Source organism: Camelus bactrianus, chromosome 13, assembly GCF_048773025.1.
Source record: "Camelus bactrianus isolate YW-2024 breed Bactrian camel chromosome 13, ASM4877302v1, whole genome shotgun sequence".
Classification (NCBI taxonomy): Eukaryota; Metazoa; Chordata; class Mammalia; order Artiodactyla; family Camelidae; genus Camelus; species Camelus bactrianus.
In genome coordinates, this window is record NC_133551.1 from 58,426,379 (window position 1) to 58,498,467 (window position 72,089).

Sequence of the window (72,089 nt, forward strand, 5' to 3'; positions counted from 1 at the left end):
CTAAAACTATAGGGAATGAGGGGTGAGTTGCCAGTGTGACAGAAGCCTGGCACTAGTAGCATCCCTTCCCCACCTAGAGGGAAGAGAGTGACTGAGTGCTGCCAATACAGAGGAGATGAGAAGACTGTGTTCTGAAATGATAACATTTGAATTCCTGGATCCAGCTATGCCTGAAGCTATTGACTCCTGAATTTTTCATGTGAATAAACCAGTGGATCCTCCTTTTAATTTCATTTGTTTAAACTGGTTTTGGTTGTTTTTGTCACTTTAGTTGTAAGACTCTGAATGATATTGCACATTCCTGGAGAAGGGCACAGATGTAGGAAGGCTCTGGGGAGGGAAAGACTGTGGTCCAGTCAAGAAGCTACAACAGTGCCAGCACTGAAGCAACAGAAAAGGTGGTGGGTGCCTGTGTGTCAGGGCTCAGAGGAGCCAAAAGCCTCAGCATATTGGGCAAGTGGGTCTGCATAGTGTAAGAGCTAGAAGGCTTGACATGCTCAATGCATTCATTTTGACCGCTCTTTAGAGTTGTGGTCCTCTCCCAGCCTGCCCCCAGTGTCTTCCTCACTTCTCATTTAACCCCCATGCCTGACTCAGTCCATCCCTAAGTCCTGAATCCAGAACAGATAGGGTTTATAGGGGCCATAAATGCCACCTAGTCCCATATCTTTTTTATTTTATTATTTTGCTTTATGACTTTATTTTACCAAGTGATATATTAATATGTTCTCTTGGTAAAAAGATACTATCTAATAATGTTGAAAAAGCAAATAGCTTCATTTTTCAGGATGGGAATGGAGGCCAAGTAGGTTATACAGCTCACCTAAAGTCATATAACAAGTTTATCAAACATCCGGGGTCATGGAAGCCTTCTGAATCCTTTCCATCTTATGTAAGAAAAAACTAACATTTTAGCACTTACCATGTGCCAGCCACTATGTCAAGCTCCTTACTTTCCTTATTTCTATTCAGTCCTCATTGCAATGCTCTGAGGCAGCTACCATTAATTTTCCTAATTTGACAGACAAGGCAGCCATGGCACAGAGGTTAAGGAAGTTGTTGACTTCCCCATGGTCACACAGCTTATGTGCTGCAGCCAAGATTTGAACTCAGGCAATCTGGTTCCAGAGTCCATGCCCTCACTTCTGGCAATAATGTAGCATTTGGAAGAGTAAATTTTTTAAAATAATCAGATCATTCTACCGAAAAGACAGAGAGAAATGAGTGGTCCCAGGATGCTGAAGAGGAAGGCCCTTTAGCTGCACCAGAACTCTCCGTGGTGCTGAAAATCAATTGTCTGCTACACTAGCTAGTCTGGGATGTTGCTTTCCCCCCATCCATTTCCTAGGCTGAGTTTCCCAGCCCAGCTCCTCATAACTTAGTCCATTGATAATCTTATCTCCATCCCACCTGAGAAAACCTGATTGAGGCTGCAAGTTATGAAACTACTACAACTCTCCATCTACACACATACACACACATGCATCTTGGAGTAACCTCTCTTTACAGAATCTTGCTTCTCTTTAGGAAAGGGTTAGTTAGACTAGAATACAAGGAAGACTTACTGAGTCCAAAAGTACCTTTTGTAATCATCAGACCCAACCTTTCTGTCTTTTTTGTTTGTTGCATTTTAACTTGCATATGATGCAAATGCACAAATCTTAAGACTACATTTACTAGATTGTAAAAATAACCACAGACTCTTTCCTCCCTCTATCCACACTCTTGTGATGCAGCATTTCAGATTCCCCCAACAAGAATGAAAATCTATTTCTTCATCTCTTCAGTCTTCATTGGACAAGGGACTTGCTTTGGCCAGTGGGAACACGAGCAAGCAGTAAGCAAACAGAAGCTGAAAACTGCCTCCATATAGGGGCGTTTCTTCTCTTGCTGCACTTGAAGATGTGGGAATGAGCCTAAGCTAGCATGCTGGAGGGTGAGAGCACAGATGGAGGAGAATGGAGGAGCCTCCGCTGATAGCTTGCTACCTACTAGATGTGTGAGTAAAGCCATCCTAAATCATTCAGCTGCAATCCACAATACTAACCAACCACAGATTCATGAGACTCAGCATCAGAGAGAAGCTGAGCTAGCCTTGACCTGATCAATTGCACAGACTACCAAAAGAATTGTGAGCTAAATAAATATTTGTTATTTACCTCCAAATTTGTAGATTGCTTCATAGCAAAAGCTGGTAGTGATATCTCTACAAATTTTTACAAATGTGTACACCTATGTAACCACCACCCAGATCAAAATGTAGCACATTTATAGGACCCAAGAAAGTTTCTTTCTCCCCCTTTTCTAGTTAACTTCCCAACCCTGAAAGATAACCCTTATTCTGACTTTCTGTACTATAAATTGGTTCATATTAATGGAATCATAAAGTGTTTTTTGTCTGATTTTTTTGGTGACCATAACTGGGATATGCATACATGTTTTGTGTGCATTAGTAGTTTGTTCATTTTTTTTTTAAAAAAAAATGCTGTGTAGCTTCACTGTTGTTAGTCTACCACAATTTATTTATCATTTTCTCATAGATTTTGGGTTGTTCCCTTTATTGACTGTTATCAATAAAGCTTTTATGCACACTTACATGTGAGTGATTTGTAGCTATATGCACTAAGTTCCCTTGGATACATTTTGTTATGAGTTGAATTATGTTCCTCCTCCCCCAAATTTGTGTGTTGAAGCCCTAACACCCAGCACCTCAGAATGTGATTGCATTTGGAGACAGGATCTTTAAAGACATAATTAGGTTGAACTGAGTTCACAAGGGTGGGCTGTAAGCCAACATGACTTGTGTCTTTGTAAGAAGGGGAGAGTAGGACAGACAAACGTTGGGGAAAGACCATGTGAAGACACCAGGAGAAGACGTCCACTTATAAGCCAAGGAGAGAGAGGCTTCAGAAGAAATCAACCCTGTTGGATCTTGATCTCAGGCTTTTAGCCTCCGAAACTGTGAGAAAATAAATTTCTATGGTTCAAGCCACCCAGCCTGGCAGCTCCGGCAAAGGAATATGGCCCTTAATGTATGTTACAACCAACTGAGTGCTGGGTGCTGGGCTAAGAGCTTTATACGTTCCACAGGATTTTCACAAAACCCCATGAGATCCCACTAAGATTTCCATTTACAGATGAGAAAACTGAGGCTCCAAGAGGTTTAATAAGTTGCCAGGGTTGTATAGTCAGAGTTATTAGACTTCTGCGTGATTAACTTGTTACAGCTCAACACTAACCACACAATCCTTTGTGTGATTGTGCAAAGTTGGTCCCATCATTACATGGTAAGCCCCACAAGGGTGGGGACTAGATCCATATTGTACATGTGGTACCCTAGTGCCCATCACAGCAATTGCCGTGACAGCTGACTTGAATTCCTGGGGTCTCAACCCCTCTCACCTCTCGCCACCTCCTGTGATTCCAGGGCTCTGTGATGGAGGGTGGGGAAGGGGGCTGCCAGGCAGGCTGCCCGCCTCTCTGCAGACAATTTGGGGGAGACAGTTTCCAGAAAAAGCAGCTGTGATTAACTCAAATGAACTGTAAAATTGTTTTTGGTTTAAAGGCTTTGCTTACTGAGGTATCGAGTGGTGGGAGGGGAGGGTGTGAGAAAGAGGGCCCAGCAGCCAGCAGGGGCGGCCACCTCCCACTCTTTGGGCAGCAGACTCTGGCCAAGTGTCCTACCCTAGGTTCTGGGCATCAGAAACAGCTGAGGCCCAGGGTGACCGCAGGGAGCTCACAGCCTAGACCTGATGAGGAGATGGGGAAACTGACAATTTTAGAACAATTGGACAAATGCTTGTAGAGGGGAAACAAGAGAGTACAGAGGAGGGGACCTTAATCTGGGACGGGGTGGGTGTGGTGGGGACAGCTGACATCATACAAATGACCTGGGTACAAATCCCAGCTCCACCACTTCCTAACCTAGTGACCTTGGCCAGGTGCTTTGTGTCTCTAAACCTCAGTTTCCTCTTCTGTAAAATGGGAATAATAATGATTCCCCACAGGGTAGTTGTTGCATTATATGAGATAATCATGCCATGCCCATGGCCTGGAGCATACACACAAGTTCAATACACACCAGCTGTGAGTGTTGCTCACTGAGCAAAGCTGTGAAGAAAGCTGGTGTCAGGCTGGGGGAGGCCTGGAAAGGGTGTTCCTAGAAGACGAACCAGCACATGCAAAGGCCTGCACGCAGCTAGGTCTGTGGGGTCAGAATCGGAGTGGAGGGTGGTGAGAGATGGGGCTGGGAAGTTTGGAGTTGCCAGCTTATAAGAGCCTTGCATTCCATGTGGATTGTTGGTATTTTAGTCCTCAGAGCAGTGGGAGCCATGGAAGGTCTTTAAGAGGCAGCATGGCGTGTTCACTTAAGCTGTAGATCATGCACTGGAGTGGGGAGGGGTGCTGGGTGCAGGGCAGCAGGGCAGCTGTACAGCATCTGGGGAGAGAAGATGGTGCCCTGGACTAGGTGGGGACAGTGTGGACAGGAGACATAAGAAGGGAGAGACAGCGGGGAAGGCAGGGCAGAGATAATGCCTAGGTGGGGCTGCAAGGAGGCAGCAGCCGAGGATGGCCCAGCTTTCCAGCTCCAGCAATGGAAGGGGCGGGGATGCTAAGCCACGTCCAGGACCCTGGAAGGAGCAGTGTCTAGGGCCAGCGACTCTCTGCCATGGGCCCCTGCAGGTGGCAGTGCCCATCTGGGCTGTAGGAGGACTGGGCTGACCAGATCCTTCAGCCACCCTCTGCCCTAGTATGGCTGGCCCTGGTCCAGAACTGCCTGGACCCCATTCCTCCAGCCAGAGCCTCCCTGACCCCAGCAGCTGGTGTGGCCCAGCCTGGCCTGCAGGCCACCCTCTGTGGGAGCTCAGCCACGTGACCCCACACCTCAACCCCAGCTGCTGTGATAGATGATCTTGAGCAAGTCTGGCGGTGCCTCTTTCCTTCTTGTCACACCTCTCAGTAATGCAGGGAGAGCCCCCGTCACCTCCTGGCAGAGAGAAGGGGTGCAGGAGGGTGAACCCCCAGTACAGTCAGGACTTGAACCTGGGGCCACAGAGACTCAAACTAGGAGAGGTGGGGACAGGGGCAGACAGACACTGAAAGGGACTCAGTGACAGAGCCAGCGACAAAGAGAGAGGAGCAGAGGGAGGCGAGGCTTGAGCGAGGCCTGGAGCAAGGGCCTCCCGGCCCCCTCCACCAGGCCGGACTTACTGGGGGGCAGGGAGTCACCGGGCCTCAAGCAGCACCCCCTTCTCTGTAGTTCATATTCTCGGAGAAAAGAAATCACTTTCCATCCAATTAATCTAATTAGACATAATCAAGTTGTGGTGATCTGTGCAGCAGGGTGAGTGATTAGGAAAAATTACCTCCCTGCAAAGAGTTTAGATTTAATTTTTGTTTCATAATCTAAAGACCAAATAGAAATAACTGAGTTCCTTTACTGCCCCTGGCCAAGAACTGGAAAATCTCTGGGGTGGGGGGTGTCAGCTCAGACAGAGGGTCAAACTTCAGCCAGGATGGGCTGGGAGTGGGGCGGGGCATGATGGACCTGCTGAGCTGGGCACCCACACCATCCACCCTCACCCTCAAGGACAGCCACGGTCCCACCTCAGGCCCCTCTCACACAGCAGGTCACACTGGGACAAATGGACTTCCACATGTGAGCCCTGAGACTTAGACACACAACTTAAGACCATCACATACACCCAGAGGCGCGCGCGCACACACACACACACACGGGCAGGGGCCCTGGTAAGTCCTAGGTTAGTCCCAGCTCTGCCACTAGTGTGCGACCACTGGGCTCCTTTCCAGAGCCCTGGTTTCCCATCTGTAGCAGGTGAGCCGTAGGCTTCCTTGCTTGAGTCTCTCGCAACTGTGATAGCTCGGGATTTGATATTGTCTGTCTGTCTGTCTGTCTCTCTCTCCTCTCTCTCTCTCTCTCCTCTCTCTCTCAGCCTCTTCTTTCAAATGGAAGCTGACTGAGGCTATGAAGCCTGGGAGGAGGTGCCCAGGGGTTGGTAAGGTGCCACTCATCACTAGGTGAGGCCTCCAACAGCAAAGCTGGGACTCACCCCCGCCACTCCGCACGGCCCCCAAGCCCTGGTCCAGGACACGAAAGCATCACTGCCCACCGTGCAGACACACATCTGTGACACACAGAAGACACCCCCTTCTCATGTTGGGACACGTCATTACCAGTTCCCAGGGTGGGAGTTCCCACGTGGCGCCAGTCCCGGGCCAGGACCAGTAGTGCCACCTGCTCCTTGAACATTTCTCTGAGGATCAACTGGAGAGGGAGCAGCCCGGGAAGGCAAGAGAAAAGAGTGCCTGGAGCCAGAAGCCTGAAGATGATTCATTTATGTCCCGAGGCTTCTCAGCTGGAGCGGGGCCCTGGGGACAGTTTGGGGTTAGGGATGGGCAGAGTCCACGGGTGGAGGCACAGCCTGGAGTAAACAGAGCTGGTGAACATTTCACTGAGGAGTGACAGGGCCCTGGGTGTCACTGAGGGGTGATGTAACGGTCCTGCCTTGCTGCCCCCTGTCCCTCCCCCCTCTCTGCACAGATGTGGCCACCTGAGCCCCATTTGTGTGACCCACTTGTGTGGCTGCAGGCCATGAGACCAGTCCTGAGCCAGTCGAGGGGGTTTAAGGAGTTCTGGGGTCAGGTAAGGTGAATTTGGAATCTGGCCTGGTTTTGAATCCCCGCCACTGGCTCGCTGAGGGAACTGAGCACACTCCACACTCATCCCCATCTCTAGACCTTGGGTTCCTCATCTTTCAACAGGATGAGGGGCTGGTAGGGACCCCACATGGGCTCCCACTGGGCACGGGGGTAGGGACATCCGCAGGAGCTCAGTGGATACTTGTTCCCATCCCCTCCGTGGCCCCCACATTGCCTGGCTCCAGGTCAGTACCCAGCAAATATTGATTAACCTGGTGAGATAATGAAATGAGCTGATTTCAGTGTCTGGGCCTCATGGCACCAAAATCTAAACCTGTGCTGGGAAATTGAACAACCAGAGAGCCAGCTGGGAGGGGGCATCGGGGGTTTGGCTGTTAGACATCAAGGAGGACTTCCTGGAGGAGGCAGGCCTTGGGCCAGGTGGGACTTGGATAGGGGAGGGAAGGCATGCTAGGAAGGGGAGACTGCAGGTGCAGAGGCAAGAGGTGGGATGGGGAGGGTCAAGATGAGACCTCTCTCTCCTGTGTGCTCCTGCCAATGGTGTGATGGGTAAGAGTTTGGGTTTGGAATCAGACAGACCTAGATATAACTTGCTTTTGGGGTGATGTTGGACAAGTCCCTCCAGCACTTGGGGCCTCAGAGTTGTCAGCTGTGAAGTGGGGGTGACAATACCCCTCCTCATGGGGTTGTTGGGAGACTGGCATGGGGTGTTGTGTTGTGCGTGTGCACACGTGTAGAGGGTCCTGGCGCAGTGCTGGGCTCCCAGGGGGCTCTCAGTCACAGGAGCTTTTCCCCTCTGTCAGCTCATCCAAGTCACCTACTGTCCCCAGAGGTGGCCTCCCTACCTGATCACATGTGGCCCCAGTGGGGAGCAGGCTTCAGTGCAGGGACCCAGGGGACCAAGGACACATCACACCTCTCAGGGAAGACCACCAGACTCTACTTGCCATGAAACACAGACCCTAGAACCTCAGAGCTGGGAGGCCCCTCCGCCGGCTCCTCTGCCCTGTAAGAACCCAGCACAGAGAGGTTAAGGGAGTGGCTCAAAGTCACTCAGCCCCCAATGTGCTATCCCCTCTCCCCCACAGTGCTCTGCTCTCTAACCAGCCTGGGGAGGGGCCTCTGCCTACAAACACCTCAGCTGAGTGACTCAGGTATCAAGGATTCCTCTTCTCCCTTCATCCTCCCTCAGCCCTCACACCCACTGGCTCACTGGGGTGAGAAGAGCCTGGAAAGGGGACCCAGGGGCTCCCAGGGAGTCAAGGCCAGTGATCTGTAGACCAGTCTGACTGAGGCCTGGGCCTGTGCTGGGAAGGGGAGGGTTAAGCCTTGAGTGAATTTTCCTGGTTAGTGTTTAAGTTGCAGTTTCTAAAGGCCATCAGGAGCTCCATAAAGCAAACATTTTCTCTCTTAATGACACTGCAGCAGATTAAGGAGGGGCCCATCTCCCAGAGCGCGTGAAAGAGAGGCCATCCATTACCCCGCACGGTCTGGCCCGGCAGCTGGAATCACTTTCCCAGAGACATGCCCGAGTGAGGGAGGGATTCTTGCAGCCTTGCTGTCAGCAAACCTGGCCAGGGCTCTGGGGCCGTGGGTGGATGCCCAGATACCAGGCTGAGAGGACACTCACACAGGCTGGGTTTAGTCAGCATGAGAAAGATCTCGTGGTCCCAGTGGACCACAAACTGACGGTCATTCACTTCTACAGGCTATCTTACCCTTAAAGTTGGCTCAGATGGGAATCTGTGTCTGCTTTGGATTCACAGCAAGGGAGTCTTGTGAAGACCCAGCAGTGATAACCCTACATGAGACTAATCCCAAATCTTTCCTGCTCAGTTTGGGCTTGCAGTTCAAAGGCAAGTGGTAGCCAGAATAGGCACTTGACTTGTGGTTAGAAGATGTGGGTTCAATTCTGCCTCTGTGACCTTAAGTTACTTTCCTAACAATGACCACAAACATCACTGAGAATTTACTGTATGCCCAGCTCGTACCAGACCCTTTCCATCTGCCCTTTGCTTTCATCCTCTCTGAAAGGTAGGTGTCTATCCTCTTTTTATATACAAGAGGACTGAGGCTCAAAAGACAGGTCAAGCTCATCCAGCAGCAGAGCTGAGATTCCAACCCAGATATGTCTGCTTGTGTTCCTTTCACTGTACATGCCCTCTGAGCCTCAGTTTCTTTGTCTGTAAAATGGGAATGACAGTACACACTCTGTACGGCTCACAGAGTAGGTGGATAGCACCCGTGAAGTGGAGGATGGGAAATGTGCCGTGCGTACAGGGGAGGTGCTAGACACATGTGTGCGCACGGGTGAGCACACACACACACAAACACACACACGATTGTCCACCAGGGGACACCAATCAGTTCCTATCCAGAGATGAGAAGTTACAGAAGAAGCTTTTTGAGAATGAGCTTTATTTCTTTATCTATCCAGTTTTGATGACGTTAAAATCTAAAAGGCCCTGATACCCAGATTGTGAATGTATAAATTCACAGTATATTTAAAAAAAAATCCTAAAGTGCTCATATCTTTGAGGCAGCAATTCTGCCATCAAGAAACTTAATCAGGGTTGAGCACACAAGCTCACATACAGGGACGTTCACTACCAAGTTTCTGATAGCAGCCAATGTCTAGAAACAGATTGTCCAATAGAGGAATAGTTATGTGAGATACTGTATGGCCATGTGATGGAATATTACACAGCCAACAAAAGTCATGGTTGTGAAGCACATTGCATGACCTGGGGATGAGAGAGCAGAGCCAACACCTGCATGTACCATGTGATCCCCAAGAAGGCATCTCTCTGAGTAAGGTGATGGGTAGTTTCTATTTCTGCTGCTTATTTTCCTGCATGGAATCTACCTATTTTTAAAACAAATGAATAACATGAACTCCACATCCCCCTACTTCCGAAGGAGGACTGCAGAGGATAATTTAAGCTTTCCTCTGTGCCTTGAGCCATCATCACCACCCTTGACACCTTCTAACTCTAGGGTGTCCCCCGAGACCTCACCCTGCACTTAGGGCCCAGCCTGCTCTCTCCTGGAGTTCTCTCATCAACATTCCAGTGTTTTCCAGGCTCCTGGGCCCCACATATTTCTTCTTGCTGGCATCAGTGTTTCTGTCCCCACTAGCATCCCAATGTCCCGTCTCTAACCTGCCATGGGTGGCGAATCACATCAGCAGGCATGTTAGAACCACGTCTTCAATAGTCCCTGAGTGAGGACACAAAGGGAGTGCCTCTGTTTAAAAATACAAAAAGCTTGTGCTTTCAGACACAGCTCATGTAACTTGCATTTTGGTAATTCTAGGATTTTTTGAATTTTCTTGTTGCATTCCAGATAGTTGAAGCTGCCAAATGCTTGGTTCCTGGATAAGTGAGGGGTAGCTGAATATGGATACGCAGCTGTACTGCATTTTTACATATTTGCTTATTCAATCAGCCAATATTTATTTGGAGCCCTACTCTGTGCCAGGAACAATTCTAGATCCTGGAGACGTAGCAGTGGAAAGGATAGGCCTTGGGGGAAGACAAAAGATAAGTAAACAGATGAAATTTTGTGTTTCAGAGAGGGATGGTAACAATAAAGGAACTAAAACAAAGTAATACGGCAGGAAAAGACCAGCGTGAGTTAAAGGCAGTCAGGTTCCAGAAAGGCTGTCTCCTGCATGGGCATCATTAGCCTGCGCTGTGGCAGGCTCCATGCCGGGATGGGGAGCCAGGTGCAGTCACACCGGCACAGGATCCGGGTGCAGCACAGCTGGGTCCACTCCCTCTCAGTGAAGCCACCCTGGCAGAGAGAAAGCCTTCCTTTCTCTGGTGTTTCAACAAAAACCCCATAGCTGATGCTCATTTGCTCTGATTGGTCCATCGTGGGTCACATGAGCTCCCCTAAACTAATCACTGGCCTGGGGCTGCAGCTTGCTATTGGCTAGGCTTGGTCACGTTGCCCACTCTAGAAGCCACAGAAAGAGGTAGCTTCCTTTGGGCCATTTGCTCTGAGGGGACGGGAGGGTGGCTCCCAATAGAAAATTGGTGCACTGTGACAGAAGACTTACTCAAGATCACAGATGCATCATTTTTCTGTTTCTTTCTGATCATCATAATTTCCCTTCATCCAATCATTCCACTAGCATACAGAGTGCAAATACTTCTCCCACTTAAAAGAGACCAAAACCTCCTTGAACCCTTCATTCTTCCCCATTCATTCCCTTTGCTCTCCAACTCTCTTTAACTTGACTGAGTTCAAGAATGGGTTTCCACACTCTGTCCTGTAAGCAGCTCTTATGGTTCCCAGTGATCCCCTTGCTGGATCCAGCGGACTAGTCTCAGTCCTCATCGTGCACACGTGATCATTCCTGCCTCCTTGCTGCCCAGGACGCCATATCCTTTCAGTTCTCTTCCCACCTTTCTGGCCTCGACTCCTGTCTCTTCTGCAGATTCCTCTCCTTCTCCCAGTCTCTAAATGTTGGGAGAGGGGTTAAGGATGGGTTTTAAAATGATCCACAAAATTTCAGCAGTCTGAACACTCATAACCGTCTCCTCCTGCTGTCAGCTTGATGCCTTTGCTCTGGCCACACTGTACTTCTTACTGTTCCTCCAACAGCCAGGCATGTTCCTGCCTCAGGGCCTTTGCACTTGCTGTTCCTTCTGACCAAATATTCTTCCCCAAATATCTGTGTGATTCACCCATTTCAGTCTTTTTTCACAATGTCACCTTTCCTGACCTTACTATTTAAAACAGTGGACTCTTCCCTACCCAAAATATTAAAAAAAGTTTTCTTTGGTTCCTTTTGAGCTTTTCAGCTGACCTCATGGTCTGCTACAATCAGCAACTCGATGACTGGTAAATTTTTCTCTCCTGGCAACTTTATCCTGTTGTGGCATATTTTATTAAACATTTTGTCAGGAAGTCCACTTCTATACCTCTTTTTGAACTATATTTAATGTTTTTAAAGATAATATATTTATAGAAACAAAAGAAAGATAAAAAGAAACATTCTTTAAAAACATCACTGCAGTCCCCTCATTCCTGGACTCCATCTACCTGTCCATACTTTTTATCCTCCATTGCTCTTATCACCATCTTTCCACACTGTGTATTTTCTAGCACCTGCCCCTCCACTGAATATAAGAGCAGAGATGTTCTCTCTCTGTTCATTGCTGACTTCCAGCGCCTAGGACAGCGCTCAGTACATAGTAGGTGCTCAGTAATATTAGTTGAATGAATGTATGAATGCCCCCAATAGTTATCTTCCTTTATAAGGAGCTAGAAACACAGAGCTGAGGAGGACTCAGCCCTATAAGCAGGCCTGATTCCAAAAGTGGTGGCCTGAGGATGGAAGAGGCCGGGTGTAAAGACCAGAAGATGGTAAGAGCCTGACATTGCGGGGAGAGGCCCAAAGGAGAGAGATGGGAGCAGCACTGCATTCTGGTGCAAGGCTTGGTCTGTAGGCAGCAGCACCTGGGTAACCTTATGGAGGGAGAAGGGAGGGAAGGGACTCCCATGTGGGGAGCACCTGCCGTGTGCCGCCACCACTCACTTTTCCAGCTGAGTGAATAAAGGCTCAGAGAGAGAAAGCAACATAAGGGTCAGACAGCCTCTTGGTTCTACCCTCACAGTCACTTGCTTTCACTTTGTCTTGATTCAGATAGGTTTAAGATGGCTATCAAATTTCTATATTAAGCTTATGAAGTTGATCCTAGAAGGTAGCTTTGTTTTGAACCAATGATAAACTCTAGACAAAATGCTTTTAAAAATGCAAGGACCACTTTTTGAAGGAAATAAGGAGCCATGAAAACTTGGCAGAAACTGGAGAGGCTATGACACTTACTATCGGCAAAGCATGCTGGGCTAGATCCACGGTAAGATTTTTTTCCCCCTGAGGGTACTCAACCTTCCATAAAAGAAAGTTGAGTGGGAGAAGATATTTAAAATGATACGTCTGACAGAGTTATTATCCAAAATATATGAAGAATGCATATAATTTAAAAACAAAGAAACAATCAGATTTAGAAATGGGCAGAGAATCTGAATAGACATTTTTTCCAAAGAAGACATACAGATGGCCAACAGGTATATGAAAAACTGTTCAACATCACTAACTATCAGGCAAATGTAAATTTAACCCACAATGAGTTATCACTTCACACCTGTTAGAATGGCCATTATCAAAAAGATAAGAAACAATAACTATTGAGGATGTGGGGAAAAGGGAACCGTCATTCAGTAATTGGTGAATTGGTGCAGCCACTATGGAAAACGTATGGAGATTCTTCAAAAAGTTAAGAATAGAACTACCCATATGACCCAGAAATTCCCCTTCTGGGTATTTTTCTTAAGAATATGACACTAAGTCAAACTGATATATGCACCCATATGTTTACTGCAGTTTTATTTACAATCACCAAAATATGTTAACAATCTAAGTGTCCATCACTGGATGAATGGATAAAGAAGATGTGGTATATACACAACAGAATACTACTTACTTAGCCGTTAAAAAGAATAAAGTCCTGCCATTTGTGAAAACATGGATAGACTCTGAAGGTATTATGCTAAGTGAAATGAGCCAGATGGAGAAAAACAAATACCATATGAGTTCACTCATAGGTGGAGTCTAAAATGGCAAAATGAATGAACAAACAAAATAAAATAAAAACAAACTCAGAGATGAGATTAATGATTATCAGAGGGGAAAGGGTTTGGGTTTGGGTGAAATGGTGGTGGATGGTGCTCGATTTGTGGTGGAGATCACCTTGTGGTGTATACAGAAGTCAAATTATAATGCTGTAGGATCGCAACTTATATAATAAAAATATTGAATTAATAAATTGTGGAGAAGATGCAAATCTCTTGTGCAGAAGAATTCCATGTAATGTATGTAGTACCCTCCAACCTCAAGGAGGTGGAGCATAACACTGTGCCCCTCCTTAAGTGTGGGCTTTTCATAGCGACTTCGTTCCCAAGAGTACAGCATGGAAAGGGCAGGGGGACTAACTTTATAGCTGAGAAACCTGATCAACACTACCTCAGACAGGTGATGAAGGCCAATGGGAACAATTGCAAGTCATGTTGATAGCTGTACCCTCAATATGATGAGTGGGATCTTACCTCTGTGGTCTTTCTCCTACAAATCCATACCCCTCAATCCAACCATGAGAAAAACATCAAATTCTAATAGAAGGCCATCCAAAAATATACTTGATCAGTACTCCTCAAAATTGCCAAGTTCATCAAAAACAAGGGAAGTCAGAGAAACTGTCACAGCCAAGAGGAGTCTAAGGAGACATGACAGCTAAATGTAATGGGATCCTGGAACAGAAAAGAACATCAGGTAAAAACTAAGGAAATTTGAATAGGCTCTGGACTTTAGTTAGTGATTATGCATCAATATTAGCTCATTATTATAATAAGTGTTCTAGACTAATATAAAATGTTAGCCATAGGGAAAGCTGTGTGTGTGAAAAATATTGAAAACAAACGGACTCAGCAAGCTGTGAGATGGATGAAAGAATGGAAGAGAAAATCAAACATTTGAGAAAATATTAAAAAAACAATTTCAAAAGTTGATAAAAATAACCCTTGAGATCAGGAAGCTCAGTGAATCCCAAGTAGGATAGTTGCACAGTCGTAGTTAGTCATAGTCAAACTGCTGCAATTCCAAGATTAGGAAAAGATCACGAAGATAGTCAGAGGAGAGAAAACATATTAATACTGAGGAACAAGAATAATAACAAAAATTGATTTTATTTCAGATAAATGGAGGCCTCAAGAGAATTTAACATCTTTAAAGTTCTGGAAGGAAAAAAAACCTTTTAATCTAGCATTTTTTTTTTTTATCCAGCAAAAACTAAGAAAAAACATAAGATGAATTCAAGACATATTCAGATAAATGAAAGATGATAATATTTGTTGTTAGCAGAGCCACACAGCAAAATATCCTAAATGAAGTTCTTTAGTCTAAAGGGAAATAATATCAGATGAAATTTCAGATCTACTCAAAATAGGGAAAAGCACTGGAAATGGTAAATATGAAAACATATTTCTCTTCAGTTCTGTAAGTTAGTAAATGGTTTAAAGAATAAATAATAGCAATGGATTGTGGAGTTTACAACATAGGGAGAAATAAAATATATGACAATAATAGCCAATGAATTAGAGTGAGTGTAAATGGAATTGCATTGTCATAAGGTTCTCATATAAACAAAGGAGGATAGTATTAAATCAGACTGAGGGAAGTTAAGGATGCAAACCGACCCACTGAACTGGCAGGTGTGAGTGAAACTTCGGTGAGTCCCAGGGGAAAAGAATGTATGGTAGTCATCAGAGCAAATACTACGAATAACACAAGGAAGCATAATTAAAACACCCAATAAAGGAGATAAATAAGAATATCAAAAATACTCAGTTAACCCAAAAGACAGGAAAGGAGAAACAGAGAATCTAAGAACAAAAGGGCCTAACACAAAACAAACAAAAAAGGTAATAAAGTCAACACAGTCACAATACTTGAAATAAAAGTCAGAGATTCTCAGATTAGTTTAAAAAGCAAGACCCAACTATGTGAGGAATACAAAACACACAGTCTAAATGTGAAGACACTGACAGGTTGATAGCCAAACAGATGGAAAAAGATATGTTAAGCACAAGAAAGCTTGTGTGGCTATAATAGCATCGAAGAAGGTAGACAACCGGCCATATAAGAGACAAAGAAGATCCATATCCAAAGATTTCAATTTGTCAAGAAGAAATGCACTGTGGACTGAACTGTGTTCTCCCCCAAATATATCTGTTGAAACCCTAGCCCCTGATGTGACTACATTGGAGATAGGGCCTGAAGGGAGGTAATTAAAGTTAAATGAGTTCTAAAGAGTGGGGCCCTAATTCAATAGGATTAGTGTCTTGTAAGAAGAGGCACCAGAGAGTTCATTCTCTCTCTCCACCACGTGAGGACATAGTAAGGAGAGGGTGATCTGCAAGCAAGGGAGATGGCCCTCACCAGGAACCAAATTCTCTGGCACCTTGATCTAGGACGTCCCAGTTTTCTGTTGTCTAAGCCATTCTGTATTTTGTCATAGCAATTTGAACTGACTAAGACAATATGAAAAAAATGAAAGAATATATAAATTCTCAGTATCAGGAGTGGTAGAGGAGATATCACTACAGATTACACAGACATCAAAATGGTAATAAGGAAATAGTATGAATAACTTTATGCCAATAAATTCAAGAACTTAGACAAACTCAAAAAATGTCTTGAGATATATAACTTACCAAGAGTAACAGAAGAAGTCATAGAAATGCTGAATAGCCCTGTATCTACTATTTAACTTGAATTCATAATTAAAACCCTTTTCCACAAAGAAAGCTCCTGGCCCAATGGTCAAGTCTATCATGACACAAATAATACTAATTGTCCACAAATTCTTTCAGATAATAGAAGAGGATGGGACATTTCCTAAATTCATATGGAGACCAGCATAACCCCACCATCAAATTCCAATGAGGACATTAAAAGAAAGAAAATTAACTCAAGCACATGAATGCAAAGCCACTAAAAAATATTAACACATAAAACCCAGAAATACATATTTTTATATCAAGGAACAAGTAGAATTTATTACAAGAATGCAAGATTGGCTAAACATCTGAAAATTTGTCAAAGTAATTCACCACATTAGCATAACAAAGGAGAAAAGCCATATGATCATCTCAATAAATGCCAAGAAACTAAAAAAGTCAACACCCATTCATAATAAAGACTCTCAGCAACTAGAAATAGAAGGAAATTTCCTTAATCTTATAAAGAGCCTCTATGCAAGATATACAGCTGACATCATGTAGTGAGGTGTAGTAGGAAAGACTGAATGCATTCTCCTTATCAGGAACAAGTCACAATGTATATTATTATCACTTCAGTGCAACATTGTATTGGAGATTCTGGTTAGTAATAAGGCAAGAAAAAAAAAATAAAAACCTTGAAGTTTGGAAAGGATGAATTAAAACTCTTATTTGTAGATGATACAGATGTTTTATAGAAAATCCTAAGGAAGCAACAAAAGAAACTACTAGTGAATTTAACAAATAGCAGGATGGAACTATAAGTAAAACCATAAAACTATAAGTGAATTTAAGTTGCAGGTATGAAAGTATTGAAATCAATTGTTTTCTCCATGTCAGAGGCTGGCAAACTGTGGCCTGGGACCCAAATCTGGCCTGCCACCTGTTTTTTTTAATTCTTTAGCCTATGAGCTAAGAATACTTTAAAATTTAAAAAAAATAGTTGAAAATCATCTAAAAAATAAAAATATTTTGTGACATGTAAAATTATACAAAATCAAATTTCAGTGTTCTTAAATAAATTTGTGTTGAAACACAGCCAAAGCTCATTTGTTTACATTATTGTCAATGGCTGCTAACATGGTACTATGGCAGAGTTAGGTAGTTGTGACAGAGAGTGTATGGTCTGTAAAGCCTAAAATACTTACTCCCTGGCCCTTTACAGAAAGAGTTTGTTGAATCTTGCTCTATACTCAAACCAAACATTTGTTTAAGAAGTTAAAATACAATACTGTTTGATTCAATAACATCAAACACACAATGTTTAAGGGTTTTTTTTTTTTTTTAATGTGCAAGACCTCTATACTGAAAGCTAGAAATTATTTCACAGGGAAATGAAGGAAGACAAATAAACAGAAAGATATATCCTGTTCATGGATCAGAAAATAATATTGTTAAGATGTCAGTTACCCTCAAGTTGAAATTTAGATTTAACACACACACACACACACACACACAATCAGGTTTGTTCGTTTTGTGTGTGTGTGTGTGTGTTTGGTAGAAATTAACAAGCTATTTCTAAAATCATGCACAAATACATTAAAACTAGACTAGCCAAAATAATCGTTAAAAAGAATTTGAAGGACAAATAATATCTGATTGCAAAACTATGCAGCTACAATAATCAAGACAAAGCAAGAATAGAAATGGATCAATGAAATAGAATAGAGACCTAAAATAAACCCACACTCATATATGTTGTCTAAGTCTAAGAGATATTTCAGTGGGAGAAAGGACTGTCTTTTCAACAAATGGTGCTATAACAACTGTATCTATATGGAAAAGTGATTACCCTAGACCCTTAACTTACACCTCATATAGAGATGAATTTGAGATGAAATACAGGTGTAAACGTAAAAACTGAAAAAAAAAATAGGAGAAAAATCTTAGGAAAATATTTTTGTGATCTTGGATGTAGACTAAAATTTCTTAAGACACACACAAAAATACTATTTGTAATAGCCATAAAAATGGTAAATTGAAATTCATTAGCATAAGACCCTTTGGTTTTCAAAATATATCATTATGAATTAAAAAAATGCAAACCGCAGATTAGTAAAAATCATCACAATACCTATGTCTGACAAAGGACTTATACTCAGAATATGTCAAGAACTTACATAAATCAATCATGAAAAGGAAAACTCAATAAAAGATGGACAAAATACTTAAACATACACTTCACATTAGAGGAGATACTGGTGGACAAAATACACATGAAAAATGCTCAGCATTATCAGTTATTGGGGATCTTCATGATGGGTAAACTTTAAAGGGCTGACAGTATCAAGTATTGCTGAGAAATGTGAAACAAACTGAAATGATACACATTTCTGGAGGGAATGCAAAACAATACTGTCACTAGAATGAACAGGGCTTATCAGTTTGTTAAAATGTAAAATATACATCCACTCTACATCCTTAAATACCCAGAAGTAATGTATAAGCATTTTAGTAGCAACTTTATTCATAATAGCCCCGAACTGGAATTAACTCAGTTGTTGAACAATAGGCTAATGGATAAACAAAATGTGGTATATCCACATAATGGACTAACACTGAGCAATAAACAAGAATAACCTGCTGATCAACACCAATGTAGATTAATCTCAAAAACATGTTCAGCGAAAGACCCTAGATAATTTCTGTGGGACTCCTTTATAGGAAATTCTAGAGCATGCAAAGTTAATCTACATAGCAGAAATGGGCTGGGAGGGGATTGATTGGAATTGAACACAAGAGATATTAATGGGGTATCTTAATGGGATGTTGGTTAGATGCATGTACGCAAAATTTCTGTATACACACACACACACAAACACACACACACACACACACACACAAATTAGGGGAAGGGGCACCATTCACTTGCTGATCAATGTAGCTTGTGTCCACTTCTCTCTCCTCCTGCCCATCCCATTCCCACCCTCCCTGAGTATCTCTCAGATTCTCCACTCCATCCATCCCGCAGCTACTGCTCTGGAGTGATCAGTGCTCTCTGAATTTGGTTTCCTCCAAAAGTGCAGGTGGTTTTGTGGGAGGTGGTCCCAGGAGGCACAGTGAGGAGGGGGCAGGGGCAGGAGAGAGAAAAGCTTTAAAGGCTGAATCAGAGAGCAGGGGGAGCAGTCATTGTATTGGGAACCGCCCAACACGTGTGCAGGGGAGAGCAGAGCTGGCCCAGGGGACACAAGGTGGAGTAGCCAGAGTTTCTGCCACAGCTGTCATCCCGCACTTGGGGGACTACCTTAGCTTCCTCCCATTTCTCCACTATCTGTCTTTCCCCTCCCAAACATGCCCCGTTCCCCTCCCATCCATCCCCCAGGACAATTAGAGGGCCTTTCAACTTGTAACTCCTGCCTGAATCTCTTCAACTACTCTTTTTGGCTTTTGGGAAAAGAACCAAAATCCTTACCCCTGCCTCAGGGATTGGACCTGGTCATGCCCCATGCTCACCTGCCCAGCAGCCAACAGGGAGACTTTCAGCTCCACAGACACCCAGGAATTACACCCTGGTGTATTCAGTAAACCAGACAGCACTGCCCTCCTCCCTCCCTCTCCCAGTCCCCTGGGACTCCTGGCTGGGCACTGGTGCATTTCCAGAGCTCCAGGGCACTGAGGCTCCCAGCTGGGACTAACACCTTCCAAAGAAATGACCTGATGCTGTTTACCCAGCTGTGCTGTTATTACCGGCTCAGTTAACTGTTAACCGCCAAACCCTATCTCAGCTCTAACCAGCAAAGCAAACTCGACTTCATGCTAATGCATAATTTGCTGCAAATTAAACTTAATGGGACTAGAATAATTATGTTGACTTTTTAAAGTACTTAAACATAAACACATGATTAGATATTTTAGAACATAAACTTTTCCCATTATTTTCCAAGGGAGACAGAGAGAGGAAGCTGAGGCAGGAGATTCAGAGGGATGATGCTGAAAGAGGTGGGCAGGAGGCCTCAGAAACCCATTTGAGGATGTGTTCAGACCCTTTGTTGGGAGTGGTCAGCCTTCTATGAGGGCAACTTCACAATACATACCCAAAGTCTTAAAAATGTCCATACCCTTTGACCTGGTGAGACCAGAAATGTCATAAGGAAGTAATCAGAGATGGAAACAAAGACCAATGTGCAGGACCAGTCATCCCAGCATCCTTTGTAATGGCCAAATTTAGATGGAAACCATCCAACTGCTTCCCAGTGGGGAATTAGCTACATCAGCTATGGAATAAGAGCCCACGTACTGGACTATTCTGTGGCTGTTAGAAATGAGACCTTCCAAAATTAATTCATGTTGGGAAAATGCTTATACAAATAAAGGCAGGAAACAAAAACAGCATATAAAACTGGACGTAAAGTAAACTCCGAATTTTGCTAATATAAGCAAAAGAAAAAAAAAAAAAAAGAAACAAACAAACCACACCCAGAAGAATGCATGCAAAAATACCCACCAATGTTATCTCTGAGTGGGAGATTAAAAATGATTTTTATTTTTAAAAATTTTTATGTCTGAAAATTCTCTGCAAGGAGCATCTATTTCTAAAATATTACTTTTAACTTGTTTTAAAACGGAGGTAGGTGTGCACGGGTCCCTACAGCCCACTTTCCACAAGGAGACTTCCTAGGTTTGGCTCTGGGGCTAAGGTTCTAATCTTGGAACCTCTAAGTCCTTATTTAAATCTGTAAATTGCTGGGTGGGACCTAGGCTACCAGGCTGTCACTCAGAATCTTGTTTCCTCTTCTTTAGCAGCAGAATACCAGTGCTGCTGGGAGTGGATAGGTGTCCTGCTTATAAGCTATATTTACTAGTTCCCAACCTTCCCCTTTCAGATGGGGATGGCCAACGGAATATGAACAGAGGTGTTAGGTGTGACTTCTAAGAAAGCTGTTTGATGGGAGCTTAGCATCTAGAGAAACCCTCTTTGCTCCTTTGTCCTCTCCCTTCCTTTGTTTTTCTGTATGGAATGCTACAGTAATTTCTGGAGCTCCAGCAGCCATTGTATGGCCAATAGGTAACATTTGGTATGAGGTCATGCACTGGAAAGCAAAGACAAAGAAGACAAAGAAGGAGACTGGGACATTGATAAAATACATGGGGTTAACAAAGCATACTGGGAATTCCTACGTCCCAAATTCTCTTAAACATAGAGAAAGATAATAACCTTCAATTTGTTTAAGCCACTATTATTCCGATCTTTGTTACCAGAAACTGAATGCAATTCCTAAAAGATACACTGGGGGACAGTCAAGGATGGTAGAGATACGGCAAGACTCTAGCTAGTCCGTAGAAATCTCAATGAAATTGTTAAGAAGATAGCAACTTTGCTTAGAGCAAGGGACAACAGGCTAGGGCTAAGATGAACTGAGCAATGAAATCTGTAAATAGAAATAATACTTATAGAATACTACCTACTAGGATCAAGCTGGCCTAGGTTACCAGACTGAGTGCCTGTAAATGCGGATCAACCTCACTTAGTAAGAACAGGTTTTTATTGTCAGGATAATGAGGCCAAGAGGGTTTGTGCTGATTACTTGTGAGAACATTGAATCAATAGATAAAGTATAGTGAAGTAGAGAGTTAAACTGGAAGTCGAGAGACCTGGACTTTTCTTGTGACCTTAAGAAAGTCATCCTCCCTTTCTGGAGTGTTTCTTATCTTTTAATGGGAAGGGATGGTTGGACCAGAGCATCTAAGGTGTTTCATGACTCCAAGAATCTCAGGATCTCTGACCATAATCTGGGCTGGATGATTATAACATGGAAGAGTGGGATATGTCAACAGAAGTGAGAGTCTTTGCCCCTCCCTATACAGACCCCGACCCCCACTCACCTTCAGCCTCCTCTCTGGTTCCCAGAGCTGCTCAGAATGTGAAAGGCACAGGGTCAAGAACAAATTGGGTCAGGGCTCCCTGGACAAGAAGCTGAGCCTGATGGTGCTCCTACTGCTCCTTCTGGGCTAATGAATTCCCAGGGAGGATGTCAATAAAAAGTGTGATAATGTCAATAGACAGACATTGTCCTGCCTGACGGTGATAAGCCACCTTCTAGAGCCTTTTCTTATCAAATTTTAGAATTGGAAGATACCTCAGTGGTCTCTTGGTCCATCCCCTTCCTTGATGCTTCTTTAACAACCACCACCAAGCCACACGATAGCACCATCATCACTGACAACATCATCGCCTTCATCACCAAAACAATCATCATTACCACCCCCATCATCACCATCACCATCATTTCCATCATCATCATCACTGTCATCATCATCAGTATCGTCACTATCATTGCTATCACTGATATTTACTGAGCACCTCTTTAATGACAGGCACAGTACCAGGTACTTTATGTACCTGATTGCACTAGTATTTCATGGCAATCCAATTAGGTTGGAATTTAGAGATGAGGAAACCAAGCTCAGAAAGGTGAAGTACCTAAGATAACACAGATAATAAGCAGAGGATGGAGGATTTGGATTCATATCTATCTCATCTCTGTCCCTTGTACCTTGCAGCCCTGAGCACTGATCTCTGCTATGCACCTCCAGTGGCAGAGAGGTCACTGTCCTGTCCCCAACTGGAAGGATCCTCCATCTTGAGTCAGCATCTGTTATCAAAGGGAAGTCAGCTGGATAAAGAAGATGTGGTGTGTGTGTGTGTATGTATATATATATATATATATATATGTGTATATATATATATATATATATATATATATATATATATATATATATATATATATATATACACATATATATATATATATATACATACAATGGAATATTACCCAGCTATAAAAAAGAATGAAATAATGCCATTTGCAGCAACATGGATGGACCTAGAGATTATCATGTTAAGTGAGGTAAGCCACACAAAGACAAATATCATACGATACCACTTATATGTGGAATCTTAAAAAAATGATACAAATTCTATTCACAGATCAAAAACAGACTCAGACATAGAAAACAAATTATGATTACCAAAGGGGAAAGGGTGGGGGAAGGAGTTTGGGATTGACAGATATACACATTACTATATATAAAGTAGATAAACAACAAGGACCTACTATATAACACTGGGGACTATATTCAGTTTCTTATAATAACATGTAATGAAAGGATCTGAAAAGAAAATATGTATATGCATGTGTATAACTGAATCTAACATTGTAAATCAACTACACTTCAGTGGAAAAAAAAAAAAAAAGTGAAGTCGGCTTTCCTGTGACCTCACCCATTGGTCCTGGTTCTGACTTTCTGGGCTCTGCAGAAAGAGTCCGACCTCTGGTTCATGTGACAACCCTTCCAATGTCTGAGGACAGCTTTCATGCCAACTTTCACCTCTTCTTTTTAGGATAAAGACCTGATTCCTTCAATACCTCCTAGGTGGGTGACCCCCTTCTCGCCCTCCTGTGTCCCCACCCCACCTCGGTCTACCTGGACTCATGTGGCCCCTTCTCCCTGGTCACCCCTCCTCCACTCTTGCTGCCTATTCTTCTTCTCCACCCAGAAGGCAAAGTGATCTTTTTAGGATAGTCAGATCAGGTCACTCTCATATTCAAAAACCATGCAATGAATTTCTTCAACTTTTAAAATAAAATCCAAAGTCTACCATCGCCTAAAGACCCTAAATCATCTTCCTCCTGCTGACCCCTCACACCTCACCTCTTACCCACTGCTGCTTTGCTCTGGTCACATGAGCCTTTCTGCTGTTCCTTGAGGACATCATGCTCATTCCTGCCTCAGGCCCTTTGCACCTGCTGCTCTTTATGACCAGAACATTCTTTTGACCGTTATTGGCAAGTTTCACTCCTTCATTTATTCAGGTCTCTGTTCAACTGCCATCTCCTCAGAGAAGTCTTCTCCGACTACCCTCTCTAATACAGCCCTCTCATCCCTAGTCCCTTTCTAGTCCCTATTTTTTTCATAGAACGTATCACTTCCAGAGATATACTTATTTAATAACTTTCTTCCCTACTGGAATGCAAATTCAATGAGAGCAAGGATGCTGTCAATTTTCTTCACCCTTCTGTCTTCAGGGTCTAGAAGAGGGCTCAGAACATAATAGGGTCCTTATTAAACCGTAGAATGAATGAATGAATGAACAAAAGAATGAATCCATGTGATCTGGTTCCCATGCCCTTTTCAGCCCGGAGGCCTTGCTTTTAGATAAGGTTCAGCTTATCCATGACCATCTACATTTGTTGCTCAGAATGGCAGCAGCATCTGAGCCTCCCAGCTGAACAGGACTCTCACCTCCCTTTTGCTAGACTTCATACCTCTATTAACACGGTCTAAAAGACAGAAGATGTGTGCATAAGAATGTTTGCTTTGGAATCAGAGACTGAAGTGCACATTTCATCTCTGCCATTTATTCTGCATCATTCAGCTTTTCTAAGCTTCAATTTCCTCTTGTGTAAAATGGTGTTAATAATACCAACCTTGCAAGCTTCTTGTGAAGATAGAGATAATGTGAGTACATAGCGTAGAATAAGCATTCAGTAAATGTTCAGCAGCAAAGCTCATTTTATCTATTGATAAAATTATTTTCATTATTACCGATATTATTATTGCTGCTCTTATTAAGCTACCAGGTTTGGGGCCCCTCCATCTCATCAGAAGAGCCTTGGTTGGGACTGGACTGGACTGGGGGTGGGGGAGGACTGAAGGGACAGGTGACATGAGACATGCCACCTCATGGGTTCACACTGAGCTCCCTGTCAGTTCTGTGCTGGAGCCATTGATTTGTTTTCCTCATCTCAGCTCAGAACTTCACACTGCATGCTAAACTCACATTTACATAAGGAATCCCTCCCTGTGAGTCTCCCTCAGCGGCTCTAGCCTGTGGGATTTTCTCCCTACTCTGGTTCGGCCATCCAAAGAGCTTTCTCTTCCTCCAAGAAACTGTCATCTGAAATCTGAAGTGGAGTTGTCGCTAATAATGCTGAGAGTCCCTGTCTCCCCCCGGGCCCCCCACCCCCACCATGTGGACTGCGGCCCACCCAGGGCTGCTGGTAGGAACTGTAGCTGACATTCTGTAGAGGCTCTCCCAGAGCCTGAAGAGAGCCCAGCCCAGAGGACTCGTCAGTCAGGATTGTGGGCTGGTGGGAGGTGGTGGCATCAATGAGAGGAGCTGGGGGCGGTCGACAGAGCAGAGAATGCAAGTCTGGCCAAGGATGAGCCCCCATCATCCCAGTCTGTGCCACCAGCACCACGCAGACCTGGGCCAAATTCCAGCTCTGCCATTTACAACCAGCTGATGACTTAGGAAGGGTCCCCTCCCCTCTCTGAGACTCAGTCTCCTCATCTGTCCGATGGAGATGGTGCCTCCCACCCGAGATGATCCTGTGGACGATGAAGGAGACAGTGCATATGGATGTTCTGTGGAGGGGCTGGCAAAGTCACCATCTTCAAGGCAGGTGATGTTACAGGTGAGGTCCAGGGGCACTTGAAGTCACACTGCCCGGTGGAACAGTGGGTAAGAATGTAGGCTATGGAGTAGACCTGGGTTCAAATCCTGGCTCTGCTACCTCTGGCTGTGTGATAGGCAAACAACTCACCCTCTCTGAGCCTCCGTTTCCCACTCTGTGCTATCATCTCCTGTCAGAGTGTTGCTGAGAGCATCACTTACGGTACCAACATGCTGGTCCTGGTGGAGGCTCCATCACTGTCAGCTGCCCCTTTCACCCCCTTCCCAGTGAGGGTCCCACCTGGGAACACATCTCTGATGGGGCAACCTGGGCTGGGAAGCCCGAGGGCAGAGGAGGCAGTGGGGACATGCCCAGGTGCACACGTGTGCATGGAGCCCCAGGGGTGTCCACCCTCCTGACGGACAGGTGGCTGCTTCGGGTGCCCACTGGGGCTGACTAGCAGACAGACGTCCCCAGGCCTGGTCACAGACATTAAACTCTGCGATGCTGGACAGGGATTTGCTCCTGGGCAAGAAGGACATGCTGACTTGGTGGAAAAAGTGCTGGGCAGCCCTCCCCCTCTTTCCAGTTTTGTGCACCTTCTCTACAGAGGTCATGGTCCCCATCACCCTGCCCCAAGCCACCCAGAACGTAGGCGGCCCAGGACTCACTCAGCACCGCCAGGATGACCTGCACACTCAGCGGTTTCCTACGTGGGGACAGATCTGCACTAGGCTCTCTGCACTCTCGCCTAGCTCGTGTCTGTGACGCATGCCTCAGCCGTCATGAGAGGCTTAGAGATCAGCCAGATGGTGAAGGAGTAGCCTGCGGCCTGGCCGGGGGGTTCAGACTGTTGAATAAATTCTTACTTCAGCTTAAGTGATATAGGCTCCTTAGATAGTTTAGAACAGATCATATCCTCCAGCCGAAGGAGACGAGAGGCAGAGATTCAGCCAGTGTGAATAGAATCAGAACATCACAGAGCCGGAAGATCCGCACTAACCAATTTCATACTTGGAAATTAACACTCATAAACAGGAAATGTCTCGCCCAAGGCCACACAGAAGTCTGTGACAGAGCCAGGAGTGACTGGCGTCCCTATTACCCAGCCACACCTCCTCTGGCTCCAACCCCTGAGGAAGACTGGGGCGGGAATGCGCTGGGCTCAGGCCACTGGACGACCATCCCCTGCAGAGGCATGTCCCATCTCTGCCTCGTGTTTGTAAATGGAGCTGCTTCAACCCACCTGGCACCTCGTGAGGCACTTAATCGCTATCTCATCTGATCCTAAAACGTTGCCCCCATTTTATAGATGGCAAACTGAGGCCCAGAGAGGGCAGCTGACTTGCCCAGGGTATTGCAGCTGTTGGGGATCTGTCTGTCTGACACCAAAGCCTGAGCCTCCCCACTGCCCCGAGAAAAGCTCAACCCAGATCCAGGCCTAAGAGGGGTGAGAGGCAGCTCTGGTCCTCAGAGGTCTCAGAATCAAGCCCCCTGTCCAAGTACGTGCATCTGGGAAGGTCTGGGGACTGCTGGGTGTCCTCTCTGTCCTCCCTGACTTGGCTGGTGGGGTGATCTGTTCCCCAGTAGCATCAGAGCATCAGAGCCAGTGCTCCCTCTTAGGTGTTACCCTTGGCCTGAGTGGGGATCTGGGTGGTGGAGTTCAGGCAGAGCTGTCTCCAGGATCAGGCCCAGCAGAGCCTGTGGTAGATTCAGGGCTTTGGGCTGAGGAAGCCCAGAATAAAGGGAGGGGGCTAGGATTTAAGACCTAATGTCAGGATCCAGGGGAGCTTGTCCTGAGGTGACTGAATGGGAGCCTTACTAGGACCCCGCCCTACCCTGGCCATGGTTTGGGGGTTCAGGAGCCATTTAGAAACTCCTCTTCCAGCCCCCAGCCCAGGAGGCTTTGCCTCCTTCACTTTGTTGCAAGCAGAGCAGGCTGCTGGCCTGGCTCTTTGGAGAGGCAGGTGGAAGAACATAGTGGTTCCCCAAAGATGAAGACCTCCAACTGCTATATCCAAGGGGCTTCCTCGTAGGAACTGGAGGTGGGGGGAGGGGGGAGCAGCCCTAGCCACTGAAGAGAGAGGAGAGGAGGTTACAGTGTTACAGTAGAGGTGAGATGGGCCCATCCATCACTGAAACTCAGTCTGGTGGGGTGTGTGTGTGTAAGAGAGAGACAGAGAGACAGAGAGAGAGAGAACGTATGAATGGGGGTGCATTCTCCCCTTGGGGCATCTGGGTCTGCTGGGAGTTGGGGGTCCTGGAGAGGTGGCATGGGGTACTGGGAAGACCATTGGACTGAAACTTAGGACATCTGTGGCCTCTCTCCCAGCCCACCTGTAGCCTCAGTGTGCCCACCTGCCTGGTGGGGGGCTAAGAGGATGCTCTGAGGGTCCTTTAAGTCTCTGAGCTGAGGAAGGTCCTTTGAGTCTCTGAGCTGGGGAGGGTCACGCTGGAGCTCCCTAACCCATGGTGGGAATGGGCCAGCGGATGGAGAAGCCACTGGGGCAGCCCTGCCCCACCCTGGGGTCCTTGATCCTGATCCCAGCCACGTGGGTCCTTGGCCCAGGAGCCAGGAGGCCCTGATTCTCAGATTACAATGAGATGACCACAATGAGGGGCCAGCTGCAGTCTGTTTGGAGTGATAAATTCTGCGGGGAGCTCCACCCCTGCCTGGGATAGGGAGTGGATTCAATGCCCGTCAGTGATCATGAGGTGCAGTGGGGGAAGGTCTCAGACACGTCTGTCTTCCAAGTTGGAAAGGACTAGAAAGATTCCTTTACTTACTCAAAAATATCGATTGGGTTGTTTCTAGGTTTCTGTCATTACAAACGAAGCTGCTGTGAACACTCTTGTTCCAGTCCCCAGTGCACACGTACGGGAGATTCTCTGGAGCGTGTTGTCTGGGTAGAACTGCTGAATCAGAAAGCACGTGCGTGTTCGACTTCACAAGACGGCACCAAATTGGTTTTCAAAGAGCGTGTGTTACTTCTGGTCCCTGCAGTGGTCCGGAGAGTTCCCACTGTTCTCCATCTAGACGGCAACTCCATTTCTGCCCAACCAGCAGGTGCAAGATGGCATCAACAATGTTCTATAATTTGCATTTCTTTGATTACTAATGAAATACTGCACATTTTCAAATGATCATTAGCTGTTCAGGTTTCTCCTTGAAATACCTATTCATGTTTTTTTTACCTAATTGTCTATTGGATTTTTTTTTCTTTCTTAGTATTTATACACTTAGGTTAGAATCATGTATTGCTTATAATGTAGCATATTAAAAATATGCTGTGGCATATTTTTCCAGTTTATTTACAGTGACATTGGATGAACAGAAATCCCTTATTTAAGCTGATTCAAATTTATCCATCATTTCCTTTATGTTAGGTACTTTTTTGTATTTTGGTAAATACCACCTTTTCTACCCAAAGTAATAAAAAATACTGTATATTTTCTTTTGAAAGCATAGAAATGAAAAACAAAAATTCAGGACAGTGGTTCCCTCTTTCAGGGTATGGGGGATGCAGTGGTGAGGGGACGTGGGAGGCTTCCACGTTCTTGATAATGTTCTAAATCTCAAACTGTGATTCACTGTGTTTACTGTGCACCGATGGTTCATAACATACATAGCTAGATGGACAGGTAGATAGAAAATGTGTAATACAGATTCCATCGTACATACAGGAAATTACATCATAAAAAGACAAGATTTAATGAAGTAAGATATGAAAAGCTTCTGGCACAGAGCCCACTGCATACAAATAATGCCAGCTAGGGGTGCCCACGCTCTTCCTGGAGTCAGGCACGGCACCACGGGATTGACATGCTCGATCTCACCAAGTTTTCACAGCAACCCTGTGATATCTACCCCATTTTATAGAGGAGGAAGCAGACATTCAAAGAGGGTAGGCGACTTGCTCTGGGTCACACAGCTAAAGGGATCTGAAAGGCAAGTCCAGGTTCGTGTGACTCCAGATCAGTCCTTCTAGCCACTGATCCTGCCTGTCACAGCATGAGGCAGCTCTGATCTCCTCTGTTCGTACAGTATCACTCCCTCCTACCCCCAGCCCCACCCACAGACTCTGGGCATCACCCTCACCCTCACCCTCACTGTGGCCCAGGACAGAGCCAGAGACCCAGGGAGGTAAGAAGAAGCCTCTGTGGCTGTGACCTTGACCATGAACATAAGAGAAGGTGGAGCAGGGAGGGAGGTGAGGAGGGAGAAGAGAGGGGGCAAGGGAATTAGGAGGATACAGAGAAAGAGGCGGGGGCGGAGGAGGAGAGAACAAAGGAACAATGACAAGGAGAGGGAGAGAGACGGGGAGGGGACAGAGGTGGGGAGGGACAGGTCAGACACCAGCAAGCCTCAGGGAGACAGACAGAGGACGGCTAGTCAGGCTGACTGAACAGTGGTGCCACAAATGGACAGTGGCCGAGAAGGAGGTCTCCAGCGGTGTACCACAGGGCTCTGCTCCCGCCCAGCCTCCCGTCTACTTGGAAGAAGAACCAACCACAAACACCACTCACCCAGATCCACAAAGACAGGACCAGGAGGGACACCTGCACGGCGGCCTCCACCTGACCGCAGGGTGAGATCAAGCAGATGCGGTGTAATAAGGACGCTCTAAAAAGTTCTGCATTTAGGTTCAAAACTAACTGAGAAGTCGAGGGGGAGGGAGAGCTGCCTTGTCAGCATTTCCTGTAAAAGCCGAGCTGGAGGCTCCACGTGAGTTGACGGGCATGTGGTTGCTGGAAAAGCCAGTGTGACTGTGGGTGACATCGATGCAAGTCTAAGGCCCGGGGAGGAGGTGAGAGACCACTGTCCCCTGGGCTGGCCTGGGCCACCTGAGCCTGCTGTGCAAGGAGGGAACAAGCACAGGGGCAGGGGAATGTTCTGGAAGGTTTGCAGAGGCAGAGAGCACGAGGCAGAACACAGAGCAGCATCAGCAGGCTGTGGAGTCAGACCGGGGCCTGGGCTGTAACCCCAGCTCTGCATGTCCCGTGACCTCTGACAAGTTTCTTCATCCCCCTGAGCCTCAGTGTCCTCATCAGTAAAATGGGGTGATCACCGTGCCTCTTCTCAGGGTTGTTGTGAGGGTTCTGTGGGAAGGACTGAGCCCAGAGGAGGCACCCAGGAAACGGTGGGTCTGAGGAGCTGGGCCCCTGCTGGAGAAGGGCTGGCCGGGCCCTGGGAGCTGCCTGCCCTGAGGGGAGGGCTGCCGGGGGTCTGCGCCTCACACGCACACACATGCACACAGCTGTGGACCCCAGCACGGGAGCTGGTGAGGGCTTCCTGGACATGGACTGCAGTCTGACGTCAGGAGGTCCTGACCAGCAGGAGTGGCTCAAGAACACAAGGGGCTGCCTCCAGGGACAAGAGGACAGGAGGCTCAGGAAGGTTAAGTGACTTGCCTGGGGTGACTGAGCAGAGTCTGAACCTGACTCTGATCACAAAGTTAGCGCCTGTGACCTTCATGCAGGAGGATGACACTGTCCACCTGGCAGAGCAGGCAGGGCATCTGGATGACCTCCACGCTGGCCCCTGGTCATTTCTGACAATCCCCCTGGGTATTCTTCTTCCACCAACGGCTTGAAACAGGGGAAACCTCTCTCTCCTAGTAACTTCACCTGTCAGTTACATTCAAATGCTGTGAACAGAATGCATCGATTTTTTTGTATATATATACTTTTATTGAAGTATAGTCAGTTGACAATGTTGTGCCAATTTCTGGTCTACAGCATAGTCTCAGTCATACATGAACATACATATATTCGTTTTCATGTTCTTTTTCACCATAAGTTGCTACAAGATATTGAATACAGTTCCCTGTGCTATACGGTATGAACTTGTTTTTTATCTATTTTATATATATATATAATATATATATATAATATATATATATATATAATATATATATTTGTTAGTATCTGCAAATCTCAAACTCCCTGTTTATCCCTTCCCACTCCCTTCCCCACTGGTAACCATAAGTTTGTTTTCTATGTTTGTGAGTCTCTTTCTGTTTGTAAATAAGTTTGTATTTTTTTTTCTTCAGGTTCCACATATAAGTGATATCATATGGTATTTTTCTGGCTTACTTCAGTTTGAATGATGATCTCCAGGTCCATCCATGTTGCTGCAAATGGCATTATTTTATTCTTTTGTATGGCTGAGTAGTATTTAATTGTATAAATATACCACAACTTTTTTATCCACTCATCTGTTGATGGACATTTAGGTTGTTTCCATGTCTTAGCTACTGTAAATATTGCTACTATGAACATTGGGGTGCATGTGTCTTTTTGAATTAAGGTTCCCTCTGGATATATGCCCAGGAATGGGATTGCTGGATCATATGGAAGTCTATTTTTAGTTTTTTGAGGAATCTCCATATTGTTTTCCCTAATGGCTGCACCAAACTGCATTCCCAGCAACAGAGTAGGAGGGGTCCTTTTTCTCCACACCCTCTCTTGTATTTATCATTTGTGGATTTTTGAGTGATGGCCATTCTGAGTAGTGTGAGGTGATACCTCATTGTAGTTTTGATTTGCATTTCTCCAATAATTAACAATATTGAGCATTTTTCAATGTGCCTATTGGCCATTTGTATGTCTCCATTGGAGAACTGCTTGTTTAGGTTTTCGGTCCATTTTTGGATTGGGTTGTTTTATTTTTTTCTTAATAAGTTGTATGAGCTGTTTCTATATTTTGGAGATTAAGCCCTTGTCAGTCTCATCTTTTGTAAATATTTTCTCCCATTCAGTAGGTTGTCTTTTTGTTTTGTTTATGGTTTCCTTTGCTGTGCAAAACCTTATAAGTTTAATTAGGTCCCATTTGTTAATTTTTGCTTTTATTCTATCGCCTGGGTAGACTGCCGTAGGAGACCATTGCTAAGATTTATGTCAGAGAATGTTTTGCCTGTGTTTTCTTCTAAGAGGTTTATATTGACATGTCTTACATTTAAGTCTTTAAGCCATTTTGAGTTTATTTTTGTGTATGGTATGAGGGAGTATTCTAACTTCATTGATTTTCATGCTGCTATCCCGTTTTCCCAACACCCTTTGCTGAAGAGACTGTCTTTACTCCATTGCATGTTCTTGCCTCCTTTGTCAAAGATTGATTGACCAAAAATTTGTCGGTTTATTTCTGGGCTCTCTATTCTGTTCCATTGATCCGTATGTCTGTTTTTGTACCAGTACCATGCTGTCTTGATATCTGTAGCTATGTAGTTTTGTCTGAAGTCTGCAAGGGTTATTCCCCCAGCTTCATTCTTTTTCTTCAGTATTGCTTTGCCAATTCTGGGTCTTTTGTGATTCCATATAAATTTTAGGATCATTTGTTCTAGTTCTGTGAAAAATATCCTGGGTAATTTGATAGAGATTGCATTAAATCTGCAGATTGCTTTGGGTAGTATGGCCATTTTAACAATATTAATTCTTCCAATCCAAGAACATGGTATATCTTTCCATTTCTTTAAGTCATTTTAAATTTCCTTAGTCAATGTTTTGTAGTTCTCTGTGTATAAGTCTTTCACTTCCTTGGTCAGATTTATTCCTAAGTATTGTTTTTTTTTTTTTTTTGGATGCAATCACAAAAACTGCCAGAGCAGATAAAAGAATTCGGCAAGGTAGCAGGATACAAGATTAACACACAGAAATCAGTTGCATTTCTTTACACTAACAATGAAATATCAGAAAAGGAAAGTAAAGAAACAATTCCTTTAAAAATTGCATCCAGAATGCATCTTGATCTGGTTAATCTGGACTCTCACAGCCACCCCATGAGGTGGGCAGGATGATCATGATCCCATTAATCCCATTATGCAGATTGGGAAACAGAAAGGTGGAGGGAAAGGGGTGGTGGAATTAGGGACTGTCGTGGGCACCAGGGCAACATGCTTTTCTCCTGGTGTGCCGCCTGGAACTTTACGGCTTTCTCCTCTTGCCTACCACAAGAGGGCTCTCACCCCTGACCTGTGTGTGCTTCACTGGGGAAAAGAGGGCTCCGTGGAGGATCTCAGCCACAGCAGGAACAAGTCAACTCTCCTGGCGTCAATGTCCTCAAGTGGAAGATAAGGGTAATTACGCCCACTCCAGAAGGTTCCATGAGGGTCAAATGGCTACACGCATGTGAAGTCCAGGCACGATGCTGGGCCACAGGGGCCCTCAACAAACAGCCTTTCCCATAACCAAGAGGGACAGTAAGACCCTCTAATGTCCCCTGGGATTGGGGCATGGGTGTGTGCTGGATGGTGTGTGCATACTCACATCCCTTGCCCACCCCTCCTCTGCACATATGTACAAGTCATGAGTGACTTGTCCGCTGGGTTCCTGGGGCTCCTTCCACTTGAAGAAGAGCCATCCCCCAGCGGACTGAAGGTCAAGGACTGGGCCATGATCCTGACCAGGCACTGCCAGGGAAAGGCAGCCTGGGGCAGTGGGAAAGCAGGCTTTGGAAACAGACACCGGGGTTCAAATTCTAGCCTTGCCGTTTCCTAGATGGTATGATTGGACAACTCACCCTCTCTGAGCCTTGGCTCCCTTGTCTGTGAAGTGGGGATGATATGAACCCTCCCTCACGGGGAGGGGGTGCAGAGCATCAAAAGGGGGTGAGGTGTCCTCAGTGTCCACCATATAGCAGGTGTTCAGTGAGTCCCAATTCAGTTCCTCTCCAGCTAGAGTGGAGGCTGGAGAAGAACTAGGGAGATGGGAGGAAGGGTCATGAAGGAGGTGGCACTGCCCAGCAGGGCATCCACCCTGGGGACAGGACAGGAGGAAAAGACAGGCCCTGCCTCCTCCCCCACCAGGAGTGCATCAGAGCTGCTGCAGAAGAGCAGACTCAGAGGGCATCTATGCAGTCCCCCTCGCTCTAGAAGCCTTTGAAATGAGGGCCCAGAGAGGGGGAGTGGTTTCCCCATGTCATATGGCAAAGGAGTGGCAGATCCAAGACTAGAACTCAGCCCGAGCTGGGTCTCAATCTCATTGGCCTATTCCTCGTGGCCAGAAACCTGTCTCCTCCACACCATCAACTCTGCCTTCACTGATCCCATGGCTCCTGGGGTGAGGGGAGCAGGGGTCAGCTTCTGTGGGGTCATGGATACACTCCTGTAAAGGTTGATCTTTTCCCTAGAGGACCCTAATTCCATCTCATTGTGGAAGGAGTGGATCTGAGGGTAAGAAAGATGGAGTTGTGTGACTTTGGGCAAGTACCCTGACCTCTCTGTGCCTCTGTTCTTTGTCTGTAAAATGGGATAATAACGGTCCCTCCCTGGTAGGGATGTTGTAAGCCCCCAACCTGTCCTGCAGCTGTCTGACCTTGAGGAAGTCATTCCCCTCTCTGCGCCTTCAGCCACAGCCTAAAACGGGGAGTTAACAGCACAGATGCACAGGTGGTGAAGATCAAATGGGATTGTCAGTGATTAAAAAAGAAAAAATGCCCAGGACGTCTGTGTACTGATTGGAATACACGGAACTCAGCAGAAAGCGCAGTGCAGATGGTTATTATTGCGGGGGCTTTGCTGCTCCCCCTCCCCACCCGTCCAGTCTCTCCTCAGGGGTCTCCCAGCCCCTCTAGTTGCCTGCTAATGAGCCAGAGGCTTCAGTAATGAGGCTGCTTCACCATTTAATGCGCTGGAACAGCCTGGAACAGCCTTGGAGAGAGAGGGGTCGGGGCGGGAGAGGAGGGGGGAGGGGGAGACTGGCTCGCCCACTGAATCCCCTCCAGTCTGCAGTGGTCAATAAGAGGAGGAGAGGGGCTCCCTGCTGCCCTTTGGGCAGGAGTCCCCAGCAGGAAGGTGGACACGGAAGTCGGAATCCCCTTCCGAGTGTGGAACAACTCACCTGCGAAATCAGTTAGCCTTGGAAAGTGGAAGAGTCTGATTCCTGAGTTGACCATGTGCCAGGCCTTTACTGACAAGCCCAGTGGGTCTGTGTGCCTGGGATAATGAGGGCCAAGCTCTGTGCTCCTAGGGCTGCCCGTCTTCCCCTATCCTCTTCCAGGGGCCATGCAGTCTCAGGGATAGGCAGAGATCCTGGCCATGGGGCAACATCCAGCTTGGAGCTGGGCCAGGCCTGTCCTGAGTGCAGAGGGATGAGATGGGACCCAATAGAAGGGGCTGGAGTGTGCATATTCCCATAATTCAGTCCCCTTGGTGCTGATTGGGTCTTCCATGAGTCCATCACTGTGCAAGAAGCATGCGAGATTCTGATTGGCCGGGCCTGTGACTCAACCCACGTCTCTATGGTGGTGGGTGGAGTAACTTCTGCAGAACATCAAGACTGGCATGGGTGAGCAGTGACTCCCCAAATAAAATGAAGACGGCTGTTACAGGTCCAGATGCTGGGTCCAGATGCTGGATGGGGAGAACCATTGGATGTCCACCATGGGAGGAGTCAAAGATGGGAGTAGTGGAATTTTGGCCCCATCCAAACGCCCATTACTAAGTCAGCACATCTGTCCTCCAGCTGCTATGGGTGTTGGCAGCAAACAGCTCACAGCCTGACCATTTTCAGAGCAGTGCCCTCTGCTGAAACGGGGTGACCGCTGACTAGTGGAAATGCTTAGAATGTTACACTCCCGCTGGGGGGACTTGCAACTAATGACCCTCTGACACAGGTACAAAAGACCCGGCTCGTTGCCCGCAGGGCACAGCCATGTGGTCCCCTACACGCTTCAGGGCTCCCCGTGTCTCAGGCTGAGGCCAGACCCAGACCGGAGCTGAGACCACAGCCTTGCCCGGCTCCACTCCCTCCCCCTCTTCCCTCTCCCGACACTTCCCTCCGAGAGACGGCGTCCTCCATAGGTCACCTGCCCACAGGCCCCCATCTTACTCTGCTTCTAGGGAACCTGACCTCCATGGGGTCCCTGCCGGGCACAGCCTCACCCACACAGCGACTTTCTATGGACCACGTTCTTCCCTGTGAGGGGCTGAGTGTAAAAGGACCATCTTTTCAGACTCTGAGGAAGGCAGAGCCCAGCATTTTGGGGGCTTTCAAATGCAAACTCCTGCTGCTAATTCATCCCGACTCTCCCCACGTCTGCTCCAGATCCTCATGCAATCCACCCTCTCTGTGTAATCCCCGTGTTCTGTTGGATCTCGGTTTGATTAACAGGAGGTTATAAACAAGTCCCAGAAAAAAGGGAAACCAGCATCTCCTCAGGGCGGCCACTGTCTATTGGCAGATGGCAAATTGCTCTGCAACCAATATTTTTTGGTTTTTTATTTATGTATAGACAAACAGGACTAAATTAACTGAAATTTGTCTTTTCGTCCTCAGGTCTTGGATGACGGTGGGAGTCTCTGGCCCCGCAATGAATTGGTTACCAGGTTTTCAATAAGAGATTTGTCTCTGCAATCACAGTCATTAATGGATTTACAAGGGAGGGAAGATGGGATGGTCCAGAGTCCCAGTAAGAGGATTGTTTTGCATTTCTCCTCTTTTAATTACATGATTGTCTACTGGACCATGCTCTGTGAAAAATGGAGGAAAAGTCCCAATTGCCCAAGCTGTTCCAGATATGGATACAGTTAATATGGGAGGGGAGGGGAACTGTTCAGGGGCTTCCCGCTGGCTCGCCCAGTCTTCAGAGCTGCCTGGTGGCCGAGACTCTCGGCCACCCCACTGGAGCCTGGCTGGTGTCAGGTGTGTTGGCCAGGGGAGGGGCCTCTCTGTTCCTGGGAACGCAGTCTCTGGGTGTTTGGGTCAGAGCAGCCTTAGTCCTCTATTGAGCTGTTCTTTCTTGGACACCTACCATGTGCTGGGAGTTTTACATGGATTTTCTAAGTTAAACTTCACAGTACTCATTTCACAGACCCATTTTATAGATGTGGGAACTAAGGCAGACAGATGTGTGCAGGGACTGGGTGATCTGCAGAGAGGGCAGCGTTTGGCCATTTTATAGGTATTAAAAGAGGCTCAGACACATGAAGGATTTGCCCAAAGTTCCTGAGTCAGGGCTGGAATTGGAAGCCAGGTCTGTGGCCTCTAAGGTTCTTTTCCTTCTCCACCCACTCTTGCCATCTGGTGAATATGACTCAGTTTCCCAATCTGTGAAATGGGCTCTGGAGACCAAGTAAGATGAGTTTGAAGGTCAGCTTGGACTTTTGTGTGCTATGTATTCTAAAGAAGGTAGGAGAACCTGGCATGGCAGGCATGGAGGGGAACGTCGAGGACCAGGAAGGAGGGGTCTCTGGTCCCTGGCACTGGGAGGAGGGTGCAAACATGATTAGAGATGGCAGGGTTCACGGGCAGACAGAATCACCCTGCCAAAGAGTCTGGAGGGGGTGGTGACTCCCTCCTCGAGCTGGGCTACCCTCCTGACTCTCACTCAGGAATGTCTGTATGAAGGTCCCTGGGTACCATCTCTGCCCTCCCTGGCCCCGAGCTGTCAGAGGGAGTGCTGTTGAGGGTGGGCTGGGGCTGAGCGGGTGGGCACACCCCAAGGAAGGATCTTCTCTTCTCTGCTCTCTCTAGCCCCTGTTTGCAGGAGCAGCCTGGGCAGGGCGGGCAGTGGGGGTGGGGAGCTCAAGCAGGGTGTCTGAGAGGCCCTAAAGTGTCCCTCAGGTACCCCAGAGAGAACATGGACATCATAACTGAGTCCCAGTGGTGTCCCCGACATGCTGTGTGACTTCAGACACATGACTTCCCCCCTGGGTCTCAAGTGTGCTCACCCAGGAAATGGGGAGAACAGTTCCCACCTCGCTGAGGCGTGGAGGTGGAAACAAGACCGGGTGTAAGTGCCGAGCCCAGGGCGAGGTTGCCCGAGAGCTCAAGAGGCATCTTCATGGCGTTTGGGTCCAGGAGCCGCATCTCAGTCACAGGTCTCCCACCAGCGCTTCAAGGAGGAGCCGCATCTCCTCCACATCAAGAACGGTCCTTTCCTCCCTCATCGAAAACCTGGTAACAGGTCAGGAAGTGTCCCCTCCCATCTCCCCCTCAGTTTCCAGGGCCTGAAGTGGCTCTTTTCTGTCTGTCCCCACCCTGTGTGAGGTGTGAGTGGCTGCCCTACTCAGTGGCAGGTGTGTGGTCTAGAGACCATGTGAAGGTGGTGAGGGCAGGTGTCTGGGAGGAGGCACCGGCACCTCAGGCCGGGCTGGAGTGCTCGGGATGGGGGGTACTCGGGAGAGATGGGGTCCTGATTATCGCTGAGTCACTGCGTGATCAAGCCGGGTTTGTCTGTCCACGGAGCTGGGCTGGGCGCCTGGCTTGACGCTGGGTGCTGGGTTTGCAGACTTTGGGAAGGTGCAGGTTGGAGAAGACACTGGAAGTCATCCAGCTGCTCCGTAGCCAGGGGTCCCCTAGTGGGGGCTCTGCTGCCCCAACCTCCCCACGGGGAGTCTCAGGCCCCCTCCCAGTCTAAGTCTTCAAATGAATGGGGACCCTGGAACCTGCATTTCAAGGGCTGGGTGGTCACCCTGCCTCTGTCCAGGCTTGGGTGGGAGACTGGCTCTGCCTGGCACGGGAGACGCTGGGTGAGTCCCTCCCCTTCTCTCAGGCTCCTCGTCCCTCTGTGAGGGGTTAGCGCTTCCTGCTTCCCCGGCTGCTTCTACTGAAGGCTTAGGGAGATGCTGCGGCAGCATCATCTAGACACTTTGCAGGCACACAGTAGGCACTTTGTCAGTGTGACCATCCGAAACTCCAGCACCAGCATGTGCTAAGTAACTCAACAGTCGTGATCGCTGACATACTGAGTGCCTCCCCTGCTGAGCATTACATCCCTCATGACTTCGGGACACGGGCCCCAGTTTGGTCCATTTTGCACAAGAGACCAGTGAGGCTCAGAGAGCAGAAGAGGCTTGCAGAGTAAGAAGAAAGGCTGGGCCCCTAAGACAGGCCTGTTTGTCCAGCACGGCCCGCGTGCCTTTGCTCTGTTAGATGGAAAGCCAGTGTCCAGGCGCTGCCTGTGTCTGTGCGGTTGCCATAGCAGCCACCTCAGCCCCAGGGAGGGGAGGTGGAAAGTAGGGCAGAGCAGTAATGAGGAAGCACATTCTGATCTTGTCCCCTGATGGGATCTGGCTTCACAAGGCTTCTTCCCACATCAGAGGCAGCCCAGTGTCTGGGCCCTGGATCAAAGGCCAGCCGTCTCTGAGCTCCAACACTGGGCCTGGCTCAGGCCTCAGAAGGTCCCCCTCGATCCTCCCACAGTGAGTCATGCTGTCGCGGACACCAGCCCCCGCCTGTTTCCTGTGGGTGTCACTTGCTGTGTGGATTGGGAATGAAGAGAGGTCCTAAGAAGGCTGATGCCCAGACAGCTTCTGCAGGGCTGCCTGAGACCCCACCTTGGGGCCCACGTGGCTTCCTTTCAAGTGGCAGGTCAAGGAGGACAAGAGGCTTTTCAGTTGGCAAACCCAGGTTTGGCTGTTTGAGTCCACATGGGGTTCTGGTCCCTGGCTCCACGCCTTTGATGGTCAAGTGGCAATTACAATGTCCTCGTCTAAGTGTGGGGGCAAAGACCCCCGAGGTGTTGCTCGTGAGGACGCAGAACGAGGCAGAGCTGTCACAAGTCCTGCCTCCCCCTCATGCTGTGTGACCTTGGGCACATGTTCAACCTCTCTGAGCTTCTATTTCTTCATCGTATGATGATGAAACAAGAGGACAAGTCTTTGCTCAAACCTCGTCTTCTCAAGGAGGCTTCCCTGGCCACTGAACCCTGACCCTTCTCTTCCCTCCCCCCAACATTCTATATAATTTAAACCTGAATTAATTATTAATTAAATTAATAACTGATTAATGCATTATGTTTACTGTTTATTATCTGACTGCCCCACTGGACTGTCAGCCCCTCTAGCACGAGAGCAGGGATGTTTGTTTTGTTTTTCTGTACCCCAAGTACTAGAACATTCCCCCGCACACAGTGGACAAATGCTTGTTAAGTGAATATGTGTCCCCCAGGCAGGGCTGTTTTCCCTCTGGCTCCCTCTCCCTCTAATGACCTAATAGCCCAAACCTAATTATCTCCCCAAAGCCCCATCTCTAAATACCATTACAGTGGGGGTTAGGGCTTTAGCATAAGAATTTGGGGGGGGGGCACATTTTAGTCCATAGCAAAGAATAGCACAATTTCAATGTTAAACATTCAAAAACTATAAGATCGAATAAAGACTAAAAGTGCCCTGCCCCTTCCTTTAGTCACAAACTACTTCCCAGATGAAAGACTGGAAAATCAGCATCTTTGTCATGGTTTTGCTGTCTTGTGTTCTCCATGATAAGCCCTTTGGCTACGTTAGCTCACTTAATCCTCACATCAACCCCATGGGGGTAGACTCCAGTGTTATTCTTGTTTTAAGGATGGGTAAACTGAGGCTCAGAGCCGTGGAGTGAACCACACAATACTCCACTGGTAACTCTCAGTAAGACTGAGAAACCCAGGTCTGTGGGTTTCAAAGCCCTACTCTTTCCACTCCGGCTTATGTTTTTCTATGCGGATTCTAGATTTTCTTTCTTTTACAAGATCAGAATACGTGGTACACCCTAATTGGTAATTTGCTTTTCGTTTGAGAATATCTCCCCATGTAAATCTTCTCTGTCTTTCACTGGCTGCCTGGTGTTCTGCTGTAACAGGCGCCATCACTTACTTTAGTCAGTTCCCTATAGATGTAGTTTTTGTATTTAGGTGGCTTTTTTTTTTTTTTTTTTTTTTTTTTGCGTTTACAAACAACATTGCCTGGCATTTAATTTTCTCTCATTCATTTAAAACTACTTGTAATTATCCAAAAGCTTAATGCAGTCCCTCATATTACTGTATATTCAACCAGGTCACATAAAGAAAAAGTAGCTCTGTGCTCTGCCCTCCTCCAAAGCTCACGCCACCCTGTAGTAACCACCGACATGGGTGTGGTAAGGAGCCCTCACAGACATTTGTCTATGTGTTTATATGCCACATATGCACAAGTATGCATAGTTAATTTTAAATAATGAAAAGGTATCTTATTATATGTATTTGTGCATCTAGCTTTTTAATCCTTTACCACTAGCATAGACATCTTTCTATGTCAGTACATAGAGAGGGACCTCACCGGTTTTAATGAAGTAATTTATCTCAAACGGTTGGCTATTTCTCTTTTCTCCCTTCTCTCTCCCCCTTGCTTTCCCCATCCTCTTTTCCCCTATAATGGCTATTTAGGTTGTTTCCATTTTGTCCTCCACATAAACATCCTTATACTGCAATGAGCATCTTTGTGCATGCTTTACTGTGTTCACATGCAATTTTTGTCTCTAGTATCAAAAACTAGACATGGAATTGCTGGGTTGAGGGTTTGCCAGGCCAGGTCTTGTCTGAGACCACAGGAGGCTGGGGAAGATCTGGGGTGTGGCTGTCAGGTGGCTGTTTGCCGTTGGCAGCATGAGACGATGGGCAGGGTCTGTCTTTCCCCTAGTAGCCTGCGGTCTTCTGTCATGTTCTTGGACAGCTCCTGGGGGCATTGCCAGGGCCTGTGCTGTGGGCTTGTTTTTATACGTGAGGTAGCGTAGATATAGGACAGGATGCTCCCTATCTGCTGTTTGGTTCCCTCCCTAGAATTTTCTCCTGGAATACTTGGGGGAAGCTCCCTGTTGCTTTTGGGATCATGGGCTGGTGACAGCTTGGGGCTACCTTTCTGCCTCATGGGGCGTGCTCTGGGTGCAGTGGGAGAAATGGAGGCCACTTTGCAGAAAGAGGCAGAGACATACAGAGATGAAAGACGGTATAGAGGAGGGTTGGACAGCACGAGACCCTGACTCTGGCTGTTCTTTCTTCAGTCCCCAGAGCTTCTGAGCCTCTTCTCCAGCCCCCAGGCAAACCATCCCCCTCCAGAGCCTCAGCTGCTGGACGGGGCTCTTTCGCTGTAGCCGGGAGTCTTGACAGACAGTGGGAGCAGGCTCATGAAGCCGTGAGGTCTCTGGATGGGCAAAGAGTGGGTCCCCTTGGCTCACACAAGGGTCTCCTCTGAGCTGATCCGACTTCCTGAATTCAGGGTCTCCTCCTCTGTCCCACCCTTCAGTCTGCACACTCTGTCCTCTAAAGCACAGGTCTGGCTTTGTCACACCCTTGTGTTCCTTGCTCTTAGGGTCAAAGTCATACTCTTTGGCTTGGTGTGTGAAGCCCTGGAAGGGCTGGCTTTTGAGCATCTCTTTCCTTACTCTCTATGCCTGCACACCTTGCACTCCGGCTGGACCAACTTCTATATGTTCCACTGCAGTCATTCTCTCTCTCCTCTGAACCTCAGGACATGCTGTCTCCTCAGCTTCAATGCCTTTTTCCCTCTTTTCTACCTTGCCCCTACTCCCGATTTCTGGATGACTCATCATTCAGATTTGGAATTAAGCACCGCTTCCTCTGAGAAGCTGCCTTGTTCCCTCTGCGCTCAGCATCATACACAGCATAGCACCATCCAGTTGTGTGATGATCGATCTGGACCCTCCAGGAGGCTGGGGCCCTAGGAAGACAAGCTTTGTGTTCACCATGCACATCACTGTGCCTAATGCACCTGGCACAGGTGCAGCTCGCCCTGTGGTTACTCAGTGAATGAGCCAGGTTAATGGCTCACATTGAGTGAAACACCACAACCATGGAAACAAAGACACACCTGGGACGAAACCTGATGCCAAACTGACTATAGCCTATAGTTCATTTTCGTCCAATGTCATCTCGGTCATTATTACCCATTTCTCTTGGGAAAAAGATAATGAGTGTGACAGTGTTTGGCAAATGCATTATGCAAATATTAATCTTTAATGGAACATTGGGCCAGTGAGACTCAATGTGCACAAATTGTTCTGCCAAATCTGATCGTGTTCCTTTAAGATGAAAATGCAAACATCTCAGGCATAGGGCAGGGGAGAAGCAGAAACAAACTCTTAATGAAATGCTACAATATGCCAAGCTTCTATCAGGTAGATCCAAATATTAAGTTTCTACATAAAGAACTTTACAATTTTTGTTAGATTTGTTATTGACCTCAGAAACTTTATAAACTTTTTCTTCTATTTGTAAATGGCATCTTTTCTCTGTGTATTGATTTTGAATCCAGCAAACATGTTAAATTCTCTTATCTTCCATGGGCTCTTTTGGGTTTTCTAAAGAGGCAAACACAGCATATGCAAATATGACAGTTTTTCCTTTTTCTTTCCAATCTTTATACTTTTCATTTCCTTTTGTTGTTAAGTGCTCTAGAAAAGACCTCCTGTGTTGCATAGTAATGATCTTGGCTGCCATCCTGATCTTAGTTTTAAAGGGAAAGCTTTCAGCATTTCACCACAAAATACAATGTTTGCTGTAGGCTTTTTTGGATGGAAACTCTTCTGTTCCTTTCATTCCTCGTTTGCTCAGAGTTTTATCATGAATGGATGCCCGCATTTATCAAATGCTCTTTCTGCATCTATTTAGATGATCATACGTTTTTAAAAGCTTTCCTATTGTGATGAATTACATTAATTTATCAACTAACACTAAACTAACATCACATTCTTCGGAAAAGCCAAACTTGGTCACAATATATTATCTAATTTATTCATTGCTGGAATGTTCTTGCTAAGTTTTTAAAAGGTTTTTTGCATGTATATTTCTGAGGGAGTATGCTCCATGATTTCCCATTGTTGGTCTGACTTTGGATTCAAGGTTTTGTTAGTCTCATAAATGAAAGTATTAGCATAAGACTGGAATGATTTCTGTCTTAAATGTTGGGGAGAACTCACTTATAAAACCATGTGGATAAAGGGTTTTATTTGTGGAAAGATTTCTACTATTAATTCAATTTAATGGTTACAAAATTATGGAGAATTAAAAAAATTCACTCTGGGTCAGTTTTGGCAGTTATACTTTTTCTAGGAATATATTCTTATTTATCTAAAATTTCAAATTTATTATGAGTTGTTCATACAAATTTCTATGCATTATTTCTATAATTTCTGTGGTGATTTTCCTTTCCTGTTGCTTATATAGTTTTTCTGTGCTCTCATTCTCTATTTTTGTTTAACTTTGCCAGAGTTTTCTCTGTTTCTAAATTTTTTTTTCAGAGAGCAGATTTTTGGCTCTGTTGATCCTCTCTGCTATATGTGGAACTTAACCTCTCTTCACTTTGGTTTCCTCATGTGACAATCTCTGGGAGATACAGTCACCTAGGTCAACATACCTGGAGAAATTCTAAATGAGAAGGTCTTGAGGTTGGTTGGAGGTTGGAGGCTGGCTGTGGCTGTCCACCAGGGCAGGGGTGGACGAGGGGCTGGGAAGGGCAGCTGTGCTCTCGGGTGGCGAGTGGAGGGAGGGAAGTTTTCAGTGGGTCACGTTCTTATGGGCTGAATGTTTGTGTTCTCCTCCTCTCCAAACTCATGTGTTGATGCCTGCTTCCCAGGGTGATGTGTTAGGAGGTGGGGCCTTTGGGAGGTGATTAGGTGGTGAGAGTGAGACTCGTGAATGGAATTTGTGTCTTTCTAAAAGAGATCCAGAGAGATCTCTTGTCCCTTTTGCCATGTGAGCTCACAGCCAGAAGATGACTGTCTGTGAACCTGGAAGTGGGCTCTCATCAGATACCAAATCTGCTGGCACCTTGACGTTGAACTTCCCAGCCTCCTGAACTATGAGGAGTAAGCTTCTGTTGTTTATAAGCCACCCAGTCTATGATACTTTTGTTACAGCATCCCCAGGTAGACGAAGACACATGTGGAGGTCACAGACTTTCACTGAGCCTTGAACAATCTCATTGGGGCCCTTCATGGGGGTGGGGGGAGGGTATCCCATCAGTGGGGTGGACTGAACAAGGAGGACCTTTGGGGTTGGGGTGGGGCACAAAAGATCAGCCAAAGAGAGCATGCTCTTTGTCAGGGAACTTTGTAGGTCCAGTGAACACATCTGCTTATGCCACAGAAGAGAGCTGGCATGTGCATGCCCGTCCGTGACTAGGACCGCCACAGCTGGGGAAGGACCATGGACAGCACCAAGTGAAAAAGGCCTCCCATTTTCCTTGAAGGCTTCTCTTTATCTGCTAGGATCCTGGAGGCGAAGGAGTAAGAGAGAGCAGAACATGCACCCCACCTCCTTCACTCGTTTCCAGCTGGAGTCGCTGAACCCTGGTGAGTCCTGAGCTGGGGAGGAGGGCCCGACTGGACCTTTCAACGCTGACAAGTGGGCAGGCCTTAATTCCACAAGATGCTGTTAACAGCTGAAGGTGAGTGCAAGGTTAAAGTAACTATGACGCCCCCTGGGGGTGAGTCAGGGGCTCAGGCAGAGCTTATCTGAAGACAGGACTGGGGGAATTGACGCCATTCCTGTTTGTGCCCCATCAGATTCTGTCCATTTAGTGAACTGGTATCATATTTGTGTATTTTTGAGGAAAAAAAAAAAAGAAACCTGAGGAATCCCTTTCTAGAAGCTTTAGTCTCTAGGGTTATTTATAATAGCAAAAATTTGAGAGCAACCCAGTCATCCCAACACAAGGAGCTTGGTTAACCAAACATCACTTGGGGGAATGTTTCACTGTGAACAAAACAGCTGTGACATACGTTATGAGGTTGAACTCATGACAACATGGTGATTGCTTAAACCCATAATGTTAAGTTAAAAGACAAAACCATAACCAAGAATACATTAGGATACTTAATTACACATAAAGATCAATAATAATTACATCTAAAAAGCCAAAAAGAAAGAGTACAGGAAGCAGTGAAATGGAAATGTCAAAAATAGTTGGAGTGTTGAGAATATTCTTTTTTTGTTTTTTAGTTTTAACTATTTTTATCTTTTTATTGTTTAGAACAGTTTTAGATTTACTGAAAAATTGAGAAGATGTTATAGAGACTCAAATATCCTGTACCCATTTCCCCCTACCATTAGCATCTTATATCACTTTGGGGTATTTGTTATAATTAATAAACCAATATTTATACAGTATTATCAACTATTGTTTACTTTATTCACATTTCCTTCCTTAGTTTTTACCTAATGTCCTTATTCTGATCCAGAATCCCATACAGGATGCCAAACTACGTTTAGTCATCATGCCCCCTTAGACTTAGCGGTGACATTTTCTCAGACTTTCCTGTTTTGATGACCTTGACAGTTTTGAGGAGTCCTGGTCAAATATATTTTTGGATGCCCCTTTATTGGAACTTGCCTGATGTTTTCCTCGTGATTAGACTGGGGTTATGCATTTGTGGAAGACAAACCCTCATTTTTCAGCATGTCTTACCAAGTTACATGTTGTCAACGAGATTCATCACTGTTGATGTTGACCTCGATCGCCTGGCTAAGGTGACCTTTGCCAGGCTTCACTGTGAAGTTACTCCCCCCCCTCACATTTCCACACTGTACTCTTTGTAAGGAACTCATTGTGTGCAGCCCACACTTGTGTAGGAGCTATGCCAGCCCTCCAGGGGGGCAGAATATCTACGTAAGTTATTTGGAATTCTTCATGGGAGATTTGACTGTTCTCCCCTCTTTATTAACTTACTCAGTCGTGTATATCAGCCTGGACTCATGGATATGTGCTGCATTCTTTGGGTTCTATTCCAGTACTACTTTATGTATTTTGTTGTTCAAATTGTTCCGACTTTGGCCATTGGGAGCTCTTTTAGTTGGCTCCTGTGTCTCTCGGTCATACCTCCACCAATGTGGTTTTTTGTTGTTATTGTACTAGTTTTGAGGGCTCTTTGTTACTTTCTGGTCCTACCACTTGCTCCAGGGTCATTTCGTATATTTCCTGCCCTAGTCTTAGAATCAGCCATTTCTTTAAGGAACCCTGGTTTCTTTCATTGGAGAATGAAATGAGAAACCAAGATCTGGCCATTAATTGTACTTGTTGTGACTAGGGTGTTATTTCTTTTAGGCCCTCTCAACTAACAGAGCAAGAGGATAGATGCATGTATACTAAGTGATTTACATACACCTGTCCATACATATTTCTATACACAGCTGTCAGTATTGATATTAAGCTACACTGAGTTCATGCTGATGTCTCCAACTCTAATCCACAACCTTATGAATCATTCCAGCTTCCTCCACTTGCTTATATACAAAATCCCACTCCAACAGCAAGAAATTTGACTCCCATGGTTCCCCATCCATTTACTTAGTTGTTTGATTCCAGTGTTTACATGCATAGCAGTATCAGAATTGTCAATCAGTCCCCCTGTGGGAACCTTTACCCACTAGAGCACAGTTCTTATGTGCAGTTCCTCTTATCTTTAGTCTTACAGACTCCACTCATTTCCAAAGCTACTTAGCTCATCACTTTGCCCCTCTGCTCTCTTTACTAAAGTTGTTTCCTACATTTGAAATACAGCTAGAACCTCTTGTCATACTCTGCTTTCCCTCCTGGGGTCCCTTGACCACCTACATGGTGTCTTAAAGATTTGCATACACTAAGACTTACTCATTGTGCTGTAAAATTTATGAGTTCTGATAAGTGCACAGTGTCATGTATCCACCATTACAATATCATATGGGATAGTTTCAACACCCTAAAATATCCCCTGCCCTTCATCTGTCCAACCTGTGCAACCGTTATATGGTCTTCTTACTGTCTTAATAGTTTTGTCTTTTCTAGAATATCATATAATTAGAATCACATTATATAGCCTTTTCAGACTGGCTTCTTCCACTTAGCAATATGCATTGAAGTCTCATCTGTCTCTTTTTATGGCTTGACAGCTCATTTCTTTTTATTACTGAATAATATTCCATTATATGGAGGTTCTATATTTTGTTTACTCATGCGTCTATTTAAGGACACCTTGATTGTTTCTGGGTTTTGGTGATTGTGAATAAAGCTGCTATAAATAATTACGTGCAGATTTTTGTGTGAAAATAAATTTTCAGATCATTTAGGTGAATACCTTGGAGTGTGATTGCTGGATCATAAAGTTAAGACCATGTTTAGCTTTATAAGAAACTGCCAAACTGTCTTCCAAGGTGGCTGTGCCATTTTGTATTTCCACCAGCAATGAGTGAGCGTTCTTGTTGCTCTGCATCCTTGCTAGCATTCGGTATGGTCAGCTTTTTGGATGTTAGCTCTTCTAGTAGGTGTGTCTCACTCTTTAGCTAATTCTCACTCAACCTCCAGTTCCTCAGAATCACCATGCTGTGTTTCTACTGGTTTATGGCTCAAGCTGCTTCTGAGGAGAGTTTAATAAATGGGCTATTTACAAAGGTGAGGTCAGGGCACAGGGACACCACAAGGTCAGGCTGATGGTCCAACTGCACTCACCGTGAGCAGGGCGTGAGCAAGGCATGAGCTCCACCATTCCCCAACCTCTGTTAAGCTCCTGCTTTGGTAGACCATGGTGGCATTTTGAGTTCCCATGAATTAGTGTCAGTTCAGATTCAGTGTCTAGTCCCCTAAGTGAATTCCTTTCCCAGTGCACATTTATTCTAATAAACGGCTGCAAGTCCCTTTGGAGAAGGCTTGGGGGAAGATTGATGGCATGTGTCTGCACTGATGGTACAGAGCCCTTCTGTAAAGGCACCGAGCATCTGTGCACCTGTATCTGTGGCTGATTTAGGTCCTGAAACTGAGTGAGGGGGTCATGACTTTTCACTGCGGTGGATAAAGTTAGGTTTATGGCTACTAGAAGTAGAATTTCGTTTTTCCAGGATTTTTGTTTATTTGTTTTTCGGTTAGACCAGGGACTACTCCAGTAGACTGCTCATCTATTTCTTTTCTAGGGAAGAAAGATCACTTTCCATGATCGCTTAGCCACCACCAGGGATCCCTGCAGGAGCGTGCGTTCTGATGACCCAAACCTCCCTACTATCCTTTTCAGTAGTTGCTTCCACCTTGATTTTTGGCCTCTGTTCCCCTAGTATCCCATCATTCCCACTGAAGCTCATGAGCTCATCTGAATAGCAGCATTCACCCAAGGTTAGAGAGCAACTACAGGGAATGGATGCACACTCCCATCACTAATCAATTTCTCAGTGCCCTTGTTCCTTCTGTGTGTTCTGACTCAAAATAGTTGGGGGTGGGTGTGCAGGTTGCACATGACAGGGCATGTCCAATATTCTTTATAAGCCTTCAGATCCCCCCTTCCATACCATCCCTGGCATCCCTCCACGTCAAAGCTCTGGCATCACAAATGCAGACCATCACCAAACACGACGTCCAGCTGACCAAGTAAGCTGCTGAGCTGCCTCCACTTGCACGAGCTCACAAAGTAAATCCGGTATCTTTAGTAAGTGCGTCCATATTGATGAACTGAGCCCAATCTTGTCTCCTTGGTCTACTCCCTGTAGAACCCACTCCTCCTACGTGTTCTCCAAGTCTGCTGCAATTTATGTTAGCAAAGTCTTGCTTTTTCTATGTGAGCTATTTATTCCTGGGTCATAGTCTGTACTGTTGGTTTGGAGCATGCTGAGATTTGATCATAGCTATGGGTCTAATGGCAACAGGGGATGGTTGTCATGGATCTTGAGGTAAGTGGGTATCCCATTTAAAGACATGGGATAAGTTTATCACAGGGTTTTCAAGCAGAGAAGAGCTAGTGTCTTCAGGCACTAGAGGGAAAGCCATAGTTCACTGTCAAGGAATGCTCAGAGTGACTCAGGAGTCAAGATTTTGGTTTCATTTAGGTCCAACCAGATGCTCCCATTCCAAGTTCAGGATCCCATTCTTTCCCAAGAGAAGCAACTTCTCAAGGACCTAACTTGCACATGAGAAATTTGGCAAGACTGTAGATTCAATGGATGTTGGAATTCAGCAACCTGCATAACTAATTTTATATTGGGTTTCGGGGCACCATCAACACTGTGGCTGCAAGAGAGACAAGATTGATTTAGGGCTCTCATACCCGAGAGTTAAAGGATAGAGCTTGTAATGTTAATTCTGCAGGTTCCAGTGCCCCGAGGAGGACCCACCACTGTTATACCACTGCTGTAACAGTCAAGTGTTGTTGTCACTTGGGCTCCCACAGTGCCTGCTTCAGTGGGTACTCCATCACAATCAACCACGGATGATGTCTTGATTAATCGCAATGCCACTAACCAATCCATTACTCACGGATTTCTAGCATCCCCTTTCCCACTGGCAAGGAGCTCAGCACTGTGTTCAAACCCAAGGGCACATCCAGACTCATGCCAAGATTCTCAGCCTTGTGGGCCTATCACCTGGGATCACACTTAGTACCAATTCTTCATCAGCCAGAGTCCAGGCAGGAGACAGAAACCTCACTGAATTTGGACGGGGAAGGTTTCATAAAGTAATTATTAGCAATAACTAAGGAATGTTATCAGATGGGAAACAGAACTCTAAAAAAATGCAGGGATAGCAGGTGTAAACAGCAATCACTACATCTAGGACTCCATGCAAGGAAGGAACAGATGTAGGAGAGCCCCACCCCCGCTTTACTACTACCACCGAGGTCTGGACCTAGTCAGAGAGAGCCCGCGGGAGCCCGCTGGATGGCGGGGGTGTTTCCTGGGGAGGTGTGCCAGTGGGGCTTCCTAGCGTGAAGATAAAGCTGTCCACAGGGAATCTCCCCCAGGACCATGCTGGCAGCTGCTGACCACTGGACACCCTGCAGTGCTGGCTTTTGCACCCTCAGGAACAGTCAGAGAAGAGCACGCCAGAACCAGGAGGAAAAGCCCCCTTTCTCCTCCTGGGTTCCCCATCAGCAATCACTGAGAAAGCTCAGCATCACACCAGCTGGCGAGGGAGACATGTTCCAGCATCACGTGCAGGTCATGAAGGATTTGGAACTGAAAGGGAATACATTGATAAATGATACACTTAGGTACTTTATACCATTGTGGGACCTTGGGCAAGTCATTCCCTTCTCTGAGTCTCAGTTTCCTCATCTCGAAAGAGAAAGAGCCTCCTCCTTCCTGCAGGGTTGCTGTGAGGACTGAGATAAGCATGTCCAAGGCCCTGTACACAGTTGGTGCTTAATAAGAAGGGAACGCAAGTTGCCAATCAGCCCCACTTCACGTTCTGGGGTCTGGTCTCTGGACCTCTCCTCCAATGGTGGTCTTCCCTGCTCCTGTCAGGGTGCTCCCTGGGCTCTGGAGTCTTGAACCAGGAGCCGAAGAGAGAAAGGCAGCAGAGCACAGTCAGAGGGCCAGGAAACCTGGGTCCCGCTCCTCTTTCCTCTTTGTCATCTGCTCTGAATCCTTGGGCAAGTTACCTACTCTCTCTGAGCCTCAGTTTCCTCCTTCATCACCTGCAAGATCCCTCTCCTAGCCAACCTCATAACAATTGACCCTGTCATTAGTCAATTATCCTGGGAACAGCCCTGACCTGCCTCCCAAGAGAGCTGGAATCCAGCCCACCTCTGTCATGAGCCCGCTGTGTGTCCCTGGGCAGCTGTCTCTCCCTCTTAGGGCCTTGGGTTCCCTGTCTGTCCAATGAGGGGCTTATACTCAGTGGTCTCCCAAGCGTCACCCCACCCCCATGCTCTCTGGCTCTGATTCCCTGATTCTCATTGGCTCATCTCAGCAAACAAACGCCACCCAGCGGTATCATCTCACTGCGGGGGAAGTCACTGCAGGCATAGCAGCATTGAAAAGCTGGGCACATCCACAGTCCATGGTTAATTACTCCAGCTTCTGTTTACCACCTCCCCAATTCCCCAAGCAAACATCTCCATTACTGAGAGTAATTTACTGGCACCAGCTTCCACTGTGAGGAGTGGAAGCTTCGAGACATGCCCCCTCTCCAGCCCCCGAACCTGGGGTGAGTGTTTTAGGATGTTGGAGCTCCCAGAGCTGGGCCCTTCCAATCACACACCCCAGCCTCTTCTGGGAATCTGCAGACTGCCACCTGAGTGTTAGAGCGTTAGCTTGGGAGCCCGGTGGACCTGGGTTTGGTCCAGCTCTGCCCCTTACTCCTTACTTGGCCTCAGGCACATGCCCCAGCACACAGGAGAGCGCTGCATCTTCTGCCCACACCGCCCGCAGCACCACACAGCTCTCCCAGCCACAGGGAAGAGGGGCTGGAAGTGAGCTCCACTTCCGGCCTCCCCACCTGGAGGAGATGCTGCGGTAAGCCCTCTGGCTTTGGAAAGCGATGGAACTTTGAAGCAAATTCCTGGGCTACTTCAGGACCTGGATGTTCCCTAGAGCAGGTGCTTGGTGAGAGCTTGCTGAGGGAAGAGATGGGCCTGAGGTGAAACTCTGGGACCAGGCAACTGCCACCTGGTTTGGGGATTTTCTCTGGGCCTGGCCTCGGTGGGTCCCACAGCTCCCTTGACCCTGGATAGAACCTGGTCTGGGGAGATGGAGCCTCGGCCAGCCCAGCACGAGCCCAGAAGAGGCCTTTGATTCATGAACCTCTGGATTTAGGTGGATTTAGCAACTGGATTTCCAATTGATTTGCGGGGGAGGGAAGATGGATTTACAGTTCCTAAAACAGGCTTGTAGCCTTGCTGCAGATCTGCGCCAGGCAGCAGGCAGGAAGATATTGATGTGACCTGGGACCCTGGGAGGGAAAGATAATGCCGTTCAGAAAAATCCATCCGTGTGGGGTTCCTCATGGGACCCTTGAAGATGCGCTTCCTTCTTCTGATGCATGTGCACAGCTCTGCAGATGCAAAGGGGAGAGGATGGAGAGGAAGGGGTCCTTTTCCCTCTCTGTCCCACTCTCGGAGGCTTTGCAAAGGGGTTGAAGTCTGCAAAGTTCCCAGCAAAGTTCAGAACCTGGGGTCTCCAGAGCCCTGGGGGCTGGCTGCCCATCATGCCCTCCTGCTGGTCCCAACAGGCCTACTATCCCTGCAGGCCCCTCCCCTTGGCTAGGGCCTGTCAGTCACGCTGCAGCCTCAGAACAAGGAAGGGAGGAGGGAACTGTCCTCACTGTAGATTTGGGAACAGGGAGTCCTAAGTTTTAATTTTGGGGGATTCTTCTGCTTACTGGCTGTGGGACCTTGAGGAACTTCCATGCACACCCTGGGCCTCAGTTTCCTCGCCTGTGAAATGGGAGATGTGCCATCATCCCTCCGAGGATGGCTGTGGGATGAGATGAGATGAGGCTTATAAGGAACAGCACAGCCCTCGACACATGGTGAATGGGATATGGGTCCAGATGCTAGGGAACCAAGTTAAGGAGCTGACTCTGACAGCCATCGTCTATGTGACCCTGGGACACGTGACTTAACCTCTGTGAGCCTCAGTTTGCTCATCTGTAAAATGGGGAGGATGATAAAGAGCTCAGACGTGATGGAGGGACTTTAATACAGGCCGTGCACTAGTCTACGTGCTTTACCTGTACAGACCTTAAAACAATCCTAAAAAGCACTGTTAACCCCAGTTAATAGGTGAGGAAACTGAGGCTGACATGGTAACAGCAAAGTGATACGTGAACCCAGGTCTTTCTGACTCCAGAGTCCAAGTTCTTACCTGTGAGAAAGTGCCATCCCACATTCTTATGAAAAACTAGCACATGGTTCAGGACATACAGCTGTGTAGGCTGAGGTCAGAGTTGGAGTGACTGGGGCCTGGAGTAATCAGGGGAGACTTCCTGGAGAGGGTAGACTACACTTTGAGGGTGGAGAGGTGGGCAAGACTGACTGGCCTCCAGTCCAGAGAAGGTGTTGGGGAGACTGAGCTGAGAGAGCACAGCGAGGGTGGGGACTGGCAGAGGATCCAGCCCCAGCGCTCACTCAGGACACAGGTGAGGCCCTTAGGAATCACTTATATGGTTAGAAAATGCTCAGATCTGCCTCTGATGCTCCCTGAGTATCATGTGTCATCACATTAGCTGGTTTCTGTCTTTGTTAAGAAGTTGCATGTTTCCCCATAAATCAGTGCCATTGTTTTGTCAATCCGGTGCCTCTGACCCTATAACCAGAGAACTGTGGCTTTTTTCCTCTGCATTTACTCAGTTCTACTGATGCTCTTCTTCGCTATTCAGCTAGTAATTCTTTCCACGAGTGTCCATTGATTTCCATATTGAAAGATTTCTTGATGCCCTTTCTAATGAGAATCCTGTTTCACGTGTCCTCACATCAGAGTGAGAGCACTTAGACTTACTTTACTGTAAAAACGGTGCCAATAGCTCACTGGGGACGGCTGTACACCTTTCTCCTGGAGATGCTTATTTTATCTTTTTTAGATTGTCTTTTTGCCTGGTAGTAAAATTTATTGCTGATAGCCAGACGTGATGTGTCAGGTCAAAGGAACTCCAGTAAACTGGCATTTAATGGGAGGCGTTACGTTTATCTGGCTAGGAGTTGGGCTCCATTTACATTTGCCATAGTTGCAGTATTAGAGGCTAAAATTTCCTCCAGTCTCCTTGTTTTTGTCTCCAAGAGGCTCCCTAAATAGGATCTGAGGCTTGCTGGCCTTTTACCTCTGTTTTCATACAAGAGCCCTACTGGGGCAGCGGTGGGGCAGTGGTGGGGTGGCAGGAGGGGAAGCATTCTGCAGCCCTGTGATTAGGTCTCAGTCTTCCAGTGCCTCTGAGTTGATTATTTCCTTTCCCCCAGGTTGTTAGGCTCTGGTAACATAGTTTCCCTTGAAGCAGCCTTGTTAAGGAGAAAAGAGTGCTCAGCGCATATTTCAAAATGGCTATTTTTCCTCCCTGCGCTGGAAGCAAGAGGGGATTTTTCTCCTGTCTTCACATTGAGAACCTTACGGGGCTCCTGGAGGTAAAAGTCACAAAAATGTGGAGGTTCTCCTTAAGCCTTGGCTGCCTTGGAGTTTTTAACCCCTACGCTAGTCTACAGTGAGCCCCCAGCAGTTCATTATGTATAAAGTGCTCCTACAGTTGCTGGCTCCAGTTAAGGGCTTCAGTCCTCAGTAAACTGTAATTCTAGGGATCTGCTTCTTTCCAGGTTTCTGGGCACCTGTTTGTCTGTGACCTCAATCTTCTCACGGATCTAAGAAGATGGTTGTTGATTTTCAGTTTGTTCAGCCTTTATTTTTTTAATTGTGAAAATGAAAATGATAAGCTCTTTACAGCATGCAGATCTCACATGTGTTTTGTTACGTCTATAACTAAACATTTCATTTCCTTTTGGAGACTGTAAATGTCATTGTGTTTTAAATTTCAGATTCTGCATGTTCACTGTTAGTATATATAAATACAGTTAACCTTTGTGGGTTGATCTATTATCCTGTGATCTGGCTGAACTCAGTTCTAGGAAGGTCTTTGTTTTTGTTTGTTTTAGTAGATTCCTTGTGAAGAGACTCATATCATCTCCAAATAGAAACAGTTTCTTTTTTCCTTTCTTTCAAATCTGTGTGCCTCATATTTATTTTTCTTGCCTTATTGCAGTGGCTATATCATCCAGTAGTAGTAGCATGAATGATGAGAATGGATATCCTGCCTTGTTCCTGATCTAGGGGCAAGCAAAGCATTTAGCCTTTCGCCATAAAGTGTGATGTTAGCTGTGGCATGTTTGTAGTTGCTCTTTATCAAGTTTATTCAGGAATTTCCCTTCTATTTCCATTCTTTGAAGAATTTTTACCATGAATGAGTATTTGAATAATGCCAAATGCTTTCTCTGTCAATTGATATGATTATTTGATTTTTTTCTTTAGCCTGTTAACATTATGTATTATATTGATAGCTTTTTGAATGTTGAACCAGACTTACAAATCTGTAATAAATTTTGCTTGGTCATGTAATTATTTGTATGCACTTTTGGATTTGGTTTGCTAATATATAAATTTGAGGATTTGGGGGTCTAAGTTCATGAGAGATATTGGTCTGCTCTTTTTCTTTTTTTCTACTATCTTTGGTTTGGTAACAGGCTATATTGGATTCATATAGTGCATTGGAAAGGGTTCCTTCCTCTTCTGTTTTCTAAAAGAGATTGTATAGAATTGGTATTAATTCTTTGAAATTTGAAGAATTCTCCAATAAAATCATAAGAGCCTGGTGATTTCTTTAGGAGGAGCTTTTAATTATTGTATGTTTCTTTAAAGGTAATAGAGCTATTCTGATTATCTATTTATCTTGATTGAGTTTGGTAGTTTGGGGTTTTCAAGGAATTGGTCCATAGCTTCTAAGTTGTCAAAATTACGAGGGTAAAGTTATTAATAATTCCCTTAAATCTTTAAAATGCTGTAGATCTGTAGTGATTGCCTCTATTTCATTCCTGGAACTAGCATATTGTCTCATCTCTCTTTGCATTTTTTTCAGTCTTGCTAAAGGTTTATCAATTTCATTAATTTTTTGAAGAGCAGTTTTGTATTTCATTGATTTTTTCTATTGTTTTCCTATTTTCAAGTTCATCAGTTTCTGCTTTTATCTTTATAATTCTCTTCCTTCTGCTTGCTTTGAGTTTATTTTGCTGTTCTTTTTCTCATTTCTTCAGGTGACAGCTTAGATTCTTGGTTTGAGAACTTTCCTTATTTCAGATGTAAGCATTTAGTGCTATAAACTTTCCTCTCAGCACTGATTTAGCTGCATCCCATGTATTTTGATATGTTGTGTTTTTGTTTTCATTTATTCTCTCTATTTTTTAAATTGCCATTGAGACTTCCTCTTTGGCCTATAGATCATTAAGAGGTATGCTGTTTAATTTCCATGTGTTTAGAGATTTTCCTGTTGTCTTTCTGTTATTGACTTCCAATTTGATTCCAGTATAGTCAGAGAACACACCCTATATTCTTTCAATTTTTAAAAATGTATTGAGTTTTGTTTTATCTTGACCCATCTGGTTAAGATATAGTCTGTTTTGGTGAACGCTTCTTGGATACTTCAAGACTGTATTTTGATGTTGTTGTGTGGTGTGTTCTGTGTAGGTCAGTCACGTCCTGCTGGTTGATTGTATCATTTAGATCCTCCACAGCTTTGCTCTTTAATAACATTTCTTTTATTGTTTATAACTTCTACTTCTTTGCTGAGATTTTCTATTTTTTCATTTGTTTCAAGAGAATTTATAATTGATTTTTTGTTTTGTGTTTGTTTTGTTTTAATGGAAGTACTGGGGATTGAACCCAGGACCTCATGCATGCTAAACATGAACTCTACCACAGAGCTCTACCCACCCTACTCCCCAGTAATTGATTTTTGAAACGTTTTAAGTTGGCTGCTTTAAAATTTATGTCAGACAATTCCAGCATCTGATTCATCTTGGTGTTTAGCATCAGCTGAGTCTTTGCTCATTTAATTTGTAATTGTCTTGGTTCTTGGTATGGTGGATAATTTTCTATTATATCCTAAACATTTTGTCTGCTCCATTAGAAGAGTCTAAGCCCTATTTAAATCTTTTATTTTAGCAGGCAGCCACCCTGTTTGGGTTTGGCACATGGGTTCCTGTCCTACAATTGTGGGCTATGGTGCCAGTGGCAGTTTAGTTATCAGAGCCATTGTGGTCTGCTTGGTTTATCTGATGCTGCCTTGATTCTCACTGGCTCCTTCTGCTGCTGCCTGATGGGGTGTCAGGGGCTTCCCTAGGCCATTTGTGAGGGGCTGGACTGTGGTGGAGTCCTTCTGCTGGTCCTTTCTGGCTGCCCTGGGGTCTCTGTTAGGGGAGTAGAGTCTTGGGCTCATCAGCATGCAGAGGCTTCCTGGACCGGTATATTTGTGACTGAGTCCCCCTGGTTCTGCTCACCCAGTCCAACCCTAGGAATGAACATTACACTCTCAGCTATTTCAAATAATTCAGTGATATTTGCAACAGATACCACCCCTCCATTTTTGAGAACGTATCAGCATGTGCTAACCTCCATGGCTCAGGGAGGGACTGATGCAGGGGTGTCAAAGGACATGGTACTTGGCAGCAAGAAGCAGGGATTGTACATGCTGACATCTGAGCATGTCTAATTCGCCACTGTAAGATGCCTGGCTGTGCAAGTGTCAATAGGGTGGGTTTAATTACTTTAGTTACTTAACCTCTCTCGACCTCAATTAAGGGCTTTGGAGCTACTCTTACAGGCAAATCCCTGCTCAGCTACTCATTAGTTGCTGGTATAGTCACATACCTTAGTGCTTCTGGGTCTCTGTTTCCTCGTCTGTGCAACAGGAGTGAGGGAAGTCCCACCTCCCAGACTCTTTAACATGATGCTGATGTAAAATGCTGAGTGCAGCAAGGGGCACCTGGTTGACCCCACTCAATAACCATCAGCAGTTATTGCCATGATCTGGTGAGTCCAGGCTAATGGATATGTCTGTTTTAACAGTAATAATGAGACAATAACGATGCTTTTATTAGTACTAATAATGTTGTGTTTAGAAAACAGACTCAATCAAACCAGCCTGGATCTGAATTCTGACACCGGCACTTACTCACTGGGTGGGATATGGGGCAAGCTACTTAACTTCTCTAAGCCTCAATTTCCTCATCTATAAAGTGAGGACACTGAAAATACCTAATTCATAGATCAGTCATGCAAAGGGCCGAGCATGGTGCTTAGAATGTGGTAAGTGCTCAATAATTGTTGGCTACAGTTTGTCAGGAAGGCAGAGATCTTTGTGTCTTGTTCATGGCTGTATCCCTGTGTCCCCAGTGCCTGGAACAGTGGTGCTCTGTCCTGACATGTTGGGGCTGCAGCCAGGCTGCCAGCCCGTCTGGTCCAAGGCTGCATCTGGTTCACGACTGTATCTCCAGAGCCTGCCTGGGAGTCTCACTCCTGCTCTGGGCATCTGAGGAGGCTTCATCACTGGCGCCAGAGTTTAAAAGGAGTCTGAGTCACCTCCCACTCTGCGTTATTACTGAGATTGAGATTACTGGTCCCCCCCTCTGTCTCTGTCTGTCTGCCTGTCTCTCTCTCACACACACACACACACACACACACAAACACACACACACACACACACACACACACACACACACACACACACACACACTAGCAGCAGCAGATGGACATTCCACTAACAGTCCTTCCCAAGCGCCTTGCATCCCTCATGATTTTATCGCCTTGAGGATGAGCAGAATCAGTGTCCAGGAATCTGGAGGATCTCCTTCCACCAAAGTCCTTCTTCTTTGATACCTGAGATGCATAGTGTCCATCTGTTAGAATGTGGAAATTGCTGCCCTGGGGTACCAGGCACTTGCTCCTTCCCCCTCCTCAGCCAATCACTGTGCAGTGAGAGGGGATTTCAGGGTCCTTCCTGGGTGCAGTTTTGATGGGGGAAGGACAGAGAGCACAGGGCTGGGATGCTGGGGGAGATAGATAGTGCCAGAAGGGACAAGAGAAGGTGCTAACATCCACCTCTGTCCACCTGCCCTCAGCGTGTTGTTCTGATTATTGGGTACCTTTGGTTCAGGTTTATCAGTGAGTCCTACTGGGGTGTATGAGTCAGCTAAGCCTGCCATGACAGAACACCAGACTCAGGGGCTTAGACAACAGAAATTTACTTTATTGCAGTTCTGGAGGTTGGAAGTCCAAGATCAAGGTGCTGGCGGGGCCATTTCCCTTGAGGCCTCTCTCCCTGTGTTGCAGATGGCCGCCTTCTCTCTGGGTCCTCACATGGCCTCTTCTCTGTGTGTGTGCATCCGTGGTGTCTCTTCTTCTTATAAGGATTCCAATCATACTGGATTTGGGCCCCACCCTTATGACCTCATGTAACCTTAATTACCTCCCTAAAGGTCCTATCTCTAAGTATAGCTAAACTGGGGATTAAGGCTACAACATGTGGATTGAACATGGAGAGGGGCACAATTCAGCCCGTGACAGGGGTCACAACCTCCAAGGAATGTCTATGGGGTCCCCTGAGCCCCACAAAGGATCCGGTGTGATTCTTTCTTGCTTTAACATCTCCCCCCACCTCTGACTGCCTCTGAAGTTGTCTGGTCCAGGCCTCTCATTTCACCCTTGGAGAATGAGGCTCAGAGAAAGGCAGTGATCTACCCCAGGTCACACAGCAAGTAGGGAGCAGCTCCAGCACAGCTGAGCCTCCTGATCTGGCCTGGGATTTTCCCTGATGCCAGTGGTCAGGACTGCAGGGATGGTTGGCAGCTGGCACTGGGATCTGTGGCCTTGGGGACCTTGTGTCAGGGCTGAGGGGGCCTTGGTACCAAGTGACTGCTTTTGTCTCAAGTCTGGTTTTTATTTCTCTCTTAATGATTCCAATTTCAGGGTTTTTTTTTTTTTTTTTGTGTGTCTGTGTTTTTATTCTCTTGTCTTTCATTGCGCTTTCTCTCTGGGTAATCTGAAGCTTGCAGGCAGCTAAGTATGATGTGTACATTCCAATGAAATGCAATAAACTATAATTGAACACATTTCTTTCATGTCTGAGCAGTGGATTTAATCTCCCTGGCACATCCTATTTTCTCTTTGCTTCCTCTGTCTTTTCTCTTGAGTATTTTTCTCCTCTTTCCAGAATCTCTGGGATTTGAACAGCCCTGTGGCTTCTGCTCATTGGAGAGACACGTTACAGCCTGAGTCTTCACGATCGACAGGTGATGATGCCGGAACAGCGAAGAGGGAACTGCCAGCATCCGCGTTGGCCTGGGAGGGCCGCCAGCCCCAGACGGGGAGGGGAGAGGGGTCTCTGTCAATGATTAGTGTGGAGCGTGTCCATGGGCAGGACTGAGGGGTCTCCCGTGGACACACCTGTCACTTAGGCAGGGGTCTCCCTGGGCAGACACACTCATCCCTGCACACGCACTGGGAAAAGGCAGGTTCCTCTTTGTTGCTCTGGAACTGAGGCTGGATGTCTGTGGTCATGACTCTCAGCCAAAGCAGCATCATGGGTCCTCAGTGAGTGGAGGGATCGGCAGGGATGCCCTGGATGTGACCGTGAGTTGTGAACTCAGCTCAGGAGGAGAGTGCGAGACATCAGGTGGAGCTGAGCAGGACCTTGCTGTGTGACCTTGGGTGAGTGACCCAACCCCCAAGCCTCAGTTTCCCTGTCTGTAATACAGGCATACATCAGTGCACTCTACAAAGGGTTGTAGGCAGGATTAAATGAAATGGTGCTTGTAAAATGTAAGCACGGTGCCTGGTACCTGTGAGTCCTGAATAGAGGCTAGAAATATTCATCCATCCATTCATTCATTCACTTTTTCATTCATTTATCCGTCCGGCCCACTTTGAGAGCTACTATGCACTGGGCTGTGTGCTGGGCATCAGGGAGAGGGAATAAAACCTCCCATTGCCTCCAGTAGCTCACAGTCCAGTGGTGAGACTGCAACACACTCTGAGAGAGGGACAGAAGCTGGGTTTTCTGAGTACAAAGGAGGGACAAACACCAAAGAGGATCAGAGAAGGCCTCCTGGGGGAGGTGACACTTGAGGTTTGGGGGGAAGGTTATGGTCACCAAGGCTACGCCTCTTTGGTCTTTCCCATCCACACCTTCCCATCTCATCTCTTGTCTGCCCTTCTCGCCCCCTTGGCCATTTCAGATCCTGAATATCAGCTCAGATCTAGATAGAGATTCCTTGGTCCCACCCTTCTGGAATAAGAGGAGAGGAGGCCCAGAGAAGGAGTGGGATTTCCCAAGGCCACACAGCCAAATCAGGCAGAGCTGGAAGTGGCTCCCAGAGCAGTGTTCCCTCCGTGTGGTGCTGCCCTCTGCCCTTCTCTGGACATCACAGCCTGGGGCTGGGGCCTCTGCTCTCCAGGCCCTGCCTTGCAGACCTTGGGCGAAGGGCTTCATCACCCTCTGAGTCAATAGTTAAAGAGACACTGTGGTTAAGGTGTAATTTTTTCAGATGGTTCAAAGAGAAGTCGATAAATGGGTCTTGTCTTCTCCCAGGAGATTTTTAGGTTTCCTTTTTTTAAAATTAGTTTTTCATATTTTATGACTGTTTCTCTAACACAGAGACTCCCCCTCTCTCGTAGCAGCTGGAGTCATCGGGGAGAACCGCTCCTGTGATGCTGCGGGCACCTCTCGGCGTGTGGCCCTGGGCTGGCAGCACCCTGCAGGGCCGGTGCCTGGAGGCAGCTGCAGCTCAGGGCTCCTTGCCTTGCGCCCGCCTTCTGGTGCCCTGGGATTCTTGCCGCCCAGTCTGGGAGGTGGGGAGCTCCCTGTCGCTAGAGGGGTCTCCAGAGCTGGACAACACCTGGCAGAGTATTGAGGCATCAAATGCTGGACTGAGGCTGTGGTTGGGACTCCATCTCTGCGCATCTCCCCCACCCCATCCTTCTTTTGACCCCAACACCAAAGTGGAAATGGAGGAGGGGTAGGGGAAAGGAGGAAGAGGAACTGAGAGTTACCGTGGGGGAGGGTAGCACTGGGTCTGGCGCTTCAGGGTCCGAATCACCACCTCCATCTCCAGCTCCTCCCCCATCCCCTCCCAGAGCTTAGGCTGTGTTTTCCTCATTTCACTGATGAGGAAACTGAGGCTCACAGAGGTTAAATGAGGCAGTAAGCAGTGGCGTTGGGATCTGCCTGGTTCTTTCCCCAAAGCCCGACTGTCCCCTAGAGAATAAAGGCTGCTCTGAAGTGAGCGCTCACCTCCACCTCGTGCCAGGCTCTGAGTCAAACTCTTCCCTCTCCAGACCTCAGGTAAACTCGACAAGAGTCTACTCAGTGGAGACTGTTCTCTCCACTTTTCAGGTGAGGAATGGGAAGCTCAGAGAGGTTAAGTTACTTGCCTGAGAACACACAGCTGGTGAGCCCTGGAGCTGAGATGTAATCCCAGGTCTGTCACCTATAGTCTGCGCCTGTAATCACTACCCCTCCCCGCAAAGTTCTTCTTGAGGTCCGACCTAGTTCCTCCACCCTGACCTTCAGACCAGCTACTGAAGGTCATGACCCCAGGATGCATTCCTGTATAAGACAGTTTATAAAATTCTCAAGGTCAAGGAGTCCTTGCTTTCCTTACATCTCTTATCTCCCTTAAGAATCGCTGCAAGCATGCATGAATGAACGTGTGCCCAGTCGCTCTGCAGACAGGCAGGAGGTGATCAGGCAGGTGGGGTGTGGGCAGGCTACTACGATGGGGGTCTACTTGTGGCAGATGAGGGCTTCCCCTTCTGTGGGTGGCCATCTAGCTGAGACCCCGTGGGCCCCTGGAAGAGGAATTCAGTCATCCAGTAGTTAATGCATCCCGGGGTCATGACCTTCAGTAGCTGGCCTGTAACTTAGCCTCTCCGAGCTTCCCTTTGGGCCTCAAAAGCTACTCAGGTTTCCAGAGACCCCTGAGAGAGGCAACCATCCCTGGGGGTCTCCCCCTGAGGCCTCTGTGAGCTGGTGCTCCCTCCGTGGGGACTGGGGGCAGGGTCCCAGGAGCAAGCTGTGGGTCCTGGGGGTGGGGTGCGGGGAGAGTGGAGGTAGCTGGGTTGGGGCAGGAGGGATAGAGGCAGTGACAATACTAACCGTAACTACCGCATACTGATCGTTTACCGTGTCCTGGGAGGGGGAACCTTGTCCTAAGTTCCTCACGCGTCTTAAGTTGGTTCACTTGGCAGAGCGGGAGCTCGTGCTGTGACTATCTGTACTGTTGAGATGAGGAACCTGAGGTGCGGGGAGGTTACGTGCAGAGCCGGAACTTTAACCCAGAGTCTGGCTCTTAATGAAGATGCACCGAAGGAGTCCGGCTGGCTTGGCGCAGCCCTTGGTCGTGCCGGCCCTCCCCGTGTAAGGGTGTAAGCTGACACCACCTCTGAGTAACTGACAGGAGGAGGCCCAGGTCACTCGGAGGGGACGGAGCTGTTCAAGGGTGTAATCTTAGTCAGGGAGGCATTAAAATTGATCTTGGTGCAGCTCATACCAGTCTATGTGCCAGGTACATAAATCACTTGTTTACAGGGGCTGTGTGTGGCCCACGTGGTGCCCTCTGTCTTGGGGAGAGCCTGAAGCTGTATTTACTGGGGAAAGGGTGGTAAGTGTATAGACAGCGCCCACTCCCCGACCCCCGTGTCTAGGTGGTTGGTCCAGAACAGGCGGAGGCAGCAGTTCACTGTTCAGCCCCGAAGTCAGCCTCCTGCTCAGGGACAGCCAGGTGGGTGTGCCAGACCCTAGGCAGCCCTGCTGGGAAAGAAAATCCAGCCTATGTGACACCCGAGCTGGTAAAGCCAAGATCGCGAGGCATCGGAGTCACAGAGGTTTGGGGTTCAGTCTTACACGGCCCCTCGCTGGCTGTGCGGCTTGTTGCCACTTCCTGTGAGTCTGTTTTCTTATTTATCAAGGAAGACTGAGCAAGAGCTCTCCTGGATTGCTGAGCGCGGGTCCCAGAAACGACGCCCAGCAGTGTGGGGTGAGTGCGACATCTACGCACCCACTGCGGGAGAAGGGGTGGTGGGGGCGGAGGGAGCCCGGCAGGGAGGAGGGGAGGGACTCACCTTCTTAGACCCTTCGGTGTCGGGAAGTGGGCACTGTGAAGACACGCTGTCATTTAATCCTGTTCACTTGCAGGCTGATACTGTCATTGGCCCTACTTTACATGTGACTCTGAGCTCAGCCAGGTTAAGCCCAAAGTCCCAGAGCTGGTATCTGGTGGCAACCAGAAGAGGGACTCAAAGTCACCATCTTTCTTGAGTCTACGTGGATGGTTCCTGGTTCCTCCTGTGACGTCCCCCTCTGCACCACTGAGTGTTTATCCACACAGTCATTACCTGGTATGGTAATCTATGGCATAGCGAGTTAGCCCTAATGAGGATCAATAACTGACCTGGAGCAGAGTTTGTCAAGCGCAGCTCTGGTTTCCTCCTCAGCTTTCCTCTGGAACCTGGCGGTGCCTCAGCAGAAGGGGACCAGGACTCCCTCCCAGCCCCTCAGAGGCCTGCTCTGGTGACCAGTGCGGCCTGGCCCTCCCCAAGTCCCTCCTGACCCCGCCCCACGCCGGTTGTGGCCTCAGCTCTGGTCCTGTGAGTCCCCTGGGCCCTCGGGCTCCCAGACACCCCCTTCACCCTCCACTTCTTTCCCCACCTCCCCTCCCCCGGCCTCTGCCATGTTTACTCTTGGTCTCCTCCCAGTGGACACGTAGAAGCCCCCTGGGGTCCCCCTGCCTCCAGCCTCTCCTCTTCCAGTTCCTGCCCCTCACTGGGTCATCTCGGGGAGAGGGGACCTTGCGGGCAGAGAGACCTGTGCCTTTCCTTGAGTTGCCTCTCAGCAGCCGTGTGAACTAGAGTAAGAGTTTTTTTTGTTTGTTTTTTCCCCCTAATCCTTTTGAGCTTTGGTTTCCTTGTCTGTCAAGTGAGTGTCCTAATCCCCACCTCACTTCACAGGTGCTGCTAGAAAAGCCACTGAGAAATGGGTTAACGCGCTTGACGGGGGCCTGATGCGCAGCGTACGCTCAGTCAACGGTGTTTGGAGTGTGTGTTGTTTCTCTTTCCCCAGGAGATTACTGGTACCCCAGTATTTAATGCTATTTGGTACCTTCAAAAGTCCAGACTGGAGCCTGGCATGCTAATCCTTCTAGAGAGGTCTTTACAGCTTCATTTTCCTTAATCCCACCTGCCTCCCTGACTCCCTGAGCTGCAGGCTGTGCGGGACACTCACTCTAGCTGTCTCCTCTGAATGGTGTCATCTCCCTCGCTAACCCTGGACCTGCACCCTTGACCATGAGCCGGGGGCCGGATCCTGCTTTCCTTCTGGTCCCAGGTCCAATCACACCCCCTCCAGGAAGCCTTCCAGGATGTCCCAGCCAAGAGACCTTCTCCTCCCCTTGAAGCCTGTGCCCCCAGCATAGACATTCCCTGTGTTTAGGCAGCATTCTCTTTCCTAGCCAGGTGTGGGCCTGACGTCAACCTTCCCCAGAGCCACGGCTCCATCCAGGTGGACAGTGAGGTCCCCATAGCCTCCAGACGAAGCTCAGGGCTGTGGTTCTGAGTATACTACACTGGGCCAGTCCTGCGCAGGCTCAGTGCCCACCCTTCTCCTCTCTGCCCTGCTCCTCTACCATGCCCTGAGCTCCTCATATGCGCTCCCATGGATGTAACATATGCTTGGGGTCCAGTATCTATGATTCCTGCAGTCTATGCTTCTCAGGGTCTCTGGGTCTAAAACATGCCCCTTCTGGGGTTTGCACACCCCCTGATGCTCTGATTGTGGGAATTTGCGAGTCTGGGCTGCTCTAGTTCTGTGACTCAGGGAACCTGAGAGGGTGGGATGCTGAAGTCTACCCCCCATTTCTAAAGTATACCCTTTGGTGAGTCTGACATCCTGAGACTGAGTGTTGGCGACCAACTTGGCACCAGTCTGAGTCTGGACAGCCTGGGACACAGAATGGGCTTGGCGCTAGCCCCAGCACTCAGCAGTCGTGTGCACCTCAATGCTCTGGGCCTTGGTCTCCTCACTGATAACAGCAGGTGTCTGTGGCTCCACCAACAGCATTCATGAGAAGCCTGCTCCATGTCCTGGTTGCCGTGGGGGGCAATGGGGAGGGGGTAGCAGGGTCATGGGTGTGAGGTCCTGCACCCAGGATGCTAGCAGTGGTCCCTGCTCCAGAGCACAGCCTTGGGCTTAGCCAGGGCTCTAGGTGGGGCCAGGGAACAATTCCTCCCCTCTAGCTGGTACTTAGGTCTAGATCAACACCGTCCAATAGAAATATCACAGGGGTGATGCATGTAGTTGTATATTTCGGAGTAGTCATGTTAAAGTTAAGAAACAGGTGAAATTTAAAAATGTATTTTATTTAACCCAATATATCATTTCAGCCTGTAATCAATGTTAAAATATTAATAGCGAGACATTATACTTTCTTCTATACTAAACCCTAAAATCTGCGTGTCTGACACTAATAGTGCATCTTAGTTCAGACCAGCCTCGTTTCAAGTGCTCAGCAGGGGCGCGAGGCTGGGGCTGCCGCACTGGACAGCCCAGGGCTCGTGGCTCTGCCAAGGCTCCCCGGCTCCGTGGGCACCAGAGGGGCCGGTTTTCACTGACTGCAGAGGCGGGGCTGTGTGGGGTTCTCGTGTTTGTTTACCTGCACAGCACAGCGGTTATGAGCACACACTCTGGAGTGACTGGGGCTTTGGTTCAGCTCTCTTCTCCATCAGGTGACTTTGGACAAGTGACTTCACGGGGTGTTGGGAAGATTAGCGAGATAATGCATGTGGAGCGCTTGGTGTGTACTGTGTGTACCAGGAAGCGGCGGCTGCTCTTATAATTGGTTCCGTGACTCTGCCACCTCCCTGGGTTTGGACTCAGCCCGGTAGCTGTGGCATCTGCACCTCCCAGACTCTTGACGTTGTCCTGTCAGCCAAACTGCTGGCCAGCAGCCCCCCCGGGGCTTGGAGGTGGTCTCGCTGCCTGGCAGGAGCTGGCATCACAGGCGTGCAGAGCACAGAGGCTGCCTGGGCTGAGCAGACCGGCTCGTAGCCCCAGCCTGGCTCTAACTACTGCAGGAACTGATGGGAACACAGACTCCGCAGGCCTCTGCCTCTTGGCCTAGAAGATAGGAGGATAGGACTGATTGACCTTTGAAAGCCACTTCCAGAGCGAGAAGCTGGTGCACACGACAGCATTTATAGAGCACGTGGACGGCATCTGCAGAGAGCAGCCGTAGACCAAGCGAGCAGCGTAAAATGTCGTTGAGTCTTTACTCTGCTTTGGGTGACCAGCAACCACGTGTGAGCCTGGTTTCCTCCTCCGTAAAAGAGGCAGCAGTAATAACGGTGCTCATTGGATGCAACCATTCCCAGGATGCCTCTGGGTGCCACCCGTCTGTCCACCTAGGATTATCTCCAAAGCCCCAACTCTCCTCTTGCCCCCATCTGGCCTCCCCCAGGACCACTGCCAGCTGAAGACCTACTGTGTGCTCTTACATCTGTGGGCTCATTGTACCTGCAGCTTCGCCCTGGAGGTGAATCTCATCAGATCTGTCGTTTGCACCGATGAGGAACCGGAGGTTCAGAGTGGAGAGGGGGTGAGTGACCAACGCCAACCTGACTTGGTTGAGCGCTTGCGGGTTGTTGTGGGGACCAAGTGAGATAACACAGGAAATGTGTCTGCTTGAAATATGATGACTGTGAAAAGAAAGGCCACTGGCCAGTGTAATAAAGGGAAACTGAGGCTCAGAGCACAGGAGTGGCTGCCCCTAGAGGTCAGACCTCCCCATTGCTGGCTTCCCCTGGGTGACCCTGAGGGCAGGAGGGCAGACTCAGGAGCACCCAGCCACCTCCACCTCTGTCCCGCCTGCCCATCGACTCCCTTCCCCATCATGGGCAATTTTCCAGGGGAAAAAAAAAATGACTTCCCAGTTTTGCCACAAACTCACCTCTGCTGAGTTAAGCAGTTAACAGAGCTCTCACAGTGGAATGTGTTTTGTTTAATACCTTGATCTCTCTTGTCTGCTAGAAAAATGAATTCTGTCAAATCTCTCGAAGCCAACTGTCAAATTAAGGCATTGGGGGGTGGTGGGAAGACAGATCTCTTACTCTGACAGCAAAATTCATTTGATTTGATCCCTTAATCCAGTCTCCCTACAAAACCTGGAGCTGAAATTTTGCAAGCTCTTTGCCCTGAACAGTTTCTTTCTGCTCCTCCTTAATGCCTCCTCTCCCGGGGTCCACTCCCCTTTCACCTTTAAAAATAACAACCAAGAACTGCAGCTGGGGTAATGATAACCATTGGGTTTCTGACGGCAATTTTTTAGAGAGAAAATGACAGTGCACAAAACTATCTCTCAGGGTCTATTTGGGGAGAGAGAGAGGTGCTGGCTGTGGAAGGCTCAAGGAGCCCCAGGAAAGACAGGAGCACATGGGATGGTTGGGGTTCTGGACCTGAGGTCCCCGCCAGCAGGATGCAGAGGCAGGGGGACGTATGGGAGGAAGATGCAGCCTTATTTCCCCTGACAAATCTTTTCCTCTAATCTCTGCTCTCCACCCTGCACCTCTTTCCTCCCTCAACTGTATCCACATACTAGAACCCAATCCTACCCTTGGGCTCAGCACTTGGCAGTTTACAAAGCATTTTCACATTTACTACGACTCTTTATTTACTCATTTTAATGATCGTTTGTTTATTAACTGTTCTCTCACTCATCACTTCCATCCTTCATGTTATTTATGCTGTGATAACTGGGAATCACCACGGGTCATAATCTTCGTGACACTTGGGAGCTACAAAGACCTGCAAGATGGAACCTTCCCCTCCAGGATTTTAGGATCTGAGGGGGGCGACAGGTATGGACAAATGATTATGACCTTGTGTGCAGAAGAGTATGGCATGTGAGTGCTGGGCATAGAGAAGGCATTTCTATTCGTTAACATGTGCAGGGCAGCATGTATCAGAAATGTCAAAAACAGAAGCCCAAACAACTGAAATGTGAAATGTTCTCACACAGCCAGATGTCTGAAGGGAGGTGGCTGCAGCCTCATCAGATGTTTAGAGATGTCAATAAAGACCCAGGCTCGTCCCTTCTCTCCTCTTTGCTATCCTTGGTTATGGTGGCTTTTTGTCATTAGCTTGTCGCCTCATGGTTGCAGGATGGCTGCTGCAGCTCCAAACATCACGTCTTATACTGCAGCATTCATCCTGAGAAGGGAGAGGAGTGAGGAAAAACAATTCCCAGAAGCAGTCCCTCCATTAGCAGTTTTACCCCTCACACATCAATGGCCAGATCTGGGTCACATACCCACTCCCAAAATAATGTCTGGAAAAGACTTGGCTTCACCTCTGGGCTGGGGAGACCCATCAGGTCTGGGCCTATTACTGCAGAACAAGCCCAGGGTTCTGTGAGTGAAGGAAGGAGGGGTGGGCTGCTGGGCAGGCAGCCACGAGTGTCCACCACCTTCTCATCAGTGCTTGTGACTGAGTATCCTGGGCCGGGTGGGGTCTCTCTGCCCCCAAGCCTGAGCCCTGGGGGCAGAAAGCCCTGCTCTGAGCCTCTGTCCCTTGCAGGCTGTGTGATCTGGGAAGTACATGACCTCCCCGAGGCACAGCCCCCTCCCCTAGGAGAGGGGACATAACAGCACCTGCCATGTAGGGCGCTTGTGAAAGTGATGTGGGGTCGTGCGTGCAGGCGCCTGGCCCAAGGGGGTGTTAGCAGCTGGTGGCCATTGCAGCGATTAGCCCCATCTGTAAAATGGGCCCGTGTGCCTCCTCTGTCACAACCCTGGGGTGACAACAGCGGGAGCATCAGTTCACACAGGTGAACACTTTCTGCGGGTGCTGGGTGCCCTTCACCTGCTCTCACTCCCTGAATCCTCACAGCCACCCCGTGAGGAGGGAGCTGTGCTCACTCCCACTTTACAGTTGAGGAAACTGAGGTTCAGGGGTGACCCCCAGTCAAGTGAGGGCAGACGGGGCTCCGGATCCTCAGGTTCCAGCCACTGTGCTCTGACCCCCTGCAGGGCCCTGGGTGGAGCCACAGGCAGATGCTCAAGTAACCACTCCCCACCGACTGTCACCTGTCCAGGCTGGTGGCTGGGGCTGACCTCTCTCCTGACTCCACTCTCTTTCCCTTCCAGAGCTCCAGGACCCCAGGACCTGCCTGTGGTGCAGGGAGATTTGCCGCTGTCCCTGCTGCCCTTCATCCTCTGATAAACAGTGTAATCAATGGTGTCATTTCTTTGGTCCTGAACTGGCAACTTCCATTTGGGGAGGAAATAATATACACTTTATATCCTTAACACAGAACATAGCATATGATAATGATGGATAATACACTCCATATTTATAGTTTTATTGAATTATGCAAAAACCACTTTGAATAATTATACACCTACAGCACATCACATTTAATAGCTGCACATGGGGCTCCTGGCCAGCACCATGATGCAAGCTTGGGCACCAAGTGTGAAATGAAATGGCAGCCCAGCCCTGCAGCACGGGGATTTGGCTGTCCCCTCTGCCATGCCTCCACTCAGACCTGCACCTATCTCCACTATTTCCAGTCTTCCTGGTCTTCCCAGCTCCCCAGAGAACTGGCCATGGGGGTGGGTGCAGGAGAGGGATGGGGGAGTTGACTTCCTCATTTTACAGATGGGGAAACTGAGGCCCATTCACTCACCCATCTCTCACCCAACAGTCTCCTGAGTGCCTGCTTTGTGCCCACCTCTGTTCTAGGCTGGGGATGAGCCCCGTGGAAAGACCCAAAGCAGGTGGGGAGAGAGCATTTCTAATCTTCCAGAATGACAACATTTATTCTTCCACTTTGCTTTGATTCATCCTCTGATTCTAATATTCAGTGAGCACAGCCTCTGGGACTGTGAAACGCCCCACCTGGGGAACAGGCCGCCCCCCACCCTCAACCTGAGCCTCCCCCAGGCTCTGAGTCATCCCTTCCCCCTCTCAAATCCCGTCCAGACCATCCCAGGCCTCTCCCTCCTCTGGGGCCCACCCCAGACTCTGGGTTTCTGGCTGTCACAAAATGTGGTCAGCTGTGACAATGACAATTAGAACAATTGTGCCAGGTGAGAAACTCCCACTAGATTTAGAACCCACAGTGAGTCACACCTCCAGACTCAAGGTGGCCACCAGTCTCTGCCCAGAAGGCAGCATGGCCACAGTGACCAAGTGACACTGCCCCTCTTGAGCAGTGCTGCCCACGGCACCTGGGCCCCTGCAGGGAGCCCACCCAGGCCCTGTGGGTTCCAGTATCTCCCCTTCCCTACTCTGCACCCCCTGCTCTCTCCCCTCCTGCTCGCGGGACCACATCTCACCGCTGATCTCTGGGGCCCTCCTGGGGGTGCTGCTGCATCTGATCCCAGACCCTGACGGAGGAGGCGCCGTCCCTGTGAGCGGTCCTGAGCTCCAGACCCTGGTCAGAGCACAGGCTTTGGCCAAACCTGGTTTCCAGTCTGGGTTCTGCCACTTCCTGGCTGTGAGACTTAGGGAAAGTTGTTTAACTTCTCTGAGCTCAGTGCCCACACATGTGTGTTGAAGATAAAAACATCTGCCTTATGTGGTGGGGACCAGACTTAGACGTGGTAACATGTGTGACGCGCTCAGTGATGGATTCTGTTATTATTACTCTTAACTT